The following is a 61,225-nucleotide window of genomic DNA, read 5'->3' as shown; positions in this document are numbered from 1 at the left end:
ACTGTTTATTAGGTAGGTACTTAACGTTAACAAAAAACAGTTATTGCTCATTACAATTATTTAAATATAACCTTGGGCATATTTTATAATATTTGGCCCACTTAGAAAAAAATGTAAAAAAACAATAACGGTAAATATAAAATAAAACAATTAAAACAATATATTAAATAATACTATTAATATACAATTTATATTAATTATATATATTAAATATTAATATACAACAATTTATACAACCTATAGAATTTTCCACAAAGATTTTTTGTATTCAATATTGGGTTCATCAGTTTTCAATATCTTTGTTCTAGTATCATCAGCTTGTCTATGTTGGCTTATTAGCTATGACTTAACATATTTTTCTGAATTCCATTAATTCAGAGGTGGCCCGTTTATATTTAAAAACATTTTTTTTTTTTTTTTTCAACCCGAAGGTTGGTTTACAACTCCAATTCTCCATTCTAACCGATTTCTCGCCTTTTCTTTGAGTTCTTTGAAGGTTTTGACTTTTGCATCGATTTTAATTTGTCCTATATACGAGTTCCGCGGGCGTCCTGCAGTTTTCTTTCCTTCTACCATACCTTCCAATATTATATAATGCAATTCTTCCGGGTGTCTCAGGGCATGTTCAATAATTTTCCAGCGTCTTTCTCTAATCGCATCTATGAGTGTACGTTTTTCTCCCACTCTTCTAAGTACTTCTTCATTCGTTTTCCGCTCTATCCAGCTTATCCTTTCCATACGCCTCCAGCACCACATTTCGAACGCTTCTAATTTTTTCTTTTCGGTATCATTTATTACCCAAGTTTCACATCCATATGTTGCAACACTCCATACATATGTTTTTATAAGTCTCTTCTTGATATTAAGATGTATCCTTTTTGAAATGAGCAACTTTTGTTTTTTACTAAAGGCAATTTTTGCTAATGCTATGCGTTGTTTAATCTCGTGGACACTCTTGCCATCAGATGTGATTTTACTCCCTAGGTATACCATTTCTTCTACCTGTTCCAGTTTTCGATTACCAATGTATACCAGAACCACGATACAATTACGACGATTACTTATTTGATTTAAAAGAAAACATGCAAGTGTCACATAAGATAGCTAGAGAACAATTAGTTAAAAACAAAATAAAAAGTAAGGAAAGATACGATAGGAACGAAAATCTACAAGATATACATGTTAAGGATTTAGTACTCCTAAAAGAAAAGAATCATAGAACAAAACTCGATCCATTATGGTTAGGGCCATACGAAGTCATAGCAATAGTGGGAAATGAAAATGTAGTTATACAGCGTGGGCGGCGTAGCATCACTGTTCATAGAAACAATGTTAAAAAATATTATAATGATGCACAATCCGATTAAAATATATATATATATATAGTTATTTATATTTAATTAACGTGTAAATTATTAATTTGATTTTAAGAATAAAACTAAATAGGAAGCGTAATACAAGCAATGTAGGACTAAACATTTCTTTTAAATTCTTTAAGCAAAAAAAAAAAAATATAAATTATAGATAAATTTTAATTTTAGGGACAGACAAAGGGAATTAATTTTGGAACTTGAAATCGCACTCCAACAAGAATTACACGAAACATTTACTATAGGGCCGGAGAACACACCGAGGTGTTTTATAGGTCATATCAATACTGCAAATAATAACGTTGAAGAACCTTTCACAACTCTCGAAATAACTAAAATAATAGAAACTATTACTAATATCATGTATGATTTTTCACCAAATTCAGTGACGTCAGTAGATATATTATGTAAACGACTAACAAATTATATGAAACTTTTATACGATCCAAGGGATATACTAGATTATGATAGGTGGTTTTAAAAAAATTATATACATATAAGATAATAAAATAAGGTAGTTAGTTTAATATAAATATAATTTTATACTTTTAGATTGGTGATGATGATTGGTTGTCTAGTCAAATCTGACGAAATAAATACATCAGAACACTTTAAATATACGCCTTATGGAAATGGCAAGGGATTATATTACGAAAATTTAGGACCTACTAGGATTATAGGGGCTGAATATAAACTTGTAACATATTTTTCGTTAAAGGAGTACAATACAAAATATGATTTATTGGGGGAAAAAATGAAAAATATCACAAAAATATGTACCGATCAAAAACATATCGATTTATGCGGGAAATACCAGATAGTAATAACGGATTTATATAGCGAAATAAGTAAACAAAAAGAACGTATGTATTTGTCATTAGGAAGTGGTATGGATCAATTCGATAATAAGCAACGGAAAAGAAGGGGGTTAGTAAACATAATAGGTAACGCTATGTACACGTTATTTGGCGTATGCGATGATAAATGCACTAAAAAAACACGGGAAGCTATAAAGCAAACAGAAGAATCGGGGGCTAATATACTACACATAATGAAGGCTCAAACAACAGTAGTAAAAACAATAGTAAAAAATATAGGAAATACGTTAGAACAAACTGAACAATTATATAGAAACATTTCTACTAAGGAACAACAATTATACGTAAGAATGTTACAAATACAAACTAGAACTGACGATGTTTTAGACTTATTAATGGCAGGAGAAGTACATAATTTATACACAATAATCACAAATCAATACGCCTACGAAACTCAAACGTTAGGACAAATAGTAACAGCCGCTAGAGAAGGAATAATACACCCAAGTCTTATGACACCGCAAGAATTAGCATCAACTTTAAAATCAATAGAACTAACAATTAAGAAACAATATAGCATTCCTATGGGAACAAAGGCTTCAGAATTAAATGAATTTCAAAAAATTACTAAAATGAGTATTTACTATGAAAACGATAATTTAGTATTCATTACAAAAACACCTGGTTACATGTGGGAAGTGAAGCACTGACCGTAAGTTGTACAGATATGGTCGAGCCATTTACGCTAGATACTAATAAAATTGGAGAAATAACTATCGTGAACAATAATTGTCAAGTATTTACACAAGATGCAGTACTAACCGCCACAGAAGAGATTACCAACACGAATTATAAAGACTTCATACCTACAACTAATATAAAAAGCATTTTAGAGAAGATACCTGAACACATACATAGATTCGAAGTAAATAAAGAATGGGGAGACAATCCAAATATACAATTAACGGATCTACACGGCGTATCCAAGTCCTTGGATGAAGTACAACGAATGATAGACCAAGAAGTTTTAAGAGAACAAATCCAAAAACACCAGTTTATACACAGTAACTTACTATATGTAACAATATTATTAGCAGCACTATCTCTCGTACTCATAATAGCAATATATATATTAATAAAATGCAAATATATTAGTGATGAACAAGTAATAGATATACCCGGAAGGATAGTTAAATATAGACCATCAAACAGAAGTGACTACATAAGGGGGTTTGAAGAGACACTATTCACTCCACCACCGTCACCAAGATAATAAAAAAAAAAGAAAAAAAATTTATAGAAAAAATATATAAATAAAAAAAATATATAATAATAAATAATAAGCTAATTAATTAATATAAATAATAATTATAATAGTAATGCAATCAAATAATATAATTATGTTTCAGAAAATAAACAAGAGAACGTCAAAATAAAATATACGTTAACCATTAAATTAAAATTATAAACATGGTCGAAAATGCACAAATATCTTTAGATTATTCATTTACATTACATGCAATCGATTTTATTAAAGAATTAAAGGAAGTATTATTAACTAGTGCGCATATTCAATTAGTACGAAGAAACATAGTATACGTAAGTTGTTTTGAACACCATGTACTAGAAGCAAACAATAGAATGCCCGTACGATTATCAGAAGAAGAATTAGATTTAGTGATGATTCCTTTGACCACTTATCTTCATCCATTTTGTAACCTTACATGTCCGAATAGATCAATTTGTTTAACTATAGGTGCAGTATTAAATCAATTAATTAATAGACGTATCATTACCACCGATTTCTTTTTATAAATAAATCCTTGTAAAAAAAAATAAATAAAAAAAAATAATAATAATAAATAAATAAATAAATAAGAATAAATCAAATAAAAATAAATAAATAATAATATAAATTATAAATACGTACAAATAGAAAAAATAATACGTAAAAATAATATTTCATAAGTAATATTAACAGAAATGTAGAATAGTAGTAATATGAACGTAACTATCGTAATAAGTAATGAAATTTTAACTATTTCAGAGTATAAGAAGAAACGAAATATAAATACACATAAAAGTTTAATATATAAAGATTTTAACAGAAAACAAACATGAACGAAAACATACCATTGTCGGCAGAACTACCGTTGACACTACAAGCAATAGATTTTTTCAGAGAGCTGAAAAACGAATTATTAAACGGGCAGCACAACCAGTTCGTCCGGGGGGATATGATTTGTGTAGGATGTTTCAAACGACATGTCATAGAGGCTAATAGGAGAATGACTATGCCGTTTACACAACGTGTTTTAAATCAAGCTATGGTACCGGTAACTACATTTATACACGCAGTAATTGTTAACCCTAGGGCAGATAGTTCAATCTGTGTAGAAGTCGGAATGCTTTTAGAGCAACAAATCTCACGATGTATATTATCCACGGACCATATATTCGAAGAGTAAAACAAAATAACAACAACACAAGAAAATTAAAATATATAGTAGTAATATGTAACCATAGTAATAATAATATACATAAATTTAATATTTTATATATATATTCTAGCTCTCAAATCCGTTTTTTCATAATGGATTTCGAATTCACTATGATCAATAGAACCGAAATATTATTGGTATCCGGCGCCATCTCCAACAGTTTAGAAAAATATAAACCGATGAAACTGGAGGGGAATGCTCTTGTACTTACACAAGACGATAAGTTAAGGAGGTTCCAGCGCCGTGACTTGGGAAAAGTTGTGCAAACAATCAAAAGGGTATTCCGGAGTAAACCAAACTTGACCACACCATTGTTGGACCAATTATACAAAAGTATAAACCATCAGGGGGAGTCGACTTTGTCAACGGTATACCTACAGAAATATTTGCACATCGATAGCAGGGAGCCAATAATAGTTTTTTGGAACGGAACGACAGATCTAACAATTGTAAAAAGATTAAGGTTAAGGGGTATTTTAGCGTTTTTAAATATAACGGCGTACAGTGATAGGAATAATAATGAATTTAATTTAAAACTAACTAACATAGAGACAAGGGAAACCTTATATTCAGGTTATATAGGAAAACTTAATAAAAACGGCAGGATGTTACACTTATTAGAAGCACATGGATTGGTGTGCAATACGAATCATCATATCACGCATTGTCACGATCCAATTGCTGATGTAATTTTAACCAAATGCGTTTTTGACTATGTAGTCACGAAAATAAGGCCAATATATTTGTATAGACTAGGTAGAAAATATAGAAAAAAATAAAAATATATATAGAGATTCTTAGGATAATTTCACGGTGAAGGTAATTACGTAGACTTAATACAGTTATATTATTTTAGATTTATCGAAGAATTAAAAAAAATATTAAGCACCGAAGTACATATTTATAAACTTAAGGAAAATAAGATGGAATCGGTATGCTTTAACTGGCACATATTAAGAGCAAACAAAAGATTAAACGAACGTTATGATTTCAAAAAATTAAATAAGATAACCAGAAATATTGAACTCTTTATGAATGACCATTGTAACGGAGAATGTAAGGAATTACTTAAATTAATAGAAAAAACAAGGGATCCAAGCTATATACTCGAATATCCTAAGTAAATGAAATTATGTTGACATATATGTGTAACAGTTTATTATATTATTCACATAACTTATCAATTGGTGGAAGATTTATTATAACTAACAAATATTGTATTCAAAAGGGAAAATAGAAACTTATATTATATAATAAACTAACATTTTAACACTTCTAATATTATAATTTCAGGTAATCAAAATTTTATATTATTATGTATTCAAATTTTATCTTATTGTAAAAAAAAAAAAAAGAGAACACAAATGTAATGAAATAATATTGTAAATTACATTATTAATGTAAAATGTCATAAAATATGTATAACAAAATTGTAAATGTAAAACATATATATCTATCAATTATTGTAACTTGTTATAAACAAGATTGTAATGAAATGTAAAAATTATAACAATTTGTAAATGTAAATGTATACCAAATTGTATAATCAACTACTGTTGAATAAAATACTATTAATACTATTGAACTTAAATGGTATTGTTAAAGATTCTTAACCTTACAGGCTAATAATCTTTTTTTTGGCAGGGAGGTGTAAAGGAATAGCTTTACGTACTCAATTCATTTATCAGTATATAAGTATTATTATACTCGGAGGGGCAGTTCTCCTTGAGTTGTTATGGTCTCCTAGACGTAACCTCATAGTTAGAAACTATATCCTATTTTGGCAAACTAATCAAGGGGAGCGGCCAACAACAAGTCACGAGCGGCGGTTGCGAGAATAACAACTTATTGAACCAGCTACATACACCGCGCCCCGTCCATGCGCAGGATCCATCAAAGGAACCGACATCATATATAGGAGGGCTGGAAACACAGTAAAGACAGATGTACCTGGACCAGCAACGCAGAAGCGACTTCACGCCACTTGCCATATACAGGACGACGACTACTACTACTACTATTACCACGACGTTACTATACATTTTATATTTGTTCTAATAAAACATTGTATTATAAATCTAATTTGGCTACCATTATTCCCAAATCATCTACATAGTGAATCCCTGAAGGGGGTAGCACGTAAAAATGGGGTGGATGGAGATAAATACGTGATATAAGTGACGAGTGATGAGGCAAGTCGGCAGGTATTATAAGAGTTAAACTAAATTTGGATTTAATTATTATTAGTTATATATTTTTCGATTATTTTTTGTTCAGATATGACATTTGCTGCTCAAATGTTAAATAAATGTAAGCAGCAGACAGAACAATTGCGACAGAGCATCTGCAAAAGCAGCAGACTGAACAACTGCAACAGCAGCATACAGAACTACTGCAACAGCAGCAGACAGATCAAATGCGACAGCAGCAGATAGAACAACAGCAACAGGATGATGCAAGTTTATTTAAATGGTCTCATGCTGCCATATTACTACTGATTGAGGAAAACGGCAATAAAAGCTCTATATGATTGGACAGATCAATGTCCAAACAGAATAGTAATTGGTGCCTCCCTAGATATTACAGGTGCCTTTGACTATGTCAGATGGACACCTATATTCGAACAGCTAAAATTCCTTAAGATCAGCAACAGGATGCTTGCACTACTTGAGAGTTATCTCGCAAATAGATCAGCTACGCTTACTTCTGACAATGTGACCAGTGTTGGACACAGATAACGTACATTACGTAATTATGCATATATTAATATAAGCCACAATCATCGGCGAACCTACCGTCTGATATCACTCCGCCGACGGGTCCCGTTCAAAGCGCACCGTGTCATAACGCCTTTTTTTACTATTGTAACGGCGTTATATACACAATATAGATATTATAATCGTGTAAACTATACAGTTAAGAATATCTTTTACCAGCTACAACCAAGAACCATTTTGGCAATCTCAGATCGGAACACGGACCTCCATATCCAACGACATCCGATGGTTTCGTGAGTCGGCTGACAGCCACATACCAATTATTGTTAATTATTATTATTATTCCCATTATATTATTGTAACCTATTATTTATACATATTATTATTATTACTACTATTCGTCATACTCCCCCTATTGGTCGCGACCGCCCCACTATACATGTACTATTATTATATACTTTGCCCACAATACATACCACAAAATCAGTTCAAAGTATTTTCTTGTGTTTTGGTACCCTATAATATCCGATATTAATTATATATAAGCAACGAAACGTCGATTAACTCCAGCGATCTGTGATCAACGACTAGTCACGTTACAACCAGAACAAGGCAAATGACACGGGGCTGTCCACAGGGTTCGAGGTTAGGACCGACACTCTGGAAAGTAGCGATGTCAGACGCATTCAAGTCCATGGGACATCAATCACACATGATTGCCTACGCAGACGACATAGCACTCGCTGTCGGCGGTGCAAGGTTAGAAACAGTAAGAAAAAGACTAATGCAATATTTTGACCAACTGACAAACTGGTCAAACAAGTTCAGCCTAAAATTCTCAATGGCAAAAAGCCAAATTATGACTCTAAAGGGTGGGGTCAAACCCACTTATACAGTGCCATTTGGCTCAAGTGCAGATGCAACACCGATTAAAGCAACCAAGACAGTAAAATACCTTGGAGTCATTATAGACCCAAGAAGATCATTCAGATATCACGTAGATGATATCTCAGACAAGTCCAAGGAAATGTTAACACGCCTACGCTCCATGACATCAGCCAACTGGGGGGTAGAACAGAGCACGTCATTGGTAATATACAAAGCGGTTTTCTTGCCAAGAATTACCTATGCTGCCTCCATATGGCAGAAAGCACTAGAGCTTAAATGCTCAATAAAAACGCTTGGAAGCACCCAACGAGACGCCCTACGTGCCATAACTGGCGCATATAGGACAACGTCCACAGCCGCTCTACAAGTCATATCAGGGCAATTACCACTGGACTTAGAAGTGAAACGCTTTGTCCTTCAAAGAACATTGAAGACAAATGATATATCATATCAAGAATATGAACGGAATCTACAGGATCTGTTAGAGGTCTGGCAAGAAAGATGGAATAATCAGGACAAAGGTGAGTGGACCTTTCAACTCATTCCGGACGTAAGAACCCGGTATGGATTACCACTTACAATGGACCACTACACGAGCCAAATGCTTACTGGACACGGAGACTTCCGAGGAAAGCTCCACTCGTTCAGCTTAGTACCGGCTCCGGGATGTGCTTGTGGAAATGGCAGCGAAACAGTCAAGCACGTTCTTCTCGCCTGCCCAAGAACCAAAATCCAGAGAGAACTCCTAAAAAGTAAACTCCAACAAGAACAAAGTCCGTGGCCACCATATGAAGGGGCCATTCTGAAAAACAAGACGACTTACGAGGCTTTCCGAACTTTTTCTCGGGAAAGTTTTAAGCAAAGAACGGATCGATGATCAAAAAGATCACCCTGCGGTCTGGGCGGTATTAGAATAGGCCCGCAGTCTCACCCGCTTGTCGTAAGAGGCGACTAAAGGGAAGGCCAGTCGGGGCCGGCGTCTAGGACGCGGACACACCGAAACCTCCGGGGACTAGGGTGTTGGGGGTCTTGACTGCAACCTCGAGAAGAGCGGGTCGATCACTTCGGTGATGCCTCTGGGAGGCGTGGCTAAGGCTACCGAGCCTCTAACTCGGGGGTCGCGGCCACCGCGCCGGCGGCGAACGCTGCTGGTAAAGGCCCACCGTGAGCCTGTGGCACACGACCTGAATCTCGGAAGGATCACAGCCGAGGCCCTAGCCGACGAAGCTCGGTCCGACCATCCTACCATTGATGGGCTTTCCTAAAGGGGGCAAGAACGGTACTTCGGGATGTGGGGGGGGCCCCGCGGTTCTGAGCAATTGGCGCCGTGCCCCCACACGGCGGTCGCGCACTGGCCTCGGTCAGGGTGTGGACGACGGCGGGTTGGTTTCGGAGTGGCTGTTAGCAGGAGCTAACCTTGTGGTTAAAATACCAAGCTAGGTCTAGGGGAAAGATGCCGAGTGAGAAACCTCCTCAGCTCCAACCCAGCCTACCGGTGGGGCTATATGCACCGGAGGTTGCCCGTGACCAAAAACGGGAAGCAATGAGGATAGCTTGCGATCCCACTTGGATGGCGAAGGGTCCGTGAACGCCCCAGCCAACGGTACGGGCGCTATCTCTCCCGACTTCGGTGGGAACGGGTGTGCGCTCGGTGCTCGTGGTCCACAGACGACGCGCGGCCGGCATGCCGTCCGTGAACCTCTGCGACTCTCGACTAGTGCACAGCGCTAATGTGAGGTCCGCAGTTGTAGCCGAAAGGCACCAAAACCCAGGAATCTACGTGAGGAAAACGGCAGACAACTTTTGTTCAGGGCGGATTTTACAAAAGAAGATTTGGCAATCAATAGCAGATGAGTTGGTGAAGAATACATACAGTGTAACTGGTCCTCAATACCAGTGAAAATTTTGAGGTCTGAAGAGGACTTACAAGTCAATCAAGGACCATAACGGTAAGTCTGGAAATGACCCCAGAACTTGGCTATATTTTGAAATTACGGATGACTTGTTAGGGGTGAAACCCTGCATTACCCCCATAGCAACTGTTTCATCAACGGGGAAAAGGGACCAACCTGAAGTGGACAATTCTCTCGCTTCTGATGTAAGTCCTCATCGTGAACTTCCGAAAAAAAAAATCCAAATATTCATCTCCGGTAGACAAAGTGCTATTATCGATTGAGGAAAATCGAAGAAAACAAAGAAAAGAGGCATAAAGAGAAAATGGAATAGAAACGGGAGGCTATTAATCTTTTAGCTAGGCTTGTTAGGGTCTTAAGAGACTAAAAATTAGTAATTAAAATTCCTATTTATTTGTAAATAAAATATATTACCTGCCACGTTCCCAAACCTAAGATTGGATATAATTTGATATGTGACTGAGGATTAATATCTGTTAAGTACTTGATATTATATAAATTATTTATTATTTTGTTTTTAATGACCAAAGGCAATACCTTGGAAAATAAAGAGTAATGATTTAACTTATTTAACTTATTAATCCTATTTTTACCACATCATTTCCAAACTTTGGAAATCCAGAAAGTGTCAGTCACTTATATGTAGCCACAGGTTACACCAATCGGATAGTACTTAAGCTAAAGTATTAAAATACTTTTTAATTACTTAAATACGCTTATTCTACATACTTATCAAAATAAGCACCTATTCGTTTTACAATGATATGTTTTTTATTTTTTTCTGTGTACACTATAAGTTATTGAAATAATGATATATTTTCAACTTCAGTATCTTGTTTAATAGGAAAGTGAACATAGTTGGTCATTTTCATAACCTGCATGTTAGGAATTAAGACAATTGCTGAGACGATATGTCTATATATGTCGAAGTGGTAGTTGAATCACAAATATTATCCCTCTTAATTGCTCCTTGACGATTAATTGAAACTCTCCACGAGCTTGTACATTATCATCTACAGGTGGTGTTTCGTGTAGATCAGGAAACTCATCATCTTTAAATAAACATATATTATGTAAAACACGGCATGCAATAATATATTTGGCAATTAGATCGACACGTTTCATATCTAAGGTTGTCAGAAGACTTTGAAACCGCCCGTTAAGGAAACCAAAAGAATGTTCAATTGCCATCCTGGCAGAGGAATGACAAAAGTTAAAGTTCTTTTGCTTTTGAGTTAAGTGCCCATTGTCACGGTATGGTACTAGTAAATGTTCATGTAATGTATAAGCGGCATCACCAATCAAATGACTAAATGAGTGTTACTAGGAAATTTAGTTGGGTTGTTATGATCTAGCAATTGAGCTAACTGCTTAGTTCATAAGTTGCAGGTAGCAAGACCCTTGGTAAAGGATTTCTCAGGTAGGTTTGACAAAATAATTAGACTTGTTGAAAAGTTAAGTTGTTTATTAAATTTCTTCTGCATAAAATATTCTAAGTCCAATTTGACAAGTTGTTATGTTGTCTCTCGCGAAGGTGCTCGTCTGTACTATGGTGAAACACGTCTAATCTACAGGCCGTTCGGGTCTGGTTTTATAGGCCCTCTTGCTCTCCTACTTCCCCCTAGTCTATCGATTTATCTGCGGATTTCACAGGACGTTGTTCAATTAATCATTGATACATTCCCACGTCTGGTTATTCCGACAATCGTATCCTGTTATCGTGTTTGCGATATATGTCATACGCCATCCGTTACTTTCCAGATACTATGCACTTCATACATATATATATATATATGCATATTCCATAACAATATTTAATTATTATATTCACGCATTTAAGGTGAGATTGTAGTACCTATTGTGATGAGATAATTAAGATTAAATATTTAATTGTTATATTCATATATTTAGAATTGAAGGTGAGATTATAGTAATGAGATAACAAGATTCGCATTGCCCTCTCAGTATCCTCCCATAGGTTTTCTATTTGCAGATATGACTTTGATTAATGTGCCATTGTTTATCTAGTTTTTTTATGTTGCCAAATGTAGCTGAAGGCGGAACGATCACAATAATATATTATGTGTATTATTGGGTTCGTTACACCTCCCCTCTTAAAGTCATATTTTACTGTCTAAACATTAAAATGTGGCTCAATTCTTAATATTCAGTACAAGCACCTTCCCTAATTTACAATTTTACATTCATAAGTTGTTACAATCATGTTTACAATAATTATCATTTTACAATTACATATTTGGTTACATTATTTCGTTATTGTTTTCAAAAATATACGTACAATCCACAATATATTTTTGTTACATTGATTTTCAACATTAAGTACAATTTATCATTCAATTTTTTTTTTTTTTATATTACAATTAGTATTACATTATATCATTATTAATTATTATCTATGTTAGTTTAATTTAATAACATATATATATATATATATTTTTTTTTTTTTTTTCTACAATATCACTTATTTTAGTGTTAGTATTTATAATATCATTGCTTAAAGCTAATACAATATTTTCTTTTTGTCTACATAATATATATATACTTTCCTTATGTATTTCATCTCCAACACCGTGTTAATTACATTAATTAATAAATTTATAATCATATATATTTTCTTTTTACCTTAGTTCTATATTTTACCTTTATTTCCCACATGTTTTCTTATGCATATATTTTATTATATATTTTTACTCCTTGTAAAATTGATTTTATTGCTTCCCAAGAATCTAACGTGCGATATTTAGTTACTTCCAAAGCATTTCCCGCTAATTTAGAAGTTATAATTTTTAACAATAGTTGTTTGTCTATCTCCGTAATATCGTTGAGTGCTATCTCACATGTATTTATAAATTCTGCTACGTCTTTTTTACCCGTGCAAATTGGAATCATAGAAACTGCATTGTCTAAATCCATCTTATATTTTATGTTTGCTACTTTTTTCCTAGTTATTTGTTCTAATTGAACGTGTTTTACACCTGGATCAGATCTAGAGCCTGATCTACCCGATAATTTTTTGTTTTACACTTTTCTGTGGGGTAAGTACTTTACCTAATTCCTCCGTTTGACTTGAAGTCCTAAAATAATTTTTTCTAGTAACGTTGTCTATACCTTCTATTATCTCTGTAGTATCTACTAAAAATTCCTCTTTTATTGTCTTATTTTTCCTCACTACTTCTTTTCCTAATCTTTTATTTTTAACTAGTTCTATCGATTCATCCGAAGAACTACTTTCAATATCTGAATTACCCGATTCTTTATTCATATATATATTCAATAATTTCTAATATCATTTAAGAATTTTTAATTTATTTAACTCGACATGTATTCTCCTCATATACTCTATATATCATATGCGTACGATTTATTCACGTACGCCGCGTCGTATTGTGTAGTGTATACACACACTCTCACACAGAAAATGCCCGTATTTTTACGTAACTCTGTCGTTGCGTAATTTCTATCGCTCTCCCTACGATATATAACAAGTTTTGGGTATTAGAATATCATTAATATTGGGTAGCTACTCCAACTTAATAAATATTTTAATATCCAATTTCTTATTAATCCTTACAATTACATCTAATTATTCTATTACTTATTACAATTTTAATTATCTATTTATCGAAATATTACTGCTATATTTTATTACTATACTTATTCTATGCTAGCCTTCCTATTACTTCCACTTGTAATATTTTTCCCAATTTATTTCTTTCAATCTAATTTTCTTTGTCTACAATTTTTCAACATTAAATACTTCAATTCCATACACCTATATATAAGGTCATATACTGCCTTTAAGACACAATTTTAACTTTATTACAGTTTATTCACAAAAAAAAAATCTTCTTTATACTTCAAATACAAAAACTCTTTATATACTTTATCTCAATATTTCAACTTCAATATTCTTCTATATTATTCCCATGTAAATCTTCTTTATACTTCAAAACAAAATCTCTTTATATACTTTATCTCAATATTTCAACTTCAATATTCTCTATATTATTCACATGTAAATCTTCTTTATACTTCAAAACAAAATCTCTTTATATACTTTATCTCAATATTTCAACTTCAATATTCTCTATATTATTCACAAAACATTTGATCATTTAATTATTCAATAGGTACCTATATTTCCAACAAAAATCATCAATTATTCAACAATTGACTAACAATTAATTCACTTCAAATTTGTATTTCAATAATCACTTTTTTCCTTTTCTCTAATAAAATTTATTTATCAACTTATTACATTTATTCAACTGCTACGCGTGCATTCATATGTATATTTTCCCAATATTTTCTCTATAAAATTCTATATTTTTTCTATTACTTTTTCAATTAACTATAGTATTCCCTTACTATTTCATTTGTTGATTCCTTTTTAATTTAACTATTTATTTCTACACAGATCAGTCTACTGCTGTCTATTTTACCACAATTCTATATATATTTCTTTTTCAACAACTTATATTTTTCTTTCTTTACTATATAATACAACAACTTATTATATGCACCTTCACCAAAATCAAAACTAAAAAATTTTTTTACCGCTGGCTTCCTTAAAAAAAACCAACGTGAGACGTGTACCCAAGCTACAATTCTATATGTAATTACAACTTAATTATTTAACTCACATAATCCCTGCACCTACTGCTCTGTTCATTGTTTTTTTTTTCTAGTCTGCTTTCCTGTCTTTAATTCTGTTCTTCACTTCCCGGAGTCGTCAAGGGTGATTGGTCCTCGACTGTGACTTTGAAAGTTGCCTCCGTGTAGTTGATTTGAATCGAGCTCTGCGTCACTCCTGCACTTCCTCCACTGATTTCCGCTGCTTTGACTGCTCGACTCGCCTCAATTCCTTGGAAGTTCCGTACTCGACTGCGCCAGTGTTATGATCTAGCAATTGAGCTAACTGCTTAGTTCATAAGTTGCAGGTAGCAAGACCCTTGGTAAAGGATTTCTCAGGTAGGTTTGACAAAATAATTAGACTTGTTGAAAAGTTAAGTTGTTTATTAAATTTCTTCTGCATAAAATATTCTAAGTCCAATTTGACAAGTTGTTATGTTGTCTCTCGCGAAGGTGCTCGTCTGTACTATGGTGAAACACGTCTAATCTACAGGCCGTTCGGGTCTGGTTTTATAGGGCCTCTTGCTCTCCTACTTCCCCCTAGTCTATCGATTTATCTGCGGATTTCACAGGACGTTGTTCAATTAATCATTGATACATTCCCACGTCTGGTTATTCCGACAATCGTATCCTGTTATAGTGTTTGCGATATATGTCATACGCCATCCGTTACTTTCCAGATACTATGCACTTCATACATATATATATATATGCATATTCCATAACAATATTTAATTATTATATTCACGCATTTAAGGTGAGATTGTAGTACCTATTGTAATGAGATAATTAAGATTAAATATTTAATTGTTATATTCATATATTTAGAATTGAAGGTGAGATTATAGTAATGAGATAACAAGATTCGCATTGCCCTCTCAGTATCCTCCCATAGGTTTTCTATTTGCAGATATGACTTTGATTAATGTGCCATTGTTTATCTAGTTTTTTTATGTTGCCAAATGTAGCTGAAGGCGGAACGATCACAATAATATATTATGTGTATTATTGGGTTCGTTACAGGGTCATCAAGGTAATTTTTCAGTTCAGATAACCTGAAAACCCGTTGGTTGTGTACTGAACCAACATTCCCAGCATAGCAATGAATAAAACGACATTTATTATCACACACGGCCTGTGAAAAATCAGTAAATTAATACCGAATAATACTTAAAATGTAAAATGAAAATATAAACATACTTGTAATTGAATTGAATGGTGACCTTTTCTATTAACATAAGCTTCTTGATGGTCATGAGATGCAGGAATGTTAATATGTGTCCCATCAATTGCACCAAACACATTTGGAAAAGTGCTAGTAGATAAAATCCATTTTTAATTTCCTTAGCTTTTTCCTCGCTTGGCCAAGTTATGAAAGCTGGTGCCAAAATTTCCAAAGCAACAAAGACTCTTCTGATACATCTTTAATGCAGTTGCCCGCCCCACATCAAATTTTTCACAAATTGATCTAAATCATTTTTAGACATAATAAAATAGATATAGCTAATTATAATAATATAATACACACAACAGTAGCTTTGCATGTAACAATAATATTAAGTATGTATACCAAAAATACCTGTATGAGTCTGGAGTAGCCATTTTCCAAATTGCAATTAAAAATTGTTTATTTGGTGAAACGGATTTGTAACCTGGATTTGTTCTATTTAACTTTGGAGCAATTAGAGTCAATACAAATTCGAATGTGCTTGGAGCATATGGTCATGAAGTTAAACCCCCCACTTTGGCGGATTCACTTCAAACCAGCGGCAATATTTAGCAAATTAATTGAAAATAATTGCAAATTGGTTTTTAGGATTTGCAAATCAAAATTGGAATTTTGGCGAATTCTTTTGCAAATTTTGTCAGCCCCCCCACTTCGTCCGATCCGTTCCAAACCAACACCAATATTTAGCAAATTAATTGCAAATAATTGCAAATTGGTTTTTAGAATTTGCAAATCAAAATTGGAATTTTGGCGAATTCTTTTGCAAATTTTGTCAGCCCCCCCACTTCGTCCGATCCGTTCCAAACCAACACCAATATTTAGCAAATTAATTGCAAATAATTGCAAATTGGTTTTTAGAATTTGCAAATCAAAATTGGAATTTTGGCAAATTTTTTTGCAAATTTTGTCAGCCCCCCACTTCGTCCGATCCGTTCCAAACCAACACCAATATTTAGCTAATTAATTGCAAATAATTGCAAATTGGTTTTTAGAATTTGCAAATCAAAATTGAAATTTTGGTGAATTTTTTAAAAAATCGATAAAAGCCGCATTTTTTATAAAGTACGAATTTTTTATCAAAAATCGATTTTTTTTTTATTAATTTTCCTTGAAATACAGATTTTTATTGATTTTTATCCAACAGACAAAACGACAAACTTGGTATGACTTTGATACTTTAGAGTTAATTCATACACTTACGTACAAACAGCACGGGGTCCGCGATCTACCGCAGGTAGATTGCCTACCTGATAATAACTGCTGCGAATTAGAATTTTTATCTCGGGCAGCAGATAATTTAAGATAAATATAGAATATCAAACACTGAATATTTAATAACGCATTGAACAAAGTTTGAGTCATATAAAAGTTTGTACATTTAACGGGTAACGAAGTGCACGGTATCAGCTAGTTTGATATATTTTTTGAATAGTGTCGAAATGTAATTTTACGTTTTTAAGTTTTGTAATGCTCGTTTTATTAATTTTTCTTATGTAATAAGCAATAATGTTATTTTTTTTTCAGTATTATTCATACATATTTAATTTATACATAGTTTTTCGTTTTAAAAGGGCGTATGATTTTTTTTTTTATTACTAAAGTAATATATTTTGAAGAGCTTAATTTTTAAATACTAGGTTTGTTTAATACATTTTTTTTTATATAATATACATATTATATTATATAAAATATTACTCACTACATAAATATTTACAATACATGATATTCTACTTACCTTAATGTAACTACTAGTCTTTCTTCAGGTGCACGGAAAAAAATAACAGACCATATTTTAACATAACTGTTATGCTAAGTGTTTTTATGTAGAGACAACAAAAATACAATAACCAGTACGCTAATTTAGATTGTAAACACCGGAATGTGAAGAAGCAGGAACAAACATTATTTTGTTAATTATAAATATTTTTATGTAACCTAACAACCATTTAAAACAACAATTAAATTATAAACGTTACCAAGTAAAAAAGAAATTTTGGTAAACTAAGCCTAACATATAAGTAATTTTTACCATACCATTTTGTAATCGTTAAGATTACCCATGTTAAAACAACTCATTTTTAGTGTAGTAGTAAAAATTCTATTTTTTGTAGTGGATACAGAATAATATAATAATGTACACAATAGTTTCTATTGTGCTTAACAAACGTGGCTGTATAGTTATTAAACAAAATAATATGACTATAACCGTACTTTTTTGTTATCATTAAAATACGTTAATACATTCGATATCGTTATGATTGGTGTTTCCAATTGAATGTATCATATTGTTAACATTAAGTTAGTTGTGCTTATTATAATTAGATTAGTTTAACTGAATCAACTGTGTCGGTAACACATGAATGATATAAATAGCCAAAAACCCGTTATCGCTACCCAAATATTGTACACAATATTGTTAACACTACCCAGTACTTAGTACCCGCAACGGTTGTGACTGTGAGGTTTACGGCACAAGTCACAACTCACAAGTGCTAAGTGCACAATGCACAATCCGAACTCGTTGAAGCGTTTTCTCGTTCTCTTGTTCTCTCGTTTTCTCGTTTAACTTTTTATACTTTATTACTTTTATTACCTACATAATATGTCGGACGCAGATGTAGCTGATATATTTCCTGTAATCCATGGGACATCGTCAAACGGTATTGGACAATAACATCATCAAAACGTTTAGAAAAAATATTGGATACAAACTCTCAAGAGATATCAGTTTCTAAGTATATGGATGACTTTCCTGCACTCGAAAAACCATCTGGTTATAGACTTGTAAGTTTAAAATAAAAATTTAAATTAAAAACCTTCCTTATAAATAATAATTCATTGAATTTATTTTAGTTGATTGAAGATTTCAACTTTTTGTATTCTGAAAAAAAGGAAAGTCTTTTGGAAACATTTCCAATATACAAACAAAAGATTTTAGAGCTCGCAAAAAGTGTATAAAATAAATGAAGAGATAATTCACTCAAATGTATTTTAAAAGAATATTTAGACCTAGCACCAGGTATAGTAATATAATTGTATTTCATATTTTTCATAGTTACTATTTTATGTATTTATAATGGTAATTTAAATTTTTCAGAAAGTGAAGAAGCTTCTTCTATTGCTGCATTTTTAGTCTTACCATTTCTATTCAGTGCAGTTCCAACAAAAATAAAGAGAGGAAAGACTACATGGAAATCATCTAAAACTGAAATGAAGGATGGGTTCATCACTCATATCAAATCTCATTCCAAACTTCAAGCAACTATAACTCGTAGAAAAGATAAGTTTTTTCAACTTGGATTAACATTACAGCCATTGGTTATAATAGTTGGGGAAAATATAAACGAAATAACTCAGTATTTTGTTTATATCAACGGCACGTACTATGTATTAAACTCTATACTATCTTCAGTGGACTGTTGTTTTAAAGCAATACGCGCCTTAAATCTGGAGTATCCACTGGAAAGCATGCCGGTTTGGTCATTTGTTCAAAAAGCTTTTTATCAAATAAATACTGCATGGGATACAGAGTTTGTGTCAGTCAATTCTCTGTTAAGCGATATTGGAATGTACGGTACTGTTGTAACACCATAGAATATTATGTTAATTACATTATAACATATTTTTCTTTTTTTAATTATAAATAATTTAAACTCATTTCTAAGCTTGCCTAAGCTTGCCTAACTTGCCTACTTATTTTATATGTAAAGAATCCTTTTCATTAATTTCAACATTGTGTAAACATTTTCAAATTAAACATGCTACCCATGATTTTGTAGAATATATTTGTATTGAATTGAACTGCGATAGATCTTTTCATTTGTTAAATTTGTATAAAAAACATTTAGCTACTCATTTAAACGATGTATAAATCTATTGTTAAGTTAATTCCTAAATTATTTATATGCTTAAAATGTTTAATAAGAAAAATTGTGATTAAAAATAATAATTATTAATATGATTCTTAATATTATAAGTATAACATACTGACTGAAAATTTATAAAAAAGAAATGTAATTTATTTATTTATTTACTTAATAATAAATATATTATTTATGCCATACAATGTTAAGTTTTGTTTGTTTATTTGAAATGTAATGTATTTATGTAATATTATTATATTTTCAGTAACTAGAAATTTAATAGAAATTCTGGTACTTAGTTCTACAAAACTCAATTGTAGGGTTGACACAATGTTTTGTAACAATAAAAAGCTACACTGGTAGGTTGTACTAAATTGTACAGTTAAACTTACCTAGTATTATTGTAATGATTAAAGACCAAATTGTAATAAACACCCAACTAAATTTGGTTGAATTTACAATTTAATGTGTGTAGCGACCAAACTATTAGGGATCTATAACAAAGCATATTAATGTATCTAAAAAAACAAATAGTTGTGGTAAAAAACAGTTTGGTAATCACTACATCTTTATTATCTATCTATAACTTAAATAAACTGTAACTGCTACAAAACTCAGTTTACCAAATGGAACATGTAATTTTAACCAAACACATTGTTGTCATGGGTGCAACCGAAAATTCTGGTAATAGCAATCATATTTTGGTAATGAATACCATTTTTTTTTTCAGTGTGTGTAAAACAAATTCGGAAGTTTGAATATTTTTGAAGCTGGAAACGAATTTTATCAAGAATGTAGAAAAAAGTTTTCGGTGTCATCCTCATATACTTGTAAAATTTTACTGGTTGTTCCAGGAGTTTAGGGAAAAGAGTATGAAATTCACCAAATCTTTCCCCATCTTCATAAATTGTATTTACCCAAAATGTTATTTTCTTTTCATGTAACAGTAAGTATTTTAAAATAGGGCTTGTTTCTTACAAGTAAATGTGGTTACAGACGTCCATCCTGACAAAAATGTAAACCATAACTGAAACTTGAACGTCTATTATGCATAGGTAATTAATAATTATACATTTTCCGGATCCATTCGGATCCAATCTGACCGCCAAATTTTGATCCGAAAATTTGGACGATTTCGGTTGAAATCGGATATAGTCTGACCGTAACTTAAGGAAGGCGGCGGCTGTCGCTTTGAGCGGCGGCGGCGGCGGCAGTCCGATTATGTGGTATTTCTGTCCCGGGTAATCGCGTGTTGACGTTATCGGGTGGTGGTGGTGTGACCCTCTCGCGCTCTTGCGTTCCTACCTACCTACGTCGTGTGTGTTTGGACTTTGAAGCGTCGCGCGCGGTGTACTCGGTGCGTCCGTAAATCGGGCGGCGCGGCTGGTCGTTACGTCCTTATGTAATATGTTACGTAACGCCGGTTTTTCCGTTATCGTCAGCTAACAACGTTTTTGTCAGATCGTGTCGGGGGTAGTTGATGGTGGTAGTTAGGGGTAAGTTAATAAAGGTTTTCACTTACCGGTGATTCCTGTACGGGGAGCCAGTTGATGCGGATCTGTGGGGAGCCGTGAGGATGGGGTTATGAGGAGTCAGGTGACCAAGTGAATCAAGAAAAAAGAATGCGACACAAACGAATTATTATTCACGATATTAACCTGTGCGTATATTACGTGTGTAAACACAAAAAAAATAATAATAAGAACACTGTATTATCCGTTCAGTTTGAATGGATGATGCGACTCGCGGGGACGTGGGTAGACCGTGTCGTGCGGGTCGTCGGAAAAACTAGTGACATATACTAGACAAATTAATTGTTTATAGATTTTATAAATTGGTTATATGACATAAGCGCCAAAAGTACAAAAATGACATTTCTCGTAAAAATCTATATTTTTGCTCTTTAAACAAAATACACACAACACCTTTATTCGTAACAGTTTTTGTGAATTTATAACGATTTTAGTTAATTTGTTGCAATTTAAAAATATTATTCATAGGTATTTGACATTATATACGTTATAGACGTTTATGGGTGTCAACATTCCTTATCGATATTACCGTACCGATGAATTGCCATATGAAATAAGGTGATTGACGTGTACCATGTACATTGTCATTGTGTGGTACCGTTTATCCAAAAAATATATGCATAATAAGTTTCATTTGGGACATACTGTTATGTTAATTGATAAATGAACAAATTTCAGTGGACTCGATATTTTAACTCACATTTTAATATAAATAATAATAACAATAGAAGTAATAATTAAAAATTATTTTTAATTTTTGCGTTTCATTCATAGGACGTGCAACGACTATACTTATCAACGAAACACATTTATTACGTAAATTTTCTGATCATAATCACGCACCTGAAGCAGCTAGGGTTGATGTATGTACTACTCTTAGCCATTTAAAAGATCAAGCACGAAATACCAATGACCAACCCTGCCAAATTATTCAAAGTTACGTTACAAATATGCCAAGTACTGCTCATCCATACATGCCGAATAGAAATGCTCTACGGCAACAAATAAAGCGTGTTAGAATGGAAAATACGCCATCGCAACCTCAATCATTAGAAGATCTAACAATTCCCGATTCACTGAGAACTACAATTGGCGGGGAGTTATTTTTAATTAAAGATTCAACCATTAATGATGAAAAACTTCTACTATTTTGTACTAAAAATAATGTTCAACGGCTGTCGCATGCTCGTTATTTAATTATGGATGGTTCGTTTTGGACAGTCCCGACAATATTTAGACAGCTATAGGCGGAACTAGACATTTTAATTAGACTGGGCCACTCATGAGAGTCATTTTTCACCTATCATACTCAAAAGAAATAAGGGTGGAGAGTGATAATAATAATAAATGATAATAATAATGATAATAATAAGTGGAACATTAATGTTTTTTTTTATTACAATACAACTGTATAACATAGGTAATTATTGATGTTATAAATCTAAAATTGTATCACTTATAAGTTATAATATAAACTAAAATGTTACATGTGAAATACAGATACTAATAATATTTAAAATTGTATCTTAAAGTTAAGACTTATAAAGCTAAACGACGTTCATATGGGACCATTCTTTTAAATTCTTCGATCACATCATTAATGTCGACATTTTTGGCCATGGTTTGTTCGATGTATGGAAGCATTAAATTTTCCAATCGCCCTTGAGTCATTGTCGTCCGTAGCTTAGTTTTAATATGTGTTAGCTTCGAAAAAGCTCCTTCACACGAAGCACTTGTGACTGGTATGACAGAGAAACCTTTTAATACTTTTCTATGCTGAAAAAAAATAGTCTCAATACCATTTTCTCGTAACCATTTTAACCAAAATGCACAGTCTTTATTAGTAAGAATATCATCTTTGTTTCGTGCCTTCAAAAGATGTATTTTACTTACAAATTCGTCCGTTGATAAATCAAAATGATTTGTCAATAAATTAATGTCATCTTTGCTCAATTCAAATTTTAACATTTTCCCCACACCAGTAATGATTGAAGTGCTTTCTTGATTAAAACGTTCGTCAATCCCTTGTACTAACGAATCAATCAATGGATACATTGTAGAAACTCGGATTTCCTCTTTCTTGGTCTCAAATACAAACTGATTTTTCCAATTTTCATCTCTACGTGCAGGCAGTTTTCTAGGTCTGACTGATGGTATGTTTACGCCATGTTCTTCACAAATGTGCTGACTTTGATCATAAATATCATCATAAAATAAACTATCGGAACGCATATTTTCTATTGCCAAACGAAGACACTTAATCTCTTCCAAAGCTATCAAAATACTTAATCCGGGATCTTGAAGTACTCTACTAACTTTTACAATCAACTGTAGAATAGGATGCATCAGTTCGAGACAGATGATAAAATTAAAATTTAAGCATTGGGAAATAATACCATTTCCTTTAGCTTTTATTTCTGGTTGCTTAGTTGAATAATTTATTTCGTTGACTGTTTAAATTATAACCGAGAAGTTGTCTCGAATTGCTGTTACAGCTTCTGCCCTACAAGCCCATCTAGTTATTGAAAGGGATTTTAAAGTCTTTAATTTTACACCAACACTTTTTTGAATTTTTTCAAAAACCGCGTGTCGAGATGGACTGCCTTCAATAAAATTGTATATTATTTGAACTGTTCCAAAAAAATCAAAAATCATACTATTCTCTTTACGCGAAATGCAATAATCTACAAGTACAAGGTTTAAGCAATGAGCAAAACAGTGTACGTATAATATTTTAGAGTTTTTTTCTTTACATCGGGACTGAACTCCAGAAATATGACCTGCCATTGCGGCTGCGCAGTCGAAACAAACGGAAGAAACAGAGAGCCAATCGAGTTTTAACTTATGGACTATTGTGTTTAAAACATAAAAAATGGATTGTACATCAGTAGTTTCTAGACGCTCCAGAGAGATGAATAATTCGATAGGTTTATTTTCTACATCATCAAAATATCTTACTACGATTGCCATTTGCTCAATGTGACCACAGTCACTGGTCTCATCAGCCATAACTACAATCTGTTGACCATTTAACCTCTTGCATATTTCTTGAAACATCACATTATGAACTGAGGCTATTAATTCATTTTGAATCTTTCCACTCAAATATTGTGCGTTCTTAGGCCCATGTTCTAAATGATTTTTTATAATAGAATCGTATCGTTTGAGTAGATCTACGATTTCTAAAAATAGTCCTTTATTCACACTATCTTCATGCTCAAGATGTCCTCTGAATGAACTTCCGCTTTTGATTAATATAATTATAACATCAATTAAACGTTTGATGATATCCCGGTTTTCTAAACGTATTTTTTCACGAGCTGCTAATGTGATTTCTTTTTGTTAATCCAACTTAACATCAATGGGAATTCCTTTTTTTAAATGTTCCCACGACATCACACTATCAATATGACATTGTGACTTCTCGTGTAATCTAAAAGCTTCAGTGGCACTTTTCCAATTAGTAAAACCTTTCTTTATAAACGATTGATCGATATGACCTTTTTTAATTATATTATTCGAAGAGAATGCTCGACAACAAAAACAAATGCTGCGTTTATACTTTCACTGTATTCGAACCATTTAAAAGTTTCGTACCATGATTTTTGAAAAGAACGAAATCGATCCCCGAATTTTACTCTTGGATAAAGAGATAAGTGAACTTAGCAGGGCCCTTTGAGTAATTTTGAGTGTCTTTCTAAACGATCAGATGGTAATGGTAAAGCTGGGTCATTATGTTCAATGAAAGATGTTTGCAACTTCAAATTTTCGGATTTCAAATGATCAGAAGGCAATGCAATTGCTGTGGTATTTTGAACTTCGACAGTTTTTAAGTTGGAATTTACTGATTCCTTGTTTGGACTTTTTCGGATAATATATCTAAAAACCAACCAATATATAGATTTTAGAATATATTATGCCTGTCCTAGACAATTCTGTATATTATTAAACAATTTATAAAATCGTTTTATATTGTAATATGGACAAGATTAGAATCAATATTAGTTTATACAATTTTATAAATAGGGCGAGGATTTTTATGTAATAAAAGTCAAAATATGTTAATATTTATGATTTTTTTTTTGTTAGTAATATAATATAATAGAACTAGTAATTCAATTGTGAACAACTGTGCAAAATTAATAAGTAATAAATAATGAATAATAATGTTACATTTTACATTTATGTTACATATATTGTACTGTTTTATTATCAGTAACACTAAAAATAAAATAATTAAAATGGTTTTTACTATAAAATGATTGTAGTTCTTAAAAGGCTTAACTGCTGTTAGTCTGTATGCAATAAGCGAGTTGGTGCACATACAAATAGGGCCTGCTAGATAATAAATACCTAGATCTTACATCTAGTAATGCTTTAGTATACAATTAATTAAATTTAACACTTAAAATAAATATAAAATTAATAACTTACTTGTCCATTTTGCTATCTAGCGATACCACAGCCAAGGAGGTGGGGCCTGTGTGTTTCGCTGGGCGTCGCGGGGTTGACGGACCGCGGCGCTTGCCGATGGCCGGGGCGTCCACGTCGCCGGCGGATGGATACTGACTTAGAATCTTTGCTAACACCGAGCCAATCGTCCCATTTACGGTCGATTACGTGAATCAACCGGTGACACGAGATCCAATCATGGCGTCTCCGACGAACGACCCGCTGAAGTGCGTGAGATGAGAATCACAGAAGGCCGACGCTAGCTCCTATACTCTTAAGGCGTCGCGTCGGGTGATTACTTCTCCGAACATCCCTCATGAGTACCTTGACCGATAGATGGTTCGCATTAGCTATGAGCAAAGATGCGTCCCTGGCGGGAGAGATCAAACCGAGCGGATGGGAAAGCGCACTGGCGACTCGGTCGGCGGAGGGGCGGTGATCTGGATTCAGTCAATCGTTTACAAATGACCCAGCTCTAGAGGGAGGACTCCGGTGTTGTGCGCCGGAACCAACCTCGACGGCTGGCTGCCACCAGTGGCAAAACCTTGAACGCACCAGCCTTAGGGCCGGCAAACACAGTTTGTCGTTAAAATAAGCACAATTTGTTACCGTAAGACTGAAATCACCGAAGAGTGGGCGGAGTCAGGATCCACATGCCTGACCTACGGGCAGGTAACATCTTAGTAACGTTAGGCGGAAGCGAGGAGGCGGGGGCTAAGGCCCACCGCTGCCGTAAGAACGGCTAAAGAAACTGCGGTGACGACGGCGGCGGTGGGCTCGGATCCCCCGCTGCTGAGTGGAAACCGACCGCTACAGACAACACGAGGCCACCAGAACTCTGAAGGCGGCAGAGCGAGGGCAGGTCTGGGGGACCGCCGGCTACACCGGACCGGTGTTCCCGCGCCCCCACGGGTGAAGCGCCCGCCGGTCGGGGAGAGGCTGGCGGGCCCCCGGAGCGGTCCGACCTAGGTTGCTGAAAAGGGCATCGAGGTAACCCCGTGAACACTTACTGGCGCTCACCCGCCTGGCAAGGACGGCCCAACCAGGTCATGACGAGCCAGGCGTGTAGACTGACCAGTACAAGTACACACCTGCTACCGGCCGCTCCTAGACGAGTCACGTTGAAAAACTGGCTGACTAATCTGGTCCTGGAAAGGGGCAGGCGGGGTACGGTCTTAACAAAGCTAGCCCTAGAGCTTCGAGTTAACTGAACTGTAATCACAAGGGCTCGGGGCAGGCCATGCTTGGTGCTAACGAAATGACCAAGGACCTCCGAGTTCCCTGGGCCACTTGTACCTTCCAGGGTGGTAACCCGGTGGTTTAGAACACGCTAAGCCACAAAAGGTTTGAAATGGGTAGGAAGGCGGGGGGGCGCTCGAACAAGGCTACACCCTCGAGCGCCCTCACGAAAAGCTCACTCATGATTGTGCAGAACCGTTCGGAGCAAAAAGAGCCGCGGGATTGAGACCGTGGCTGGCGATGTCCTGCCCGGGTACAGGACTGGGCGGATGACGAACGGCCGGAAGGCGTCTTCGCACCCCCGGGCAACTCGAGGGCCCCGTCCCGATCTCAACGCCAGTGGAGGGTGCATATCCAAACCGAGCTTCCCGGGGTAATAGGAAGCACCTGGAGGTGGTCTCAGAGACTTACCGGTGGCGACGGGAAAGGGTCATCAATGAAGGAAAAGAGGACTGGCTAGGCATTTTTCAGCAGACCAGCCACTCCAACAGTATACCCCGGAGATGGGCAGCTTGCCAAATGCAGGTCCTCAAGGATCGCAGAGCATCTGCTTACACATACGACTGCCCGACCGTCAGCTACGAAAAAGATCCGCGCTCAAGGTGCAAGCGATCGGAGCGGACCGAAACGCAGAGCGCGGACCCACGGGAAAAACCAATAACCGTGTTCCAGGCGTATAAACGCACTGAGGAAGGGTAGACCTGATAGGCATGTCAAAAGACCCCGACGTGGGTCCCCGTATAAGGACGACCGAGGTGATGGAGGGCACCTTCCTTTTCCGCACGGGAACCACCTACCCAAGTGGGGAATCATACCACCTGCGACAAACCAGTGGGCCTGAGCGAGAGGCGCCAGAGCATGACGTGGGAAGCAGACGCGGACCTCCGTCAGCGCGCTGGTGCTTCTAGCACGAACCTGACTGAGAGCACACGGGCCCGACCAACTCGTGTGCGAACACGTGCAAGGTTAAGTCCGGCTGGGGGACACTCACCGTCAAGCACTCAAACCCGAGCATTCGGTACGGACACGGCACCCGGCAAAAGAAAACCGTACCACTCAATAAAAGGTCGCATCGCGTCAGCGTAAGAACTGCCCCGGTGTCGATGCTAGTGGAAAAAGAGTCGTTGTGAGTACTCTGGATAACGGATCCTTCAATCTCATCTCGCGGGCGAAGAGGACAGCCCCACTGAAAACCCGACCTAGCTAACGCCCGAACGGTAACAGTGCCCGTCGAGCTGTGTGGCGTGCGTCCGGCCGACGCGCGCGTGTACCTCGCGTGCTCGCGCTCGCCGGCCGCGCGTTCGTGACATATGTGGATGGCCTCGCGGGGGCTGTCGGGAGTAGCGCCTTAGTAGAAGGGGAGGAATTTGACTGGGTCGAATCCAGCGCTCGCCGACGCGGATCAGCGAGACCCAACCATCTACCTCGGACGAGAGTAGCCGACGGGGGAACGTCAGCCTGGCGCCAGGGCGCCCTGAACTTAACCCGTCGGAGGGATGCGACCGCGTCACAAAGGCGTGAAGTAGCCGCCCTCGAGAAATATGGCTAAAGGTGTAAAAACCCCCGGGGAATGGTCTTATACTCCCCGTCACACAGTGGTTTTCAATGTCCATTTTGCTAACCATGCATCTGTATCCTCAGTCCGTTCACCAGTAGGTATGGTCGTCAAATAAACAAAAAATATTAAACTATTTAAACTAATAAACTTATAATGTCTATATTTGGATTAATCGATAAACGATGATAAAAAAAAAAAAGATAAAACCCGTAAGTACTGAACGTATGAACAATGAAAATAATACGGCGAGACTCGCAGTGACATTTTCTAAAAATAAATATCAATAATTTAAAAACTTTTGATAATGATTTGATTTTGATGACCAGCTGTAATACTACTAAATATATTTTTAACATTTGAACTATTCTATTTATTACGTACAGTTAATTTCTCAATTTTCTTTTACATTTATATCTATTTTTTTTATTACATTTAAAACAATAGATTCTTAGGAAATGTATACATTAACACGGAACCAATTAGCCAGGGCCATGGCCCAGTTGGCCCAGGCCGTAGTTCCGCCTATGGCTATATACCATACATGCACCTGTAAGAAGAGACCACTTTTGCCACTAGCATATGCTTTAATGTCATCAAAATCTGAAACCCTGTATATACGTCTTTTTCAAGTCTTAATTGACTTTTGCGAAGATAATGGCGGGCAACTAAATCCATATTGGATATGACAGATTTTGAACAGGCGGCAATAAAGGCATCAAAAGCTGAGTTTCCTAACGTGAAAAACAAGTCATGTTTTTTTCATTTATCTCAAAGTACTTGGAGAGTAAGTACTCAAAGTACTTTTCTTCTTGTGAATAATTGTTTGATCATTCAGTTTTACTAATTAATTTCCAATTTTCCAAAATTGTTTACTTATTCTATTAGTGTTTTTATAATGGATCATTCTAATGAGCGTGATTCAGTTATCAACAATGCTATACAACAACGCTGTGATATTTATTTTCCTCTTCGTCTGATGACAGTGAAAATGACGGCAATGAATATGAATATGTAGTACATTGTTTAGAAAGTATAGAAACTAAAACTGCAATACCTAGGTTGCAAAATTATGTTGAAACGATCATACCATAATTCAATGATGGCCAATTCAAAGCTCATTTCAGGTTAAAAGGTTTTAATAATAAAATACATTCGCCAAAGAGATGATTACTTTTAGCAGATAAGAGTAGATACAAATAAATTTAACAAATACTATTTTATAGGATGCTTCCAATGGTCATGAAGTTAGCTCCACCCACTTTGGCGGATTCACTTCAAACCAGCGGCAATATTTAGCAAACTAATTGCAAATAATTGCAAATTGGTTTTTAGGATTTGCAAATTTAGTGCACGCTCGCAAACTAAAAATATGATTTGGGGGGGGCTAACTCCATGCAGCCCCCCACTTTGTCCGATCCGTTCCAAACCAACGCCAATATTTAGCAAATTAATTGCAAATAATTTCAAATTGGTTTTTAGAATTTGCAAATCAAAATTGGAATTTTGGCGAATTTTTTAAAAAATCGATTAAAGTCGCATTTTTCATAAAGTACGAATTTTTTTATCAAAAATCGATTTTTTTTTTTATTAATTTTCCTTGAAATACAGATTTTTATTGATTTTTATCCAACAGATACATTTTTTCAGACTAGATTTTTTAAATTATGAATTTTCCATCAAACAGATTTGTATTCAATTTATATTTTTTACAAATCTAAATTGAATTAAATTCTAAAAAAAAACTGTTAGATAAAAAAGCAATAAGAAATGTAAAATCAATAAAAAAACCATATTTGATAAAAAAAAAATTTGGGTAAAAAATTCACTTTAAAAATATTAATTAATACCTCAAACTTTTTCCAAATCCCTAGAATTTCCTATTATAAATTATCCAAGAATAAATCGAACTTTTTGGCTGGTCCCTACTCACTTTATCTTCCAGTTAATCAAGTCCGACTGTATTGGCAAAATATTAAGATGTATATGTTGTTTTGTGAGTGTAAAAAATAATTATATATGTAGTCATAATTTTAGATTTTTACATAATATATTAATAAAAAGTTTATAATTAACTGGTTATATTTGTATATAGTCTATTCAAAATGAGATGATGACTCGGTGGCGACCAGTTTTGGTCGGCCGCCGGTCATACTCCCTCCACAAGCATGATCACGTGACCGAAGCAACGGGGATGTGTCACGCGAGACGTGGATGTGCGTGTGTGCGTCATGCGTTCCGCGTTAAGTAATAGAATGTACACGCAATGCATTTTAAATTATCCACACACATCGGCAGTCGATACTAGACTAATTAAAGCTCCCGTCCGCGGCGGCGCCTCAAGTGCTACCACGGAACAAAAGCCACACCCATGCGCACAACTTGGCCGCCTAGTCATCATCTCATTTTGAATAGACTATAGATGCCTTGAACTTCGAAGTAACCAACTGAATATTGAACTACACAAAACTACAAACCGCGAATCGAAAAGATTAAATTTTAATTTTACTATTAGGAACAGAAACACGAAAAGTCAATGCTGCTTATAAATTATGATTGTATTTTGCCAGTTATTATTACTTTGCTTTATCCTATACAATTTAATATAAATACAATAATATAATATATAGTGATAAATGATAAAAATTTTAAATGTATATACAAAATTTTAAATATTTTATCACTAAACTATGTCTTGCCATCTTGAAGCAGTTAAAACAATTAATATGTCAACTCATTCGTAAGTTACTTTAAATAGGTTAATAAATAATTTTACTGTAATAAATTGTTAAATTGTTAAATTTTGTATTGATATGACCTATACCAAATCCCTTAAAACATATACGTTATAAGCAAAGACCGGATTTATATGCATTTAAAATGTTAAAATATGCATGCAAATATGCACTTAAAAAGTTCTGAATATGCAATTAAAAATCATAAAACATGCAAAATAATTTTTGATTATTACAGCTTTTTATTTATGGTAAAATTATAAAATCAAAACATTTATGACGAAAATATGCACTTAAATATCACAAAACATGCAAAATAAATTTTTATTACCTATTACAGCTTTTTATTTATGGAAAATTTATAAAATCAAAACATTTATGATGAAAAAAAAATAATAAACTACAATATTATATACAATATATTTTATGAATTTATGATTGTGATAAAAAATATATAATTTATTTGTTATTGGAAAAACAATAAGTAACAATAATATGTTCCATATTGATCTCAGTTAAATTATGACGGCGATTTGTGACAATATGTTTGTATGCAGAAAAACTTCGTTCCACATCAACACTTGTTATGGGTGCATATTTAAAACTTGACAACATTTCCGGGGAAAAGTGTTTGATAGAAGAACTTAAGTCAACATTCTCACCTTGGTGTATTTTAGAAATTTCTTTTAAAATTAGCAGGCCTTTGTTTTTTTTAATAATGTCGGAACATTTTTTTTTAATTAATACGCTATTTTCTTTTTCTGAAAGATTATTGATAGCATTTGTAACTTGTTCAAATATTTCTAAAGCATTTATGAGTAGCAAACCTGAAGTCTCAAGCTTTTTAATACTTTCAACAATAACCGAAAAATTTGTTTTAATATAAGTTAAATCGTTAATTATATTTGATTTAGTTAGAATTTGCTTACAGTTTTTAATGCTTTTTACATCGTCTTCTGGTAGGCTTTGTATAACATTTTTAAAATTTTCGAAATTATCTGCATAAAATATTGCTGATTCTAACCAAGCACCCCATCGTGTTATTATAGGTTGGGGCGGTAATGGTTTATTAGGTAGCATTTCATGATATAATTGAATTCTATAAGGAGCTTTCAAAAAAATCTTTTTTCCGTTGTTAATTAAATCGTTTATTTCATGAAAAATATCCATAATATTTTCTGCAATCCGATGAATCCCGTGAGCAGCACAAGTCACATGAATAAGATTGGAATAAAATGGTTTTAAATTTTTGGCAGCCTTAACCATATATGGGGCTGCATCGGATAACATTAACAAAACTTTTTCGTCATTACCTCCCTCTGGCCATAATATTCTAAGACAATCATTTACAAATTTTGCTATAGTATTATTGTTTGTTTTTTCAAGAACTTTAGATGCTAAAAGATAAGATTTTGATGGTGAATCAACATTTAACTTTCCAACAATAAAATTCGCAACATATTTGCCTCGTGGGTCAGTAGTTTCATCGATACAAAAATATATGAATGAACTTCCTATGTTTTCTCGTATTTTTGTTAAAATATCTGTGTAACATTTGATTACATAATTCTTTCTTAGGGTACTTTCATCAGGTATATGTAGATGAGTATATTTCTCCAAAAAAGACCTAAAATTGGTATTTTGTAATTTATGCAGTGGTATGTTAGAAGAAATCATTGCTGAACAAAGTTCTTGGAAAAATACTGATTGATTTTCACTTGAAGTTGACTGTTGGTTAACGAATGTTTGTTTAGAAGTTGGAGTTTTTGAATATTTTTCGTGTGAAAATGACTTAACATGCTGATCAATTTGAAACTTTTTTTCTACTACGACTACTTTATTACAATACTGACAAAAAACTGAATTATTATTTAAGGTTTTGAAAACCTCACCTGATTTATTATACGGTTCAATCCATTTTCTAAGTGATGGTAATTTTGAACTTGGAAACTTTGGCATTGTAATTTAAAAACACAAACAATGTTATATAAAATTAATATGTGTTTATTTAGAACTACGTTGACGTCGTTGACTATTGCCGAATGTACACTTCGAACTACAGTCGTTAGTCTGTCAGTCTGTGTTCTGTAGTATAAATAAACGATAGTCGATAACTTGATAATGTTAGATAAGATAAAACTATACGACGGGAAAATCAGTATACAATCTGCCTATTATATTTTTAAAAATATTTTCAATTTTTGTGTTTTGAACAAATTTGTGTATAATAATGGTACATACAGTTATAAAATTAAATAAAAATATTTAAATATATACGTAATATGCAAAAACATGCATTTTTATGGAAAATATGCACTTGTACCCGAAATATGCAAAAATATGCAAAATAAAAATTTGTAACATTATTTATTTAACTATGATTGATGAAAATCCATTTACTGCATGTAATAGCTTATAAAAATATGAATATGCATAATATGCTAAATCCGGTCTTTAGTTATAAGTATAGGCAATTTAGCGACTAATTTTTTTAGTAAGTTTGAAAGGCAATCAACAACAGTATACCACACTACCATTGTACCAGTCAGTGGCGTCACGAACATTTTATTCTTAGGGGCAAATACTGAGGCTATCCACCCACCCACCCACACATAAAACTAAAACCTGCTGATGCATATATTTTTTTAATTATAAAATAAATATTGATATTATTTTACTATATCAATGAACATTAATGTAACAAGTTACCTATTATTGAACCTATGTGGCTATGTTTTTTTAACAAATTTTAGCAAGTTAGCAGTTTAGTAAACTATTTTAATAAGTATATTAAAAAATAACAATAGTTAAAAAATATATATATATATAATAATAAAACATTAATCATTCAAAATATTATGACTTATGAGTATAATAAAGTTTTTTTCATCAATGTAGATCAGGGGTCGGCAACCTTTTTGGTGTCAAGGGCCAAAAAATAAAAATAAATTTTTTCACGGGCCATAATTTGAATACACCTTATTTTATTTAAACGAAATATTGTAGTAATTTAAAATTTAATTTATTTAAGTACATCACTGATTGGTACATTAATTATCGAGGTATCTACAAACAAAGTTGTAATAATAATTACACGTAATAATAATAATAAAAAAATACATAGTAAAATATAGTATAATATTGGAAAAAATAAATAAATAAAAATTAATGTGATTTTTGAGTTTGAAGAGCATCAACAAGTGTATTGATAGCAGGTTTTATTTTCGATGTAACCGTCACCCGCACGCGCCACCGTCGAACCTGTCATCCGACGTCGCCGATCCGTAGCTGCCGTTGCCGCCGTCACAGGACGCGCTGTCATAGCAGCCACCATTCCGCGCCGCCACTAGTACGTCCACGCTGTCAAGGGAAAACAGATCACCGTAAGAGGAACCAGTGTTGTGCATCGAGGACGAGCAACACCCGATAGCCACATCCAATTCAGATACACCCACCAAACACCACCAACAGAGTCGGCTGTTTTGGTCTTCAACGGCCCGATCCATCAACCCTACGGCACCTACGTGAGTCGTACCACTCGTCAATAATAAACATACCAAATATCTGTAGCTCGAAGAGCACTTGTTAAACCAAAAGAAAAAACTGTAGAACATAAATAAACTGTTTTATTATTTTACGTAAGAATAAAGAACCATCATTCAATTACACAAAACAACCTGCGTTTTGCATTCTTACAACTTGACCAGGATACTGCAGTTTCTGGTGATTAGTAAAACAAGCCGTGCGTTTTCTTGCTCCAAAATATTCAACTAATGCTTGAATTTCTCCAAAAAAATTACGAGTATCCAAACATGAATCACACATATCTACTATAACCAAGTTTATGACATGGGCACAACACCAAATATATTTAGCACGGGGACATTGTTGTTGTACAAGTGTTCTTAATCCAAAATATTGCCCTTGCATCGCTGCAGCTCCATCATATGCTTGGGCATATAAATTATTTTTCCAATCCAATCCATGTTTTTCGCAAATCTTAGAAAATAGTTGAAACATCCCATGGCCTGTTGCATCCGTTGCTATTTCTAGTGCGATAAGTCTTTCTTCAACAATTCCTTCATCATTTACAAATCTTACGACAAACGTGATTGTTCCATTTTGGAAATATCAGTTGTTGTATCTATAATAACTGCAAACATTCTAGCATCGTTGACTTTTTTTAAAATTACTGATCTTATAGAAACACTCATTATTTGAAGCATAACATTTTGTGTCTGACCAGAAAGAAATGTTATTCTATTCTTTTTTTGATGCATTTTCAATTTTATTTAAATGAATAGCTAAAGGAGCATGATATTTTGACAAAACTTTAATTAGGGACAAGAAGTTACCACGATTTTTTGATGTCAAGCTTTCATCATGCCCACGAAATGCAATGTTTTGTCTTCCAAGATACAATAGAATTTCAAATATAACTCTAACTATTTCTCTTTTTTTCGCGATTTGGATATTTGTTGTTAGTCTGAATCTGACATCCAAACGATTATTAGAAGAATACTGACCTCGATTGATTCTGACTCTAAATGTTCTTTTGCCATCTCATGGTTTCACATTCTTAGGGCCGATTTCACCAACGCAGTTAATCGCAGTTAACTCACCTTAATCACGATTAACATTGATAACCAGAGATTACGGATTTCACCAAACCCGGTTAAGCGTAACCGCTGCTTAATCACGATTAAGAACTAACCGCCCAATTTCGGCCGATTATCGTCCTTAATCGCGGTTAGTTTTCGAAAATATTGATAATGTTATCAATTATTAAAATATTTTCTGTTTTGTATGAGGATTTTATATTTTGTTTAAACTTCAATTGTTTTTTGGTTTCAAATATATTTATATTTTTACAAAATGCACCGAGCTCGTAAACGTGTGTTTCAAATTTGTTTTGAAAACGATGAAGACGACGAAGACGATTTTATAATTTTCGCTGTTCGCCGTCCAAGATGGATACGGGAAAGAGCCGAAGACTTCGATAGTCTGGATGATCGGGATTTCATTACAAGGTACAGACTGACAAAACCTACAGTTTTGTAATTCTGGCAAAAATAGAACATCATCTCGAGTATGAAACAGACAGGTCAGTCGGTGTAGTTGGAGCTTATTATAACAAAAACTTTTCAAAGTACCTATAACAGTTTTTTTTCCGACAGAAATAACTGTATATGCCCGATTAACCAGTTATTATGCACTCTACGATTTTATGCCACTGGATGCTTTCAAACCACTGCAGGGGATCTGTGTGGCTTTAGTTCTTCAACAGTAAATCGGATAGTGCATAAAGTTAGTTGTACTATTGCGTCCTTGCGTAGTCAATATATTAAATTTCGTGGAACACCAGAGGAAATAAGACGGAACCAGTTAAATTTTTACAGAAGAGCCAAGTTCCCAAGAGTCATCGGTGCTATTGACTGTACCCATATGAAGTTGTGGCAATCACCAGGTATTTACAAAAATAATTAATACTTAAACCTGTTTTTCTTATTACTAGGTACAAGTTATTACACCCGTAGACACAATTTTCTAACAATATAAATGTAATTAATTTATTTTTATTTTTACAATTATAGTTACATTTTACATTAGTGGTCTTTCTTTCTGAATTGCAGGTGGAGAATCCGCTGAGCGTTTCCGGAACCGCAAAGGATATTTTTCGTTAAACGTTCAAGCATATCGCAATGCTAATTTGGAAATAATTGATGTTGTTGCAAATGCCAATGAAATTTCAACAATAATCAGACATTTTCATAATTTATTTGTTTATTTATTATAATTTATAATTTATTATAATATATTAACATTGTTCATTGATAGGGTATTTAGGATATTTTATTCACTATAAATAAACTACGTTATCAGAAAACTAGAGTTTAAAACCAAATAATTGCGCAAATATGAACATTTTTTAGTGTTGGGGTACAGCATTTCAAATTAATAAAAAACATAATTTGTTGATGAATAAAACTTTAGTCAATTGTAAATACATTAGTCAGCTATAGATAGATGAGTAGAAGGCAAAACTAGAATTTAGAACTCAAATATTACGTTTATATTGACATTGTTCATTGATAGGGTACATCTTTTCAAATTATTAAAAACATAATTTGTTGACGAATAAAATTTTAGTCAATTGCAAATACACTTATCCACTATAAATAAACTAGGTTTTCAGAAAACTAGGGTTTAAAACCCAATAATTACGCTTATATAAAAATTTCTTAGCGTTGGGGTACATCTTTTCAAATTAATAAAAAACATAATTTGTTGATGAATAAAATTTTAGTCAATTGAAAATAAACTTATCAACTACAAAGAAACTAGGTTTTCAGAAATCTATAGTTTCATACCCAATAATTACGCTTATATGAAAATTTTTTTGCGTTAGGGTACATCTTTTCAAATTAATAAAAAACATAATTTGTTGATGAATAAAACTTTAGTCAATTGTAAATACATTGGTCACCTATAAATAGATTAGTAGAAGGAATAACTAGAATTTAGAACACAATAATTACGTTTATATTAACATTGTTCATTTATAGGGTAAATCTTTTCAAATTAATAAAAAACATAATTTGTTGATGAATTAAATTTTAGTCAATTGCAAATACACTTATCCACTATAAATAAACTAGGTTTTCAGAAAACTAGAGTTTAAAACACAATAATTGCGCAAATATGAACATTTTTTAGTGTTGGGGTACAGCATTTCAAATTAAAAAAAAACATAATTTGTTGATGAATAAAACTTTAGTCAATTGCAAATACACTTATCAACTATAATGAAACTAGGTTTTCAGAAAACTAGAGTATAAAACCAAATAATTACGCTTATATGAACATTTTTTAGCGTTGGGGTAAAACTAGAATTTAGAACTCAATAATTACGTTTATATTGACATTGTTCATTGATAGGGTACATCTTTTCAAATTATTAAAAACATAATTTGTTGATAAATTAAATTTTAGTCAATTGCAAATACACTTATCCACTATAAAGAAACTATGTTTTCAGAAAACTAGAGTATACAACCCAATAATTACGCTTATATGAACATTTTATAGCGTTGGGGTACAGCATTTCAAATTAATAAAAAACATAATTTGTTGATGAATTAAATTTTAGTCAATTGCAAATACACTTGTCCACTATAAATAAACTAGGTTTTCAGAAAACTAGAGTTTAAAACCAAATAATTACGCTTATATGAACATTTTTTAGCGTTGGGGTACATCTTTTCAAATTAATAAAAAACATAATTTGTTGATGAATAAAACTTTAGTCAATTGCAAATACTTATATTCACTATAAATAAACTAGGTTATCAGAAAACTAGAGTTTAAAACCAAATAATTGCGCAAATATGAACATTTTTTAGTGTTGGGGTAAACATTTCAAATTAAAAAAAAACATAATTTGTTGATGAATAAAACTTTAGTCAATTGTAAATACATTAGTCAGCTATAGGTAGATGAGTAGAAGGCAAAACTAGAATTTAGAACTCAATTATTACGTTTATATTGACATTGTTCATTGATAGGATAAATCTTTTCAAATTAATAAAAAACAAAATTTGTAGATGAATTAAATTTTAGTCAATTGCAAATACACTTATCCACTGTAAATAAACTAGGTTTTCAGAAAACTAGGGTTTAAAACCCAATAATTACGCTTATATAAAAATTTCTTAGCGTTGGGGTACATCTTTTCAAATTAATAAAAAACATAATTTGTTGATGAATAAAATTTTAGTCAATTGAAAATAAACTTATCAACTACAAAGAAACTAGGTTTTCAGAAATCTATAGTTTCATACCCAATAATTACGCTTATATGAAAATTTTTTTGCGTTAGGGTACATCTTTTCAAATTAATAAAAAACATAATTTGTTGATGAATAAAACTTTAGTCAATTGTAAATACATTGGTCACCTATAAATAGATTAGTAGAAGGAATAACTAGAATTTAGAACACAATAATTACGTTTATATTAACATTGTTCATTTATAGGGTAAATCTTTTCAAATTAATAAAAAACATAATTTGTTGATGAATTAAATTTTAGTCAATTGCAAATACACTTATCCACTATAAATAAACTAGGTTTTCAGAAAACTAGAGTTTAAAACACAATAATTGCGCAAATATGAACATTTTTTAGTGTTGGGGTACAGCATTTCAAATTAAAAAAAAACATAATTTGTTGATGAATAAAACTTTAGTCAATTGCAAATACACTTATCAACTATAATGAAACTAGGTTTTCAGAAAACTGGAGTATAAAACCAAATAATTACGCTTATATGAACATTTTTTAGCGTTGGGGTAAAACTAGAATTTAGAACTCAATAATTACGTTTATATTGACATTGTTCATTGATAGGGTACATCTTTTCAAATTATTAAAAACATAATTTGTTGATAAATTAAATTTTAGTCAATTGCAAATACACTTATCCACTATAAAGAAACTATGTTTTCAGAAAACTAGAGTATACAACCCAATAATTACGCTTATATGAACATTTTATAGCGTTGGGGTACAGCATTTCAAATTAATAAAAAACATAATTTGTTGATGAATTAAATTTTAGTCAATTGCAAATACACTTGTCCACTATAAATAAACTAGGTTTTCAGAAAACTAGAGTTTAAAACCAAATAATTACGCTTATATGAACATTTTTTAGCGTTGGGGTACATCTTTTCAAATTAATAAAAAACATAATTTGTTGATGAATAAAACTTTAGTCAATTGCAAATACTTATATTCACTATAAATAAACTAGGTTATCAGAAAACTAGAGTTTAAAACCAAATAATTGCGCAAATATGAACATTTTTTAGTGTTGGGGTAAACATTTCAAATTAAAAAAAAACATAATTTGTTGATGAATAAAACTTTAGTCAATTGTAAATACATTAGTCAGCTATAGGTAGATGAGTAGAAGGCAAAACTAGAATTTAGAACTCAATTATTACGTTTATATTGACATTGTTCATTGATAGGATAAATCTTTTCAAATTAATAAAAAACAAAATTTGTAGATGAATTAAATTTTAGTCAATTGCAAATACACTTATCCACTGTAAATAAACTAGGTTTTCAGAAAACTATAGTTTAAACCCAATAATTACCCTTATATGAAAATTTCTTAGCGTTGGGGTACATCTTTTCAAATTAATAAAAAACATAATTTGTTGATGAATACAATTTTAGTCAATTGCAAATACACTTATCAACTATAATGAAACTAGGTTTTCAGAAAACTAGAGTATAAAACCAAATATTTACGCTTATATGAACATTTTTTAGCGTTGGGGTAAAACTAGAATTTAGAACTCAATTATTACCTTTATATTAACATTGTTCATTGATAGGGTACATCTTTTCATATTAATAAAAAACATAATTTGTTGATGAATAAGACTTAAGTCAACTGCTAATACATTAGTCACCTATAGATAGATTAGTAGAAGAAATAACTAGAATTTAGAACTCAATAATTACGTATATATTAACATTGTTCATTGATTGGGTACATCTTTTCAAATTAAGAAAAATTTAATTTGTTGATAAATTAAATTTTAGTCAATTGCAAATACACTTATCCACTATAAAGAAACTATGTTTTCAGAAAACTAGAGTATAAAACCAAATAATTACGCTTATATGAACATTTTTTAGCGTTGGGGTACATCTTTTCAAATTAATAAAAAACATAATTTTTTGATGAATAAGACTTAAGTCAATAGCTAATACATTAGTCACCTATAGATAGATTAGTAGAAGAAATAACTAGAATTTAGAACTCTATAATTACGTTAATATTAACATTGTTCATTGATAGGGTACATCTTTTTAAATTAATAAATAACATAATTTGTTGTTGAATAAGACTTAAGTCAATTGCAAATACATTAGTCACCTATAGATGGATTAGTAGAAGAAAAAACTAGAATTTAGAACTCAATTATTACCTTTATATTAACATTGTTCATTGATAGGGTACATCTTTTTAAATTAATAAAAACATAATTTGTTGATGAATTAAATTTTAGTCAATTGCAAATACACTTATCCACTATAAATAAACTAGGTTTTCAGGAAACTAGAGTTTAAAACCCAATAATTACGCTTATATGAAAATTTCTTAGCGTTGGGGAACATCTTTTCAAATTAATAAAAAACATAATTTGTTGATGAATAAGACTTTAGTCAATTGCTAATACATTAGTCACCTATAGATAGATTAGTAGAAGGAATAACTAGAATTTAGAACTCAATAATTACGTTTATATTAATATTGTTCATTGATAGGGTACATCTTTTCAAATTAATAAAAAACATAATTTGTTGATGAATAAAATTTTAGCCAATTGCAAATACACTTATCCACTATAAATAAACTAGGTTTTCAGAAAACTAGAGTTTAAAACCCAATAATTACGCTTATGTGAAAATTTCTTAGCGTTGGGGTACAGCATTTCAAATTAATAAAAAACATAATTTGTTGATGAATTCAATTTTAGTCAATTGCAAATACACTTATCCACTATGAATAAACTAGGTTTTCAGAAAACTAGAGTTTAAAACCCAATAATTACGCTTATATGAACATTTTTTAGCGTTGGGGTACATCTTTTCAAATTAATAAAAAACATAATTTGTTGATGAATAAAACTTTAGTCAATTGCAAATATTTTTATTCACTATAAATAAACTAGGTTATCAGAAAACTAGAGTTTAAAACCAAATAATTGCGCAAATATGAACATTTTTTAGTGTTGGGGTAAACATTTCAAATTAAAAAAAAACATAATTTGTTGATGAATAAAACTTTAGTCAATTGTAAATACATTAGTCAGCTATAGGTAGATGAGTAGAAGGCAAAACTATAATTTAGAACTCAATTATTACGTTTATAATGACATTGTTCATTGATAGGATAAATCTTTTCAAATTAATAAAAAACATAATTTGTAGATGAATTAAATTTTAGTCAATTGCAAATACACTTATTCACTGTAAATAAACTAGGTTTTCAGAAAACTATAGTTTAAACCCAATAATTACCCTTATATGAAAATTTCTTAGCGTTGGGGTACATATTTTCAAATTAATAAAAAACATAATTTGTTGATGAATACAATTTTAGTCAATTGCAAATACACTTATCAACTATAATGAAACTAGGTTTACAGAAAACTAGAGTATAAAACCAAATAATTACGCTTATATGAACATTTTTTAGCGTTGGGGTACATCTTTTCAAATTAATAAAAAACATAATTTTTTGATGAATAAGACTTAAGTCAATAGCTAATACATTAGTCACCTATAGATAGATTAGTAGAAGAAATAACTAGAATTTAGAACTCAATAATTACGTTTATATTAACATTGTTCATTGATAGGGTACATCTTTTTAAATTAATAAATAACATAATTTGTTGTTGAATAAGACTTAAGTCAATTGCAAATACATTAGTCACCTATAGATAGATTAGTAGAAGAAAAAACTAGAATTTAGAACTCAATTATTACCTTTATATTAACATTGTTCATTGATAGGGTACATCTTTTTAAATTAATAAAAACATAATTTGTTGATGAATAAAATTTTAGTCAATTGCAAATACACTTATCCACTATAAATAAACTAGGTTTTCAGGAAACTAGAGTTTAAAACCCAATAATTACGCTTATATGAAAATTTCTTAGCGTTGGGGAACATCTTTTCAAATTAATAAAAAACATAATTTGTTGATGAATAAGACTTTAGTCAATTGCTAATACATTAGTCACCTATAGATAGATTAGTAGAAGGAATAACTAGAATTTAGAACTCAATAATTACGTTTATATTAATATTGTTCATTGATAGGGTACATCTTTTCAAATTAATAAAAAACATAATTTGTTGATGAATAAAATTTTAGCCAATTGCAAATACACTTATCCACTATAAATAAACTAGGTTTTCAGAAAACTAGAGTTTAAAACCCAATAATTACGCTTATGTGAAAATTTCTTAGCGTTGGGGTACAGCATTTCAAATTAATAAAAAACATAATTTGTTGATGAATTAAATTTTAGTCAATTGCAAATACACTTATCCACTATGAATAAACTAGGTTTTCAGAAAACTAGAGTTTAAAACCCAATAATTACGCTTATATGAACATTTTTTAGCGTTGGGGTACATCTTTTCAAATTAATAAAAAACATAATTTGTTGATGAATAAAACTTTAGTCAATTGTAAATACATTAGTCAGCTATAGATAGATTAGTAGAAGAAATAACTAGAATTTAGAACTCAATAATTACGTATATATTAACATTGTTCATTGATTGGGTACATCTTTTCAAATTAAGAAAAATTTAATTTGTTGATAAATTAAATTTTAGTCAATTGCAAATACACTTATCCACTATAAAGAAACTATGTTTTCAGAAAACTAGAGTATAAAACCAAATAATTACGCTTATATGAACATTTTTTAGCGTTGGGGTACATCTTTTCAAATTAATAAAAAACATAATTTTTTGATGAATAAGACTTAAGTCAATAGCTAATACATTAGTCACCTATAGATAGATTAGTAGAAGAAATAACTAGAATTTAGAACTCAATAATTACGTTTATATTAACATTGTTCATTGATAGGGTACATCTTTTTAAATTAATAAAAACATAATTTGTTGATGAATAAAATTTTAGTCAATTGCAAATACACTTATCCACTATAATGAAACTAGGTTTTCAGGAAACTAGAGTTTAAAACCCAATAATTACGCTTATATGAAAATTTCTTAGCGTTGGGGAACATCTTTTCAAATTAATAAAAATCATAATTTGTAGATGAATTAAATTTTAGTCAATTGCAAATACACTTATTCACTGTAAATAAACTAGGTTTTCAGAAAACTATAGTTTAAACCCAATAATTACCCTTATATGAAAATTTCTTAGCGTTGGGGTACATCTTTTCAAATTAATAAAAAACATAATTTGTTGATGAATACAATTTTAGTCAATTGCAAATACACTTATCAACTATAATGAAACTAGGTTTACAGAAAACTAGAGTATAAAACCAAATAATTACGCTTATATGAACATTTTTTAGCGTTGGGGTACATCTTTTCAAATTAATAAAAAACATAATTTTTTGATGAATAAGACTTAAGTCAATAGCTAATACATTGGTCACCTATAGATAGATTAGTAGAAGAAATAACTAGAATTTAGAACTCAATAATTACGTTTATATTAACATTGTTCATTGATAGGGTACATCTTTTTAAATTAATAAATAACATAATTTGTTGTTGAATAAGACTTAAGTCAATTGCAAATACATTAGTCACCTATAGATGGATTAGTAGAAGAAAAAACTAGAATTTAGAACTCAATAATTACGTTTATATTAACCTTGTTCATTGATAGGGTACATCTTTTCAAATTAATAAAAAACATAATTTGTTGATGAATAAAATTTTAGCCAATTGCAAATACACTTATCCACTATAAATAAATTAGGTTTTCAGAAAACTAGAGTTTAAAACCCAATAATTACGCTTATGTGAAAATTTCTTAGCGTTGGGGTACATCTTATCAAATTAATAAAAAACATAATTTGTTGATGAATACAATTTTAGTCAATTGCGAATACACTTATCCACTATAAATAAACTAGGTTTTCAGAAAACTAGAGTTTAAAACCCAATAATTACGCTTTTTTGAAAATTTCTTAGCGTTGGGGTAAAACTAGAATTTAGAACTCAATTATTACCTTTATATTAACATTGTTCATTTATAGGGTACATCTTTTCAAATTAATAAAAACATAATTTGTTGATGAATAAAATTTTAGAGAAATAACTGTATATGCCCGATTAACCAGTTATTATGCACTCTACGATTTTATGCAACTGGATGCTTTCAAACCACTGCAGGGGATCTGTGTGGCTTTAGTTCTTCAACAGTAAATCGGATAGTGCATAAAGTTAGTCGTACTATTGCGTCCTTGCGTAGTCAATATATTAAATTTCCTGGAACACCAGAGGAAATAAGACGGAACCAGTTAAATTTTTACAGAAGAGCCAAGTTCCCAAGATTCATCGGTGCTATTGACTGTACCCATGTGAAGTTGTGGCAATCACCAGGTATTTACAAAAATAATTAATACTTAAACCTGTTTTTCTTATTACTAGGTACAAGTTATTACACCCGTAGACACAATTTTCTAACAATATAAATGTAATTAATTTATTTTTATTTTTACAATTATAGTTACATTTTACATAAGTGGTCTTACTTTCTGAATTGCAGGTGGAGAATCCGCTGAGCGTTTCCGGAACCGCAAAGGATATTTTTCGTTAAACGTTCAAGCATATCGCAATGCTAATTTGGAAATAATTGATGTTGTTGCAAATGCAAATGAAATTTCAACAATAATCAGACATTTTCATAATTTATTTGTTTATTAATTATAATTTATAATTTATTATAATATATTAACATTGTTCATTGATAGGGTACATCTTTTCAAATTAATAAAAAACATAATTTGTTGACGAATAAAATTTTAGTCAATTGCAAATACACTTATCCACTATAAATAAACTAGGTTTTCAGAAAACTAGGGTTTAAAACCCAATAATTACGCTTATATAAAAATTTCTTAGCGTTGGGGTACATCTTTTCATATTAATAAAAAACATAATTTGTTGATGAATAAAATTTTAGTCAATTGAAAATACACTTATCAACTACAAAGAAACTAGGTTTTCAGAAATCTAGAGTTTCAAACCCAATAATTACGCTTATATGAAAATTTTTTTGCGTTAGGGTACATCTTTTCAAATTAATAAAAAAAATAATTTTTGATGAATAAAACTTTAGTCAATTGTAAATACATTGGTCAACTATAAATAGATTAGTAGAAGGAATAACTAGATTTTAGAACACAATAATTACGTTTATATTAACATTGTTCATTGATAGGGTAAATCTTTTCAAATTAATAAAAAACATAATTTGTTGATGAATTAAATTTTAGTCAATTGCAAATACACTTATCCATTATAAATAAACTAGGTTTTCAGAAAACTAGAGTTTAAAACACAATAATTACGCTTATATGAACATTTTTTAGCGTTGGGGTACATCTTTTCAAATTAATAAAAAACATAATTTGTTGATGAATAAAACTTTAGTCAATTGCAAAAACACTTATCAACTATAATGAAACTAGGTTTTCAGAAAACTAGAGTATAAAACCAAATAATTACGCTTATATGAAAATTATTTAGTGTTGGAGTACAGCATTTCAAATTAATAAAAAACATAATTTTTTGATGAATAAAACTTTAGTCAATTGCAAAATATACTTTTATTCACTATAAATAAACTAGGTTATTAGAAAACTAGAGTTTAAAACCAAATATTTGCGCAAATATGAACATTTTTTAGTGTTGGGGTACAGCATTTCAAATTAAAAATAAACATAATTTGTTGATGAATAAAACTTTAGTCAATTGCAAATACACTTATCAACTATAATGAAACAAGGTTTTCAGAAAACTAGAGTATAAAACCAAATAATTACGCTTATATGAACATTTTTTAGCGTTGGGGTAAAACTAGAATTTAGAACTCAATAATTACGTTTATATTGACATTGTTCATTGATAGGGTACATCTTTTCAAATTATTAAAAACATAATTTGTTGATAAATTAAATTTTAGTCAATTGCAAATAAACTTATCCACTATAAAGAAACTATGTTTTCAGAAAACTAGAGTATACAACCCAATAATTACGCTTATATGAACATTATATAGCGTTGGGGTACAGCATTTCAAATTAATAAAAAACATAATTTGTTGATGAATAAAACTTTAGTCAATTGCAAATATTTTTATTCACTATAAATAAACTAGGTTATCAGAAAACTAGAGTTTAAAACCAAATAATTGCGCAAATATGAACATTTTTTAATGTTGGGGTAAACATTTCAAATTAAAAAAAAACATAATTTGTTGATGAATAAAACTTTAGTCAATTGTAAATACATTAGTCAGCTATAGGTAGATGAGTAGAAGGCAAAACTAGAATTTAGAACTCAATTATTACCTTTATATTAACATTGTTCATTTATAGGGTACATCTTTTCAAATTAATAAAAACATAATTTGTTGATGAATAAAATTTTAGAGAAATAACTGTATATGCCCGATTAACCAGTTATTATGCACTCTACGATTTTATGCAACTGGATGCTTTCAAACCACTGCAGGGGATCTGTGTGGCTTTAGTTCTTCAACAGTAAATCGGATAGTGCATAAAGTTAGTCGTACTATTGCGTCCTTGCGTAGTCAATATATTAAATTTCCTGGAACACCAGAGGAAATAAGACGGAACCAGTTAAATTTTTACAGAAGAGCCAAGTTCCCAAGATTCATCGGTGCTATTGACTGTACCCATGTGAAGTTGTGGCAATCACCAGGTATTTACAAAAATAATTAATACTTAAACCTGTTTTTCTTATTACTAGGTACAAGTTATTACACCCGTAGACACAATTTTCTAACAATATAAATGTAATTAATTTATTTTTATTTTTACAATTATAGTTACATTTTACATAAGTGGTCTTACTTTCTGAATTGCAGGTGGAGAATCCGCTGAGCGTTTCCGGAACCGCAAAGGATATTTTTCGTTAAACGTTCAAGCATATCGCAATGCTAATTTGGAAATAATTGATGTTGTTGCAAATGCAAATGAAATTTCAACAATAATCAGACATTTTCATAATTTATTTGTTTATTAATTATAATTTATAATTTATTATAATATATTAACATTGTTCATTGATAGGGTACATCTTTTCAAATTAATAAAAAACATAATTTGTTGACGAATAAAATTTTAGTCAATTGCAAATACACTTATCCACTATAAATAAACTAGGTTTTCAGAAAACTAGGGTTTAAAACCCAATAATTACGCTTATATAAAAATTTCTTAGCGTTGGGGTACATCTTTTCATATTAATAAAAAACATAATTTGTTGATGAATAAAATTTTAGTCAATTGAAAATACACTTATCAACTACAAAGAAACTAGGTTTTCAGAAATCTAGAGTTTCAAACCCAATAATTACGCTTATATGAAAATTTTTTTGCGTTAGGGTACATCTTTTCAAATTAATAAAAAAAATAATTTTTGATGAATAAAACTTTAGTCAATTGTAAATACATTGGTCAACTATAAATAGATTAGTAGAAGGAATAACTAGATTTTAGAACACAATAATTACGTTTATATTAACATTGTTCATTGATAGGGTAAATCTTTTCAAATTAATAAAAAACATAATTTGTTGATGAATTAAATTTTAGTCAATTGCAAATACACTTATCCATTATAAATAAACTAGGTTTTCAGAAAACTAGAGTTTAAAACACAATAATTACGCTTATATGAACATTTTTTAGCGTTGGGGTACATCTTTTCAAATTAATAAAAAACATAATTTGTTGATGAATAAAACTTTAGTCAATTGCAAAAACACTTATCAACTATAATGAAACTAGGTTTTCAGAAAACTAGAGTATAAAACCAAATAATTACGCTTATATGAAAATTATTTAGTGTTGGAGTACAGCATTTCAAATTAATAAAAAACATAATTTTTTGATGAATAAAACTTTAGTCAATTGCAAAATATACTTTTATTCACTATAAATAAACTAGGTTATCAGAAAACTAGAGTTTAAAACCAAATATTTGCGCAAATATGAACATTTTTTAGTGTTGGGGTACAGCATTTCAAATTAAAAATAAACATAATTTGTTGATGAATAAAACTTTAGTCAATTGCAAATACACTTATCAACTATAATGAAACAAGGTTTTCAGAAAACTAGAGTATAAAACCAAATAATTACGCTTATATGAACATTTTTTAGCGTTGGGGTAAAACTAGAATTTAGAACTCAATAATTACGTTTATATTGACATTGTTCATTGATAGGGTACATCTTTTCAAATTATTAAAAACATAATTTGTTGATAAATTAAATTTTAGTCAATTGCAAATAAACTTATCCACTATAAAGAAACTATGTTATCAGAAAACTAGAGTATACAACCCAATAATTACGCTTATATGAACATTATATAGCGTTGGGGTACAGCATTTCAAATTAATAAAAAACATAATTTGTTGATGAATAAAACTTTAGTCAATTGCAAATATTTTTATTCACTATAAATAAACTAGGTTATCAGAAAACTAGAGTTTAAAACCAAATAATTGCGCAAATATGAACATTTTTTAATGTTGGGGTAAACATTTCAAATTAAAAAAAAACATAATTTGTTGATGAATAAAACTTTAGTCAATTGTAAATACATTAGTCAGCTATAGGTAGATGAGTAGAAGGCAAAACTAGAATTTAGAACTCAATTATTACGTTTATATTGACATTGTTCATTGATAGGGTAAATCTTTTCAAATTAATAAAAAACAAAATTTGTAGATGAATTAAATTTTAGTTAATTGCAAATACACTTATCCACTGTAAATAAACTAGTTTTTCAGAAAACTATAGTTTAAACCCAATAATTACCCTTATGTGAAAATTTCTTAGCGTTTGGGTACATCTTTTCAAATTAATAAAAAACATAATTTGTTGATGAATACAATTTTAGTCAATTGCGAATACACTTATCCACTATAAATAAACTAGGTTTTCAGAAAACTAGAGTTTAAAACCCAATAATTACGCTTTTTTGAAAATTTCTTAGCGTTGGGGTAAAACTAGAATTTAGAACTCAATTATTACCTTTATATTAACATTGTTCATTTATAGGGTACATCTTTTCAAATTAATAAAAACATAATTTGTTGATGAATAAAATTTTAGAGAAATAACTGTATATGCCCGATTAACCAGTTATTATGCACTCTACGATTTTATGCCACTGGATGCTTTCAAACCACTGCAGGAGATCTGTGTGGCTTTAGTTCTTCAACAGTAAATCGGATAGTGCATAAAGTTAGTTGTACTATTGCGTCCTTGCGTAGTCAATATATTAAATTTCCTGGAACACCAGAGGAAATAAGACGGAACCAGTTAAATTTTTACAGAAGAGCCAAGTTCCCAAGAGTCATCGGTGCTATTGACTGTACCCATGTGAAGTTGTGGCAATCACCAGGTATTTACAAAAATAATTAATACTCAAACCTGTTTTTCTTATTACTAGGTACAAGTTATTACACCCGTAGACACAATTTTCTAACAATATAAATGTAATTAATTTATTTTTATTTTTACAATTATAGTTACATTTTACATTAGTGGTCTTTCTTTCTGAATTGCAGGTGGAGAATCCGCTGAGCGTTTCCGGAACCGCAAAGGATATTTTTCGTTAAACGTTCAAGCATATCGCAATGCTAATTTGGAAATAATTGATGTTGTTGCAAATGCAAATGAAATTTCAACAATAATCAGACATTTTCATAATTTATTTGTTTATTTATTATAATTTATAATTTATTATAATATATTAACATTGTTCATTGATAGGGTACATCTTTTCAAATTAATAAAAAACATAATTTGTTGATGAATTAAATTTTAGTCAATTGCAAATACACTTATCCACTATAAAGAAACTATGTTTTCAGAAAACTAGAGTATACAACCCAATAATTACGCTTATATGAACATTTTATAGCGTTGGGGTACAGCATTTCAAATTAATAAAAAACATAATTTGTTGATGAATTAAATTTTAGTCAATTGCAAATACACTTGTCCACTATAAATAAACTAGGTTTTCAGAAAACTAGAGTTTAAAACCCAATAATTACGCTTATATGAACATTTTTTAGCGTTGGGGTACATCTTTTCAAATTAATAAAAAACATAATTTGTTGATGAATAAAACTTTAGTCAATTGCAAATACTTTTATTCACTATAAACAAACTAGGTTTTCAGAAAACTAGAGTTTAAAACCCAATAATTACGCTTTTTTGAAAATTTCTTAGCGTTGGGGTAAAACTAGAATTTAGAACTCAATTATTACCTTTATATTAACATTGTTCATTTATAGGGTACATCTTTTCAAATTAATAAAAACATAATTTGTTGATGAATAAAATTTTAGAGAAATAACTGTATATGCCCGATTAACCAGTTATTATGCACTCTACGATTTTATGCCACTGGATGCTTTCAAACCACTGCAGGAGATCTGTGTGGCTTTAGTTCTTCAACAGTAAATCGGATAGTGCATAAAGTTAGTTGTACTATTGCGTCCTTGCGTAGTCAATATATTAAATTTCCTGGAACACCAGAGGAAATAAGACGGAACCAGTTAAATTTTTACAGAAGAGCCAAGTTCCCAAGAGTCATCGGTGCTATTGACTGTACCCATGTGAAGTTGTGGCAATCACCAGGTATTTACAAAAATAATTAATACTCAAACCTGTTTTTCTTATTACTAGGTACAAGTTATTACACCCGTAGACACAATTTTCTAACAATATAAATGTAATTAATTTATTTTTATTTTTACAATTATAGTTACATTTTACATTAGTGGTCTTTCTTTCTGAATTGCAGGTGGAGAATCCGCTGAGCGTTTCCGGAACCGCAAAGGATATTTTTCGTTAAACGTTCAAGCATATCGCAATGCTAATTTGGAAATAATTGATGTTGTTGCAAATGCAAATGAAATTTCAACAATAATCAGACATTTTCATAATTTATTTGTTTATTTATTATAATTTATAATTTATTATAATATATTAACATTGTTCATTGATAGGGTACATCTTTTCAAATTAATAAAAAACATAATTTGTTGATGAATTAAATTTTAGTCAATTGCAAATACACTTATCCACTATAAAGAAACTATGTTTTCAGAAAACTAGAGTATACAACCCAATAATTACGCTTATATGAACATTTTATAGCGTTGGGGTACAGCATTTCAAATTAATAAAAAACATAATTTGTTGATGAATTAAATTTTAGTCAATTGCAAATACACTTGTCCACTATAAATAAACTAGGTTTTCAGAAAACTAGAGTTTAAAACCCAATAATTACGCTTATATGAACATTTTTTAGCGTTGGGGTACATCTTTTCAAATTAATAAAAAACATAATTTGTTGATGAATAAAACTTTAGTCAATTGCAAATACTTTTATTCACTATAAACAAACTAGGTTATCAGAAAACTAGAGTTTAAAACCAAATAATTGCGCAAATATGAACATTTTTTAGTGTTGGGGTAAACATTTCAAATTAAAAAAAAACATAATTTGTTGATGAATAAAACTTTAGTCAATTGTAAATACATTAGTCAGCTATAGGTAGATGAGTAGAAGGCAAAACTATAATTTAGAACTCAATTATTACGTTTATAATGACATTGTTCATTGATAGGGTAAATCTTTTCAAATTAATAAAAACATAATTTGTTGATGAATAACATTTTAGTCAATTGCAAATACACTTATCCACTATAAATAAACTAGGTTTTCAGGAAACTAGAGTTTAAAACCCAATAATTACGCTTATATGAAAATTTCTTAGCGTTGGGGTACATCTTTCAAATTAATAAAAACCATAATTTGTTGATGAATAAAATTTTAGTCAATTGCAAATACACTTATCCACTATAAATAAACTAGGTTTTCAGAAAACTAGGGTTTAAAACCCAATAATTACGCTTATATAAAAATTTCTTAGCGTTGGGGTACAACTTTTCAAATTAATAAAACACATAATTTGTTGATGAATAAAATTTTAGTCAATTGAAAATACACTTATCAACTACAAAGAAACTAGGTTTTCAGAAATCTAGAGTTTCAAACCCAATAATTACGCTTATATGAAAATTTTTTTGCGTTAGGGTACATCTTTTCAAATTAATAAAAAACATAATTTGTTGATGAATAAAACTTTAGTCAATTGTAAATACATTGGTCACCTATAAATAGATAAGTAGAAGGAATAACTAGAATTTAGAACACAATAATTACGTTTATATTAACATTGTTCATTGATAGGGTAAATCTTTTCAAATTAATAAAAAACATAATTTGTTGATGAATTAAATTTTAGTCAATTGCAAATACACTTATCCACTTTAAATAAACTAGGTTTTCAGAAAACTAGAGTTTAAAACACAATAATTACGCTTATATGAACATTTTTTAGCGTTGGGGTACATCTTTTCAAATTAATAAAAAACATAATTTGTTGATGAATAAAACTTTAGTCAATTGCAAATACACTTATCAACTATAATGAAACTAGGTTTTCAGAAAACTAGAGTATAAAACCAAATAATTACGCTTATATGAACATTTTTTAGCGTTGGGGTAAAACTAGAATTTAGAACTCAATAATTACGTTTATATTGACTTTGTTCATTGATAGGGTACATCTTTTCAAATTATTAAAAACATAATTTGTTGATAAATTAAATTTTAGTCAATTGCAAATACACTTATCCACTATAAAGAAACTATGTTTTCAGAAAACTAGAGTATACAACCCAATAATTACGCTTATATGAACATTTTATAGCGTTGGGGTACAGCATTTCAAATTAATAAAAAACATAATTTGTTGATGAATTAAATTTTAGTCAATTGCAAATACACTTATCCACTATAAATAAACTAGGTTTTCAGAAAACTAGAGTTTAAAACCTAATAATTACGCTTATATGAACATTTTTTAGCGTTGGGGTACATCTTTTCAAATTAATAAAAAACATAATTTGTTGATGAATAAAATTTTTGGCAATTGCAAATACACTTATCCACTATAAATAAACTAGGTTTTCAGAAAACTAGAGTTTAAAACCCAATAATTACGCTTATGTGAAAATTTCTTAGCGTTTGGGTACATCTTTTCAAATTAATAAAAAACATAATTTGTTGATGAATACAATTTTAGTCAATTGCGAATACACTTATCCACTATAAATAAACTAGGTTTTCAGAAAACTAGAGTTTAAAACCCAATAATTACGCTTTTTTGAAAATTTCTTAGCGTTGGGGTAAAACTAGAATTTAGAACTCAATTATTACCTTTATATTAACATTGTTCATTTATAGGGTACATCTTTTCAAATTAATAAAAACATAATTTGTTGATGAATAAAATTTTAGAGAAATAACTGTATATGCCCGATTAACCAGTTATTATGCACTCTACGATTTTATGCCACTGGATGCTTTCAAACCACTGCAGGAGATCTGTGTGGCTTTAGTTCTTCAACAGTAAATCGGATAGTGCATAAAGTTAGTTGTACTATTGCGTCCTTGCGTAGTCAATATATTAAATTTCCTGGAACACCAGAGGAAATAAGACGGAACCAGTTAAATTTTTACAGAAGAGCCAAGTTCCCAAGAGTCATCGGTGCTATTGACTGTACCCATGTGAAGTTGTGGCAATCACCAGGTATTTACAAAAATAATTAATACTCAAACCTGTTTTTCTTATTACTAGGTACAAGTTATTACACCCGTAGACACAATTTTCTAACAATATAAATGTAATTAATTTATTTTTATTTTTACAATTATAGTTACATTTTACATTAGTGGTCTTTCTTTCTGAATTGCAGGTGGAGAATCCGCTGAGCGTTTCCGGAACCGCAAAGGATATTTTTCGTTAAACGTTCAAGCATATCGCAATGCTAATTTGGAAATAATTGATGTTGTTGCAAATGCAAATGAAATTTCAACAATAATCAGACATTTTCATAATTTATTTGTTTATTTATTATAATTTATAATTTATTATAATATATTAACATTGTTCATTGATAGGGTACATCTTTTCAAATTAATAAAAAACATAATTTGTTGATGAATTAAATTTTAGTCAATTGCAAATACACTTATCCACTATAAAGAAACTATGTTTTCAGAAAACTAGAGTATACAACCCAATAATTACGCTTATATGAACATTTTATAGCGTTGGGGTACAGCATTTCAAATTAATAAAAAACATAATTTGTTGATGAATTAAATTTTAGTCAATTGCAAATACACTTGTCCACTATAAATAAACTAGGTTTTCAGAAAACTAGAGTTTAAAACCCAATAATTACGCTTATATGAACATTTTTTAGCGTTGGGGTACATCTTTTCAAATTAATAAAAAACATAATTTGTTGATGAATAAAACTTTAGTCAATTGCAAATACTTTTATTCACTATAAACAAACTAGGTTATCAGAAAACTAGAGTTTAAAACCAAATAATTGCGCAAATATGAACATTTTTTAGTGTTGGGGTAAACATTTTAAATTAAAAAAAAACATAATTTGTTGATGAATAAAACTTTAGTCAATTGTAAATACATTAGTCAGCTATAGGTAGATGAGTAGAAGGCAAAACTATAATTTAGAACTCAATTATTACGTTTATAATGACATTGTTCATTGATAGGGTAAATCTTTTCAAATTAATAAAAAACAAAATTTGTTGATGAATTAAATTTTAGTCAATTGCAAATACACTTATCCACTGTAAATAAACTAGGTTTTCAGAAAACTATAGTTTAAACCCAATAATTACCCTTATATGAAAATTTCTTAGCGTTGGGGTACATCTTTTCAAATTAATAAAAAACATAATTTGTTGATGAATACAATATTAGTAAATTGCAAATACACTTATCAACTATAATGAAACTAGGTTTACAGAAAACTAGAGTATAAAACCAAATAATTACGCTTATATGAACATTTTTTAGCGTTGGGGTACATCTTTTCAAATTAATAAAAAACATAATTTTTTGATGAATTAGACTTAAGTCAATAGCTAATACATTAGTCACCTATAGATAGATTAGTAGAAGAAATAACTAGAATTTATAACTCAATAATTACGTTTATATTAACATTGTTCATTGATAGGGTACATCTTTTCAAATTAATAAATAACATAATTTGTTGTTGAATAAGACTTAAGTCAATTGCAAATACATTAGTCACCTATAGATGGATTAGTAGAAGAAAAAACTAGAATTTAGAACTCAATTATTACCTTTATATTAACATTGTTCATTGATAGGGTACATCTTTTCAAATTAATAAATAACATAATTTGTTGACGAATAAAATTTTAGTCAATTGCAAATACACTTATCCACTATAAATAAACTAGGTTTTCAGAAAACTAGAGTTTAAAACCCAATAATTACGCTTATGTGAAAATTTCTTAGCGTTTGGGTACATCTTTTCAAATTAATAAAAAACATAATTTGTTGATGAATAAAACTTTAGTCAATTGTAAATACATTGGTCACCTATAAATAGATAAGTAGAAGGAATAACTAGAATTTAGAACACAATAATTACGTTTATATTAACATTGTTCATTGATAGGGTAAATCTTTTCAAATTAATAAAAAACATAATTTGTTGATGAATTAAATTTTAGTCAATTGCAAATACACTTATCCACTTTAAATAAACTAGGTTTTCAGAAAACTAGAGTTTAAAACACAATAATTACGCTTATATGAACATTTTTTAGCGTTGGGGTACATCTTTTCAAATTAATAAAAAACATAATTTTTTGATGAATAAAACTTTAGTCAATTGCAAAATATACTTTTATTCACTATAAATAAACTAGGTTATCAGAAAACTAGAGTTTAAAACCAAATAATTGCGCAAATATGAACATTTTTTAGTGTTGGGGTACAGCATTTCAAATTAAAAAAAAACATAATTTGTTGATGAATAAAACTTTAGTCAATTGCAAATACACTTATCAACTATAATGGAACTAGGTTTTCAGAAAACTAGAGTATAAAACCAAATAATTACGCTTATATGAACATTTTTTTAGCGTTGGGGTAAAACTAGAATTTAGAACTCAATAATTACGTTTATATTGACATTGTTCATTGATAGGGTACATCTTTTCAAATTATTAAAAACATAATTTGTTGATAAATTAAATTTTAGTCAATTGCAAATACACTTATCCACTATAAAGAAACTATGTTTTCAGAAAACTAGAGTATACAACCCAATAATTACGCTTATATGAACATTTTATAGCGTTGGGGTACAGCATTTCAAATTAATAAAAAACATAATTTGTTGATGAATTAAATTTTAGTCAATTGCAAATACACTTGTCCACTATAAATAAACTAGGTTTTCAGAAAACTAGAGTTTAAAACACAATAATTACGCTTATATGAACATTTTTTAGCGTTGGGGTACATCTTTTCAAATTAATAAAAAACATAATTTTTTGATGAATAAAACTTTAGTCAATTGCAAAATATACTTTTATTCACTATAAATAAACTAGGTTATCAGAAAACTAGAGTTTAAAACCCAATAATTACGCTTATATAAAAATTTCTTAGCGTTGGGGTACATCTTTTCAAATTAATAAAAAACATAATTTGTTGATGAATAAAATTTTAGTCAATTGAAAATACACTTATCAACTACAAAGAAACTAGGTTTTCAGAAATCTAGAGTTTCAAACCCAATAATTACGCTTATATGAAAATTTTTTTGCGTTAGGGTACATCTTTTCAAATTAATAAAAAACATAATTTGTTGATGAATAAAACTTTAGTCAATTGTAAATACATTGGTCACCTATAAATAGATAAGTAGAAGGAATAACTAGAATTTAGAACTCAATAATTACGTTTATATTAACATTGTTCATTGATAGGGTACATCTTTTCAAATTAATAAATAACATAATTTGTTGTTGAATAAGACTTAAGTCAATTGCAAATACATTAGTCACCTATAGATGGATTAGTAGAAGAAAAAACTAGAATTTAGAACTCAATTATTACCTTTATATTAACATTGTTCATTGATAGGGTACATCTTTTCAAATTAATAAATAACATAATTTGTTGACGAATAAAATTTTAGTCAATTGCAAATACACTTATCCACTATAAATAAACTAGGTTTTCAGAAAACTAGGGTTTAAAACCCAATAATTACGCTTATATAAAAATTTCTTAGCGTTGGGGTACATCTTTTCAAATTAATAAAAAACATAATTTGTTGATGAATAAAATTTTAGTCAATTGAAAATACACTTATCAACTACAAAGAAACTAGGTTTTCAGAAATCTAGAGTTTCAAACCCAATAATTACGCTTATATGAAAATTTTTTTGCGTTAGGGTAAATCTTTTCAAATTAATAAAAAACAAAATTTGTTGATGAATTAAATTTTAGTCAATTGCAAATACACTTATCCACTGTAAATAAACTAGGTTTTCAGAAAACTATAGTTTAAACCCAATAATTACCCTTATATGAAAATTTCTTAGCGTTGGGGTACATCTTTTCAAATTAATAAAAAACATAATTTGTTGATGAATACAATTTTAGTAAATTGCAAATACACTTATCAACTATAATGAAACTAGGTTTACAGAAAACTAGAGTATAAAACCAAATAATTACGCTTATATGAACATTTTTTAGCGTTGGGGTACATCTTTTCAAATTTATAAAAAACATAATTTTTTGATGAATTAGACTTAAGTCAATAGCTAATACATTAGTCACCTATAGATAGATTAGTAGAAGAAATAACTAGAATTTAGAACTCAATAATTACGTTTATATTAACATTGTTCATTGATAGGGTACATCTTTTCAAATTAATAAATAACATAATTTGTTGTTGAATAAGACTTAAGTCAATTGCAAATACATTAGTCACCTATAGATGGATTAGTAGAAGAAAAAACTAGAATTTAGAACTCAATTATTACCTTTATATTAACATTGTTCATTGATAGGGTACATCTTTTCAAATTAATAAATAACATAATTTGTTGACGAATAAAATTTTAGTCAATTGCAAATACACTTATCCACTATAAATAAACTAGGTTTTCAGAAAACTAGGGTTTAAAACCCAATAATTACGCTTATATAAAAATTTCTTAGCGTTGGGGTACATCTTTTCAAATTAATAAAAAACATAATTTGATGATGAATAAAATTTTAGTCAATTGAAAATACACTTATCAACTACAAAGAAACTAGGTTTTCAGAAATCTAGAGTTTCAAACCCAATAATTACGCTTATATGAAAATTTTTTTGCGTTAGGGTACATCTTTTCAAATTAATAAAAAACATAATTTGTTGATGAATAAAACTTTAGTCAATTGTAAATACATTGGTCACCTATAAATAGATAAGTAGAAGGAATAACTAGAATTTAGAACACAATAATTACGTTTATATTAACATTGTTCATTGATAGGGTAAATCTTTTCAAATTAATAAAAAACATAATTTGTTGATGAATTAAATTTTAGTCAATTGCAAATACACTTATCCACTTTAAATAAACTAGGTTTTCAGAAAACTAGAGTTTAAAACACAATAATTACGCTTATATGAACATTTTTTAGCGTTGGGGTACATCTTTTCAAATTAATAAAAAACATAATTTTTTGATGAATAAAACTTTAGTCAATTGCAAAATATACTTTTATTCACTATAAATAAACTAGGTTATCAGAAAACTAGAGTTTAAAACCAAATAATTGCGCAAATATGAACATTTTTTAGTGTTGGGGTACAGCATTTCAAATTAAAAAAAAACATAATTTGTTGATGAATAAAACTTTAGTCAATCGCAAATACACTTATCAACTATAATGGAACTAGGTTTTCAGAAAACTAGAGTATAAAACCAAATAATTACGCTTATATGAACATTTTTTAGCGTTGGGGTAAAACTAGAATTTAGAACTCAATAATTACGTTTATATTGACATTGTTCATTGATAGGGTACATCTTTTCAAATTATTAAAAACATAATTTGTTGATAAATTAAATTTTAGTCAATTGCAAATACACTTATCCACTATAAAGAAACTATGTTTTCAGAAAACTAGAGTATACAACCCAATAATTACGCTTATATGAACATTTTATAGCGTTGGGGTACAGCATTTCAAATTAATAAAAAACATAATTTGTTGATGAATTAAATTTTAGTCAATTGCAAATACACTTGTCCACTATAAATAAACTAGGTTTTCAGAAAACTAGAGTTTAAAACCCAATAATTACGCTTATATGAACATTTTTTAGCGTTGGGGTACATCTTTTCAAATTAATAAAAAACATAATTTGTTGATGAATAAAACATTAGTCAATTGCAAATACTTTTATTCACTATAAACAAACTAGGTTATCAGAAAACTAGAGTTTAAAACCAAATAATTGCGCAAATATGAACATTTTTTAGTGTTGGGGTAAACATTTCAAATTAAAAAAAAACATAATTTGTTGATGAATAAAACTTTAGTCAATTGTAAATACATTAGTCAGCTATAGGTAGATGAGTAGAAGGCAAAACTATAATTTAGAACTCAATTATTACGTTTATAATGACATTGTTCATTGATAGGGTAAATCTTTTCAAATTAATAAAAAACAAAATTTGTTGATGAATAAAATTTTAGTCAATTGCAAATACACTTATCCACTGTAAATAAACTAGGTTTTCAGAAAACTATAGTTTAAACCCAATAATTACCCTTATATGAAAATTTCTTAGCGTTGGGGTACATCTTTTCAAATTAATAAAAAACATAATTTGTTGATGAATAAAACTTTAGTCAATTGTAAATACATTGGTCA

The 61,225-nt window shown here is 30.6% G+C and overlaps 2 protein-coding genes across 2 annotated transcripts; both read left to right on the top strand.

Moving 5' to 3' along the window:
- Positions 1-4,799: 4,799 nt before the first annotated feature.
- Positions 4,800-7,219, top strand: LOC132933250 (uncharacterized). The gene is made up of 2 exons (XM_060999562.1): positions 4,800-5,445; positions 7,008-7,219. Exons 1-2 carry the CDS (start codon positions 4,800-4,802, stop codon positions 7,217-7,219), a joined length of 858 nt encoding a protein of 285 aa, XP_060855545.1.
- An 11,608-nt stretch (positions 7,220-18,827) lies between these two features.
- Positions 18,828-22,730, top strand: LOC132933248 (uncharacterized). The gene is given in 4 exon segments (XM_060999561.1): positions 18,828-18,872; positions 18,942-19,107; positions 19,186-19,662; positions 22,258-22,730. Coding segments are annotated over 4 exon segments (1,161 nt in total).
- Positions 22,731-61,225: the final 38,495 nt, after the last annotated feature.

Source organism: Metopolophium dirhodum, chromosome 1, assembly GCF_019925205.1.
Source record: "Metopolophium dirhodum isolate CAU chromosome 1, ASM1992520v1, whole genome shotgun sequence".
In the NCBI taxonomy this organism is placed as follows: Eukaryota; Metazoa; Arthropoda; class Insecta; order Hemiptera; family Aphididae; genus Metopolophium; species Metopolophium dirhodum.
This window is presented reverse-complemented; position numbering and strand designations above follow the sequence as displayed.

Coding starts and splice junctions, on each gene's coding strand:
- LOC132933250 (XM_060999562.1), top strand. CDS start 4,800: ATGATCAATAGAACCGAAATATTATTGGTATCCGGCGCCATCTCCAAC. Junction 5,446..7,007: donor AATATATTTGTATAGACTAG/GTAGAAAATATA, acceptor AAATGTAAGCAG/CAGACAGAACAATTGCGACA.